The sequence below is a fragment of the Mustela erminea genome, chromosome 2, assembly GCF_009829155.1.
Source record: "Mustela erminea isolate mMusErm1 chromosome 2, mMusErm1.Pri, whole genome shotgun sequence".
Taxonomy (NCBI): Eukaryota; Metazoa; Chordata; class Mammalia; order Carnivora; family Mustelidae; genus Mustela; species Mustela erminea.
The window spans coordinates 61,978,419-62,050,507 of record NC_045615.1 but is presented as its reverse complement, the minus strand read 5'-3'; the positions used below and the strand labels follow the sequence as shown (position 1 = coordinate 62,050,507).

The following is a 72,089-nucleotide window of genomic DNA, read 5'->3' as shown; positions in this document are numbered from 1 at the left end:
CTGAGGGAAGTAAGAAGCTACTGAGATTTTCACAAGTGGTCTGAAAAAAATCTGCCTTTGGTTTTAATAGGATCACTGTAGCTACAGTGTTGATAATAGACTGTAGAAGAGAAGGAGGAAATGCGGAGACCAGTCATGAGGGTCTCTGGCTGAGAGATGCTGGCAGTAAAGAACCAGAGTGTTAGCAGCTGAGGTGGTAAGAAGTGGTGTGTGGCTTTTGTTGTGGTGGTTGTGGTTGTTGTTTAATGTATTTTTATAGAAGGGAAACATGAAAGATAAAAAGAGTCAAGAATGACATCAGAATTTCTGATCTGAGCAACTGGAGTAATGGTCACTCCACAAAACTGAGGGTCAGTTTTGGTGGCATTAGAGAGAGGTGTTCAATTTGAGAAAATAAGATGTTCTTTTCAAATAGTTAGATATAAAAGTCCATATTAGAAATTTACATATTAGAGTCTTTAAGATATAAATAAGATTTAAAATCATGAAATTGGATGGGATCAACAAGGTAGTGAGTATAGATAGATAAGAAAAAGCATTCTAAAGAGTAAACCTTGGGTTACTTCAGGGTTAAGAGGTTAGCAAGGCAGAAGGCAAACCAGAAGAGTGGTTTCCTATAAGCCATGTGAAGAAAATACCAAATTCTGTTGGTGGGTCAAAAAAGAGGAAGACTGAAATTGATCTTGGATTTAACAAGGTACAAGTTGTTGGAAATCTTCACAAAAGACTGATTGGAGTCTATTTAACAGGTAAAAGAAAGACAGAAGTTATAACATTGTATATGTATATATATAATTTATATTAATATATCATAATTAATTTATATATATTGATTTATTTATATATAATTAATTTATATTAATATATATTTAAGTTCTTAAAAGAAATATACATATTTCTTAAAAGAAATATAGATATTTCTTTTAAGAAATTTTCCATCAAAGGATGAATGAGCTCTAGGTACAGCAAGCAATGAGGTTAAAATGGGAATGTATGTGTGTATATATATATATATATATATATACACATATATAATATATGTATCTGTATATACACATTATATATATGTATACTAATGATCATAGTACAGCTGAGAGAAATATTTGATGATGAAGGAGAGGGGACGACTACAGGAACAAGGTTCTTAGGTGGGGCCAGAGCAAATGGATCTAATGAAAATGTAGAGGGTTTGACCTTAAATAGGAACACTTAGAGTTTAGTCCACTAAGAGAAAAGGAAAAATGCTGTGTACTTTTTCTTGAGGATGAGTAGATGTAGCTCTCTCGATCTGTAGCTATAGTAGATCTGTAGCTCACAGAATTTTTGTGAGCTCAATGAAAGCAGAGAACTAGAAAAAAGAATAAGGAATAGGTGTTCAGGGTTTGAGAAGAATATGAAACAGAGAGGAAAGAGGAAGAGTAAAGTAACATAATTGTTTTTCAGCATAAAATGCCCACTTGACTAACTACCATGAAGTTAACGTGAGACAGAGATTTGTACATTTTTTTCCAACCTCTACTGACACCAACTCTTCCCAATTTCGGTTCCAGTGTGGTTTTTTGCGGGGGGAGGTCCCCTGCCAACAGCACACAAAGCAATTCTTGGACATCATCAGGGTTTTTAAGAATTGAATTCCAGAGTATCTGCCTAGAGATAGCATCAGATTCCATAAGTTAAGCGTCCAGTTGTACAAATCTGCCCCCCGCCCCACACACACTAACCACTTCACATGCTTGCTGCAAGGCGCAGGCTATTATCTGAACTTCTGATTGAAGTTTCCAGTGACTTCTTCCTTAGGTTCTTTTAACTTGCTTGAGTGACTCACAGAATTCAGGGAAATACTTATATTTACCAGTTTATTAAAAAATAGAATAAAGAATACAAATCAGCAACCGAATGAAGAGATACATAGGGTAAGGTATAAAGCAAGGGTGCAGAGCCTTTGTGTCCTCTGCGGGCACACAATTCGTCCCAATCTCCACAGGTTCACCAACCCAGAAGCTTTCTGAACCCAGTTTTCGGGGTTTTATGAAGGCTTCATTGATTAGTCATGATTGACTAAGTCACTGGCCATTGGCTGATTCAACCTCCAGCCCCCCTCGCCTCCCCAGAGGTCAGAGTTGTGTTGGGAGGGTGGAGAACTAAAAATTCCAAACTTTGGTCCTCCTGGCAACCAGCTCCCACCCTTGAGTGGGGTCCAAAAGTCAACTTCATTAATATAACAAAAGACACATTTATCACTCTCTATACTTAGGAAATTCCAAGGGTTTGGGGAACTGTGAGCCAGGAACTATAGACAAAGACCAAATACATATAAGAAGTATATTCTGGTCATTCACATGAGAAATATATATTTCTTATTAATCATAATATCAAACAGCCACATTCAGCTATTCAGGTACATGAATGAAGGAGTTGCAGAGCTGAGTTTAACAAGGGTCAAGGTTTTGTTTAGCAAGTTTTGCAAAGAGAAAGCCAGTGAATTAAGATACATGAAAAAGTATTCAAAATGACCGATCATGGAAAAGTGAGAACGTTTGCAAGGGAGTGCTTATAATGATCGACTTAGCTGAGTATGGAAGGAATCAAAGGCCGTAATGGGTAAGGGAAATGGAGGTTGTAGGATCAATAGATCAGTGGTCTGATGAGAGGGAGGATTGAAGAATATTTGAGAACCGAGGATTTGAGGATCTGAAAGTCAGAAAGTGTCAAGAAGACAGTGTATCTAGGGTCTGTGTGACCACAGAGGTCAGTGGCTGAAGTAAGGTGGAAGAAACCATCATTAGAAGGGGATGGCAAAGAAGAAGGAGTCCTTGGAGAATTACATACCTGAATACTGAAGTCTCTCAGAATGAAGGAAAGACTTGTGGTGAGGCAGGAGTTGTCAAACATTGAGGTGAACCTCAAAGTCCTTTAGATGATTTTTTAAAAGAACCAGAAGTAGATGGTGTGGTGTGATGACGTTAATGTTAAAGAAGGGAAGGGGGGCATAGGAGAGTCCAGCCTAGTAGTCTGTAGGTGGCAATGAAGAGCAAGGATGAGCCTTCTACTAGTTCAGCATGTGTGATGGCTACAGAGCATTTAGTGCCTTTAAAGGAACCACATCTCAGCAGGAGCAAGAAGATGAAGGGAACTTTCAGGGAGGTTGTTGAGGACATGGGGTGATGGTTGCTAACAATCAGTCCCAGGAGACAGGTAGACAGCTACTGAGACGTGGATGTGCAGAACCATATGGAAATGAGAATGTGGAAAATGAACTCTGTCCTGGGAATCAGGGTTTCTCATTGTGACTGACAAAAGTAGTGATAAAGTGCATTGGACATAAATCCTAATGATCCGGATAAGTTCTGACAAGGAGGCGAGTATTAGGGAGAACACAAAGGTTGGAATCTATGAACCCTTCTTCATTATCTTGATGAAGGAGTGAAGACTAGAAAAAAGATGGTCTCTCTCTCTCTCTCTCTCTTTCTCTCTTTTTTTTTAATATTTTATTTATTTATTGAAAAGAGAGTGAACACAGAGGGAAAGGGAGAAGGAGAAGCAGACTCCCCTCTGAGTGCAGTGCCTGACTCTGGGCTCCATTCCAGGACTCCGAGATTATGACCTGAGTCAAAGGCAGATGTTTGACCAACTTAACCACCCAGATGCTGCTAGAAAGAAGCTGGTCTTAACTACCTGGTTATCAAGTAACCACAAAGCCTTTGAAACTTTTCTCTCAAATGCAAAAAGCCCTCCTTATTGCCAAATTTGTTGGCTTCTATATGGGGCAAGCTCAAATATATTAGCAGGTACCTCTAGTTTCTGTTTCTCCATATAAAATAAATAATAGTTTCCTCTAAAATAAATTATAAAATAACCATGATTTTGGCATATGAGTGAGCAGACGCCAATTGTGGGGTTGCTGCGCTCAGAGCAGTAATAGTAAAGAGAATCTGCCATCTCTTCCTAAACCAATTAGTGATGAAAATAAAACTGCTATGAGTACAACCCTAGGATTACCCCCTGGCTGCTTCTTTCAAGGATTTTTGGATTTTTCAGCATCATTATTTCTGTGGACCACTTAGCAATTTAGGAATACCCTTCCTTTTGGGATTTCCTGTCACTATCTTCTTTCCTGATGACTCTTTCTGAATCACCTTACTTGCCTTCTGATCTGTCCCTTAAATAAAATCTAGGCATTTCCTTCCTGTTCTATTCTGTAGCAGGAATGTAAATCTAAAATGATGTCAAAGCGCTACCTAACCTAGGTGGCTCAGTCGATTAATGGACCCACTCTTGATTTCAGCTCCGGTCATGATCTCAAAGTCCTGGGATTCCACTGTATGTTGGGCTCCATGCTCAGTGGGGAGTCTGCTTGAGGCTTCTCTGCCTTCCTCTGCCCCTCCCCCGCTCGCTTGCTCGCTCTCTCCCTCTCTTTCTCAGATAAATAAATAAATTTTAAAAATAAATAAAATAAGTAAAATGATTTCAAGGGATGTGATGTCACTCCTTGCTCCAAATCATCTTCTGCAATGGAAGTCAGGGAGACATTAAAAACAAACAAATGAAACTGCTAATAATAAATGTCCTGTACGAAAAATATTTAATGGAATCTTTTCACCATGAGACAAGTCTTTTTTCCTCAGGATAACATTAAAGATTTTATACAGTTTGACCCTTTTCTTCTTCCAGGGTTTCATTACCCATCACTTTTTCTCTTCTGGGGACACCCTTTATGCGAGCCACATTTGACAACATGCCATTTGTGGATGCTGATTATGTACTGTGTTCCCTCAGCTTTTGCTTATACTATTTCCTTTACACCGCATGTTCTGCTTCCTTGTCTCCATTTGTTAGTCATTCCAATTCAGAGAAGTCTTCTTTTGTGAGGTCTTTCTGAAGAGCCTCCCAACCCTCAAATTGTCCAATCATTCCTGTCTGCTGTCATTGCCCTTTATTTACCCTTCTAGTACAGAAGTTGTCAGAGTCTGTTTTACACTTTACCTGTTCACTTAAATTCTTCTTGCTATAAAGGAAATGGGATAATTGTCATTAGATCTCTTTGTGTGTGTGTGTGTGTGTGTGTGTGTGTGTGTGTGTTTTCTCCTTGTCTCAGTATTCTCTGTTAGATTATTAGTTTCTCCAGGCCAGTTTTTCATTCCCTCAGTACTTCACACAATTCTGGGCACATAACTGCTGGTTAAAGAATGTTTATTCAATTAAAATATGATAGGGAATAATTCAGGCTGAAAAGGAAGAGTGAATAACCACCAGCTAAATATGGAGATGACAGCAGAACTGATTTCTACAAGGATAAGGATTTTAAACTGTTTTGTCTTTTGAGGACATCGTGAAAGTTCATTGAATGAAAAAAAAAAAAAGACTAATAGAGGAGATTTCACACTTACATTTCAATACTTTACCTGGAGCAAAAATTCAAGGGTTACATAAGGGTGGAGTCTGTCACATCCCAGTTTATATACACTTTTGAGAAATGATGGCTATCTTTCTCACAATCAACCTTTTAAAATCTCTGAACAGACATAAAGGAGAAAAATGTTTTCCCAAGTATAATATTACAAAAACGAGTCAGTCTTCCTTTTAGGAAACTTTTAGGTTTAAGGGATGCTTAGACTCCTTAATTCTATTCAATTTTTTAAATCAATCACTCTTGTGCTGAATATTTTTAAATGAATATGACACTTTGCATGGATCCCATAAATAAACAAAACGTGCACAGCTTTGTTTATGTTAGGAACCTTCTGCTAAGTGTTGCTTCTATTTATTTACTTTTAAATTATGCCAGATTTTTGCAAATTTGAGTCAGTTTGGGGATCAACTTGAAATTTTAAAGACTGGCTATTTATTTTGCTTCTTATACCTTACAAATATGTTAAAGGAGTGGTTTTAAGGGCCAGCAGAAGGTAAAAGAGGACATTATTTATGATGGACTTAATTATGGAAATAGATGTGCTGTACTATAAAAAATGTTATCAGTTCTCTTAATTTATTTTAACTGCCTTATTCTCTCTGCTTTCTCCTCATATCCAGAGTTTTTCTCCCTACCCATTCTATCTGTACCTTAGATACTCTCTGATTTGTATAAGACAGCACAAAATTTCTGAGACAAAGATGAGAGTAGCAATAGGTTGATAAAACTTTGCTCAGAAAGCCATGTTGCTAAAAACAAGCTCTACTTATAGACAGTCATAACTGGAATTATAATTCACTAATTCACTCATGATAAAATGCTGGCATCCATAAACTGACTTCTTCTTATCATCTATAATCTGGCATGATTCATGAGATTTAGGGCTGGTTAGCTTTTCAAGAGAGCAGAAATGAAGTGATGAAGTTATATAAGGCAACAGCAGACACTGATACTCATCTCACCAACATCTACCCAGTCCCCACCTCCTTCTTCCTCTTTCTCAGTTGAACCATAATTATGCTCAGATATTTCTTACCCTCCATGTAGTCATGTGCTTCAGGATGATCTCATCGCTAGCTCCAGGGATGTAGGTACCTATAAGAGTAAGTCAATCTCATTCTTTTTGAGAGTGGTTGGCGTAGGTGTGGACATGTAACCTAATTGGATTAATGAGATTTTAGCAGAAGTCAGCCTTAGTTCTTCTAGATTTTATTGCTCTGAAGATACAGACCAAAAAAAGTCCTTTTCTTTCCCTGAAATCTTTTAATGCCTGGAAATGATGATTGGAACTGCTGCAGCAGTAACTGAGGGAAACCTGACTCAAGGAAGAGCCAAGGTGATGGAGATGATTGAGGGAAAAAATGGGAAGAACCTGAATCCCACCCGTGACACACTGATTGTTCCACGCCTGAAGCCTGCCCTACCTGGGACTTCAACATTTAAGCCAGTTTGAGTAATTTTCTCTTACATGTAGTGAGTAGAAATCTGACAACCTTCCTTTTCACTATGGTGGAAGAATAAAGTTATATAATGTTGTGTATAAAGGAAGGATATACATATCTGTGGTTCTTTTGCAAATATCTAGGGGTTTCATTGGACCTTGTTCAAATTTTGGACTCTTGAAATTTGGTAATGAAAAAAGTTTAAATCAATTAGTGTTACCATCGGATAACATTTTTTTTTTTTTCACTAATACAGGGTAGCAAAAATCGCAGGGATAGAATAGCTCTAAAAATAAAAGCATTCAAAAGAAAATGCCATCAAATCATCATCATTTTAAGGGAGCCAAGTTAGTAATAGGTAAAAATAATTGCTCTTTCAAGCAGTGCTACCATCACAAAATGTTAGCAGTTAACAGAGAATAGGATGTGAGCCCTGGCCCCTCTTTCAAAGAGCAGTTGTGCCCAAAGAAAGAAATATAATGTTATTACAACTATCCAATATATATTACACTTTTAAACATTTTCTTAATTTTTAATTAAATGCAATTCCTATTTCAGCCACAGTGAGTTAACACAACTAAAATTTTCATGCTATTCACATCCCATTTAAAAAGTAGTTCATGTTGGAAGTGGGGCAGGGGTTAATGATAAAATTGAATATGATTTTAAGCTTGATAGAGTCTTGTGGGGTATAATTTCAAAGATGGGATGTTAATTTTTTAATACTAATTCAGGTCACTGCGGCAGTCTGGCAGTCGCTGTTTATTTGGGGAGGGGCAGGGGCAGTGAGGGAGGGAGAGAAGATTGGAAGCGGACTCCCCATTGAGCACAGAGCCAGATGAGGGGCTCGACCCCACAACCCTGAGATCATGACCTGAGCTGAAATCAAGAGTCGGGCACTAAACTGTCTGAGCCACCCAGGCACCCCTGTCACTGCTGTATTTAATTAACTTAGAGTTAGGACACTGACAAGACCACTTCTGGTCCCTAGAATGCCTTTGTACAAATTAGGCCCAGAACTTGGCCCGGCAGGCAGAGCAACGGGCTGGATTCTAGCCCCTACATGTTCATTTGGCCAGGCGTTGCTGAGAAGTGATCAGCTAGCGCAAATGTACTTGGAGGCCCTGAGTCGCACATTCCAGTGTTTAGGTGGTTAAGTATTAGATAATACAGAGTGCTAAGAATGCAGGCAAACTGGAGACCCCATCTTGAAGCACAGCTCCAGGTACTATCTCCAGAGGGAAATGTAGACACAGGGTGTTCAGATCTCCCAATCTTTGGGAAAAAGACTGGAGGTCTAACTCAGATAATACCATGAATCCAAGCAAAGGGTGTTTGAGGCCCCAAACCAAACTGTTGACCGGCAGTGGCCGCTGCTTACCTACTTGGTGCAGTTCTCCTGATCCTGCTGGGTTCAGGGATGTCTCACCTCCTGGAGGAGATGGACAACCGAGAGAAGTGGAGCAGAGGCCATGTGCTTCCTCCAAGGCAAGTCCCAAGTAGGAAAGACCATCGATAGAAATAAGGAAGGGAGGTAGAAAAGTAAATGTGATATTAAGTCTGAAGAAAAAAGAAAAAGGAGTATAGAAAATTAAGTGCCATGTGGGGAGGAGGGAGTTGTGATTTTCAGGTAGTTTGCCTTTTATAGTACTGTTCTACTAAATAGCTCCAACACTCTGCTAACATTAATTAAACCTCACAAACCCTGTGAGATAGGTAATTACTATAATTAAACTGATATTCCAGATCAGTAAAATAAGACTTAGAATGCCCAAGGTCATAGTGAGTTTGTGTGGCCCAGTTTGGCAGAAAAACCACATGTTCTCACAATACATTACTCCCCTGAGGAGGGCTTCCCTAGCTCTCTCTTCCAATCTCTCTATCTCTCTCTCCATGTTTAGATTAAGGATATACTGATAGGATAAATAAACTTGATCTTTGAGAAGTTAAACTGCAAGCTGATGAGGAAAGCTTAAAGACAAGATGGAAAAATATCTAAATGAATGAGCCAAATCCCACAAATACATATAATATGCAAATTCCATTTCAATTAATTTCATTTATTTAAAATATTTCCATTTGAATTGCTGACTTCCCTAAATACATCGATAAATCAAGAAACCGATGCACATAAAGCATTGTCCATACTATACAATAGCATAGAAAGATTGCCATTAGTTCGGAAAGAGAACACCACAGACAGACAGAAGGAACTCTTCTTGTTGCTATAACTACGGCATAACAAAGGTCAGCACTGGAAAAAACAAAATACAAAAAAACAACAACAGCAAAAAAAAAACCCTTCCTGAACTGAACATTAACAACTCAGGGACATTATCCTGAATTCTTCCTCTGGAAAAAGGAAGATAATAACCCTTCATTTTGAAAAGGGTTAATTGGAGATAAACTAAACAATGGAAATAGACATTTTTAAAAGTCAAACATAAAAAATGGTTTTAATTTAAAGTATAATATTGACAGCAATATCAGATACCTGTGCTTTTGCAAGAAGGGATATCAAAGTTACACTGGAAGTCAAAATCTTTGAATTCAGGAGAAAAAAAAACCACAAACATGTTATGAAAAATGTCTTTATTTTATTTAAAAATGTCACATTCAAAAATGGTGATTTCAAGGAACATTGTTTAATAGAAAATGGTTTAAAATAAATTTAATTTCAAGATGCGATAGAACTTAAAACACATGACTGTCCTAAGCCTAATTGTATGTTTCTAAAAAGTTAATTTTAGACATAGATTTATTACTAAAATTCTTGGAGATTTTTTTGTTTATTTTAAATAATTGGACAAGTCCTGTCCGGTAATTTGAAGATTCACAAGCCTATTTATGACATGTCCAGTTTCTGCATATAAATTCATTTTAAACAAAAGCCCATCTCTTGGGGCATCTGAGTAGCTCAGTGGGTTAAAACCTCTGCCTTCAGCTCCAGGCATGATCTCAGGGCCCTGGGATTGAGCCCCTGCATCAGGCTCTCTGCTCTGCGGAGAGCTTGCTTCCTCCTCTCTCTGCCTGCCTCTCTGCCTGCTTGTGATCTCTGTCTGTCAAATAAATAAAATCTTAAAAAAAAAAAAAAAAAAAAAAAGCCCACCTCTTGTCAGGGAGCTAAGGAGAACATTAGTTATGGGAGTTACTGGGTTTGAGGTTTTGAGTGAGAGCTAGGAGAGGGAATGAGAGTGGGGACTCTGTTACTTGCTTTCCAATGTCCTGTAAATCCTGGCAAGTGAGCCTTGGGCACAGAAGAGAATGACTGAAAGCCAAGAGAGCCTAGGCTACCACATTGCTGAGGGCCTTCAGGATGCAGAGACTGCTGTGACACTGAGTGCTTGTTGACAGAGGTGTGGGAAGTGTTTTCTGGTCAGCTCACACTTGCCAATTTCACAAGATTTCCAAACTTCATGTGACTTTATCATTACTTACCTATCCAGAGAAATATGCTTTCAAGAATGCATAGAGCTCCATGTCTAAAGAAAATTTTCCTGGGAGAAAGGCCAATGAAAGGGGCCTTGAGAACTCCAGGCAGAGAAAAAGAGAGACCCTCCAGGGCAACTTGGGGCTCAAATTGTAAATCTACATTTAGATCTGTTAGCGTCCAGAAGCTACTTACTAGGACTTGGTGTTTTGTACCAAAATTGATTCATTATTTCCTTCATAAGTGAATAATTTTAAAGAAATGTCTGTGACATTATTGCTTGTGTTTTTTAATATTCCAATGAACAAAACACACCAAATAGTCATGGTAAAGTACAAGGAAGCCCATATCTTAGCAAAACCAAGCCAGTCAGGGAGACTACAGAAGAAGTGTTCTTCTGGAGACTTCCCTTCTTAGCCTATTATTATTTCAAATTTATAGGATTCTGTGTGTGTGGACAACTATTACACTGCAGGGGCATACCAAAGCTGTAATTTTATAGAAATGAGAATTTACATAACGAGGAGTGCCATGAAGAAATAAGAATGGGCCTAGACCAAATTAGGCCTTGTGAATAACAATTCTAAAAATGAACGTCCAGAATAGTATTTGGTGCATATCAGTCTAGTGTCCAGACTGTATGTAAAAATAGGTGTCCTTGATTAGTATAGGTGATTTGAATATGGTGCTAATGAGGCCAAGGTAATGGGTTTAACCCTGTGAACCCATTATTTTCATTACCCTCAACAGTCACAGACTTTATCCTTAACGGTGGCCAGCCATTTCATAAATTCATCCTGTTAGTCATTAGAAAGACAAGGCCAGAGAGTGTAGATAGCTTAAGACAAATTTATTATTGCTGGAAAACAGCTCAAAGCACATGACCTGCTGTTGGCAGGTTAAGAGTACCAGCTTCGAATATGAAGGTCAGCATTGTGATAATGATGTATCGATATTTAATTGAATGTGAAAGAAAATAACAGGTGTGCAGAATATTGATTTTAAGAGCTAATTTTATCAAATTCTACTTGTTGAGTCACCAAGAACATCTTTAAAAATTTTCTGGAAAATCTTTACTTATGGGATTTAAAAATGTTATTTCATTACAATATAGTAATTCACTACAAGGAAAAGTTTTTTATATATAAATAGGAGTATCTATATTTATATATATTTTTATATATAAATAGTTTTATATATAAATAGCTTACGAGTCTTTAAGTAAAGGTTTCTGCTTTGGTTTTTGATTTTTATAAGATCATGGTAAAGTGAACAACATTGTCTGGGAAAAGTGGAGGTGCTGGGAGAGAGAGTTTTTGCAAGGTATAGTAAAAGAAAGGCTCTGAATGATGTTGTATGAAACTTGCATTTTTATCCTACAAACAATGGGGAACTTACTTCCATGTTTTCTATATGCTGCTTTCCTTCAAAGTGCTTGGCATAAAATGTTAGGTACCTACCATGTGCCAAGCTTTGTATGAGCTGCGATATAAAACTGAACCAGACACAACTCCTGATACCAAGAATCTCAAATTTTGATAAGGAAGACAGATAATTAAAATTCCTGGGTAGCTCCAAAGAAGAGGTAAAAAAAAGAATTATTACCTATTTGTGTTATTGGTATATTCCTTCTATGAAGGATGTGGCTATTGTATTACTAATATTTACAGCGTGAATTACTATGGAAAGAGGCAGTTGTCAGGGACTGTTAACACAATTCGGGAAGGTGGGTTCTAGAATGTTAGGTGAGAGAGCTCCACATAGCTTTCCTAACTGGATGGTGGGTATTTTTTGTTGTTCATGAGGAGCACCTTACTGGTTGGGGGGTTAAAAATTTCCCCTAGGTTTTGGAAACACCAGCAAGTGAAGAGCTAATGCCTCAGATTTATCTCTAAGTCGGTTTATTTTACATTTATGGTATTTCTTCTGCTTGCATTACTTAAGCTTTCTTTATTCTTTAGTGAATTCTTGCTTGAATATTCTATGGCTTGGCTGTCCTACAGGTATTTAAGCAACATAATTTGTTCATAGTTGCCAAACTTTCCCCAAAGTCATTAAGACTGCTCTTAATGATAATCTCTAAGGGTGGTAATCAGCAAAAATGCTCTTAGGGGAAGAGGAATCTTAAGGTCAGTTCAGGGCTGTGTGGTCTATTTAACCTCTCCAGTGGGTTATTTTCTGTCCAATGTTACTCTGTGGGGGAAACTGCCAGCTGTCCACCAAAACTGTTTACTCACAGCAATAGAGTCCCACTTAGGAAGTGACTGCCCAGCAATTTTTGCAGCTAGCTGTGGCATGTGACAATTCTTGACAATTGCCTGTGAACCAGAGCTCTGTGGGTCACTTCAAGACCACGGGCTTTAAGAAGGGATCAGATATCTGTGCCTTCTCCAATGCCCTTCTGCTTGCTTGATGTAGGTAGCGGTCCTTTGGGGATCAAAAAGTCCCAGAATGGAAGGAAACAGGAACCATGAATCACTCATAGAGAAGGGTGGTCTTCTGATCTGAAATTCCTATCCTGGGCTGTTTCATGAGCAAAAAAATAGACTCCTATGGTTTTTGTGCTGGTACATTTTGGAGTCTATTTGTTACAACAGATAAGCTATCTTTTTAGAGATTCTGGGATCATGACAATGATACTGATCATGAGCATGATGGAAAGCAGCAATGCTTTAAAGACATTGCATAGCACATTACAAAATGCTTGTAGAGTAAAGGATACTTTTTCAGGTGATACTCCAGTTGGAATTTTGCATTTTCCCATGAAGATATCAAGGAAGCTTCTCTACTACTACTTAAGATCACAAAACTCATAAAGCAGAATAAAGACACAAATCACTTCCAGGTGAATGCAAGCTGTAACAGACATTTTGCAGGGGGAACAAACCTTAAGTTTTAGCACTTATAGAACTGTGGATTCTGAAGGAGAGTTAATAGAGAATCAAGTGTTCTCAGCAATTGTTACAAAACCCCTAACACATCATCCTGAAGCAGACAAGATAGGACAGGGAGTAGTGTGAAAATGGCAGATATACAAGTGTTAAAACTAGTATTAATAATAATAATTAATAATAATAATAGAAAAGAGGTAGACCAGAAAAGAGGTATTTCTATTTATCACATTTGGTTAAGGATGTAATCAACTTCCCTAATGGAAGGAAAATGATATAAGGGCCATGAGGTATATTTTATCATTTGTTCTATGTGTCAATTAATGTCATATTAATAAGAGGCCTATGCTCATAATTAAAGCTAAGGTATGCAGAGAGGGTTTATTGATTAATTACCGATCATAAAACTAGGATGGAGGTTAGAAGCATAAGGCTTTGGAGATAGACCGGACTGGGTACAAATTTTAGCCTTGTTGCATATTAGCTTTATGACTCAATCTAGGTTGTCTAATTTCTAGGGCCTCAATTTACTTATTTGTAAAAATGGGGGAAATACCTCATACAGTGGTTTCAAGGACAAAATAAAATATCTGTACATCAGTACAGATCTGATACAGATGGGTCATTAATAGTATCTCCTTTATAAATTAGAAAATAGATTTCTTTAGAATTTAGAGCTTATTTCCTCTCATTTGCTTAGGTTTTCATTTTGAAAGTAAGCTTGGTGTAGTCTGAAAAGCAAAGCAAATTTGGCATGAGAAAGCATAATGTTTTGATTTTTAAAATTGTTCATTTACAAACTTTAAAACTTCTATCCTTTGGACTGGTATTATAAATATCTTGAAAAGATGTTTAAGACTCGATCAGCTTTACAGTATGTTTCACCCATTAAAAATCACCTACATTTTGCTAATCAATTCCCTATGATCTCAGCTCAAAAAAGAAAAAAATGGTAAACTCGCTTCTTTGCTTTTAAAATGAATTAATGAAATTATGAAAATACCTTATCAATGAACTGAACTTTACCATCCAGCTATTTTGTCTGTGAATGCCCAAAAATCACTTTGATCAATTTTATAACCAAACTTAGTCTATGTTTAAAAAACAACAAAATATGCATGTTAATCAATGAGTCATGACACAATCTGCCCCTTATTTCAGTAGCTGCCCACTCTTGGAATAGCACCTTCATTTATGCACACCACAGTTCTTAACATCTTATCAATAGTCAATTTCCATAGTTAACAGAATCTTGATATGGTCAAGGTCAACCTTTTGGAAAATTCAAATACAAAATCATTTGAAATGTCTTTTCATCATTTTGTTATTTTAAAGAAACAACTCATTATTCTTTTCCTCCTCTAAAACTACTGCATTATTTGAAAATATAGTTTTAATTTTAATGCAAAACTTTATAGCACCAATGTAAACAGTCTAATTTCTTTTCTACTTCTGTAGCTTGTTAGCCACTCTCAGGAAATTATCAAAAAAGATTTACATTTTTATATATTATTTCATAACCATTTCCTTTAGAGCATACTTCAAGAGTAGGATAGCATGAATCCAGGAATATCTCATTCTCTTGAAGGCAGCAATGAAAAAGTTAATTCACAGCCGCATTTTAGAGTTTTATTTATACGTAACCTGTGATAAAAGATTTATCTGTCAATTATTAAACTATTTTTAAGTGTCAAGAATGCATACTAGTATAAAATCAATTAATGCAAGAGTAGTTTTTGTTTAAGTAAAGTTTGAAATTAAAAATAGGGCAGTACGTTAAAAATCTGAGTTAATACTTGAAACTCCCAGATGGAACAGAAAAGAAGGGGATTGGAAGGGGGGGGGAGAAATGAAGAGAAGACAGAGGGAGGGGAGAAGTGAGGGCGAGAAGGATTGAGATTGATTTTGAGATCGGTCAAGCATCACATCCTTTTTTTTTTTTTTTTTTTTTTAAACATTCTGGCATAAAAATATTTAAAAGATCCGGACAAGAACACTGATCCGTTTTTCCTTACTTTAAAGACATAAGTGATATGATTTTTTTTTTTTTTTGAAGTCTCACTGGGTACACCAGGAAAATTATTCAAAAGCCATGCGGTAGGGTGCGAACTAAGAGCATTCTTCAAACAAACGCGACCTTTTCTGTTTCTTGTACTCCTTTTCTCAACCCAGCCAGAAAACCCAGACAAGTTTATTTACACACACACCCGCACACGCACACACACACACACACACGCAGAGAGAGAGAGAGAGAGAGTGGCGGAAACGCCCTCTCTCCATCCCTTCCAAACAATTATCTCTGAGAGCAAAAGAAAATAATCAACGGCCCTGTGTGCTGGGCGGCTGAGCAGGAGAGCCGGGCGCCGGGAGGGAGGGCGAACCGCAGGCGAGCAGGGAAACGTGGCTCCTCCGCCGCGGAGAGGATTTGTGAAGGGGAGCGCTGGCCCGCGTGCGCCTCTTGTTCCCCGTGTAATTTGCAGCCAATCATCAGTAGGTGTCCACGTCCCTGCGTCCTCCTCACCTCGGCGCCAATCACCCCCCCGCCCCCGCCCCCGCCCCCAGCCTCCACACCTCCTCCCTCGCCTTTCTCTCGCGCTCCCCTCCCCCAGCAACCACACACACGCACACACACACAAACAGAGAGGGAAGGGGGGGAGGGTGAGAGAGAGAGAGGAGAGGGGAGAGAGAGAGAGAGAGAGAGAGACTCCCCGGCTCCCTCCCTCCCTCGCACACAGCGACTGGAGACGGACGGAGAGCAACGCGCTGGGAGAGGAGAGACCACCGAGAACAGCCCCGCGCTCTCACACATACACTCACACTCGGCTCTTTCCTCTCCCCCCACCTCCTCCTCCTTCCACCCCCACCACTAACACCATCTCCTCCTCCTTCTCTCTGCAACAAGAAAAAAAAAGCCATTTACAGGTATTTTTTTTTGATCCGCATATTTATTTATCCCCCCCCCCCAACAGTTTGTTTACAAGTATTAAAGTTGTAATTGGGAGCTGCCAAGACACATCTGGATTTGTGTTTCTTTGTGTTAGGGGGTGATGTGCAACTAATTAAAGGCAGACTAGCAGCGTCTGCAAATTCTAAGGCTCCCCAAATAAAAAGAGACTGGTAAGTGATTGTTCTTTCTCTTTCTCTGGCTTTTTTTCTCTTAAATGTTTGCTGTCCGTTGGGATTGTAAAAGTAGATTATTAATGCTGGACTCCAGCAATAAAAGGCGTCGCTGTATTAATTTATTAATTAATCTGCACCCGCCCCTCCTCCTGAATGTTAAATATGACCTTTGATCTCTATGTCTCTGGTAGACCAGACATACAATATTAGGCATGTACAGTCACATTGTTAAAAGGCAAAACAGGATCATGAAGTATGGTTGTCTAATTTAGCTTTGGAATAGGACTATAGTTATTTGTGTGTGTTTTATTTTGTTTTTTAAAGAAAATCCAAACAATAGCTGTGGCTTAGGTACCTTTTTCATGCTCCAGAGATGCATTGATTAAACAATAATGACCTGGATACTGGGCACAATCATTTTCTACAGTTTCTGGTGGCATTAAACCTTGAGGGAGGAAGGGGGAGGTGATGGCAATAAGAAAAGCAAGGAAAGCCTCTGTTTGCAAACAGCACTCTGATACTCTGGAAAGGGGACATTAAATTATTTCTTTATTTGGAACAAGGTCAGAAGACTAAAATACTGATTTTTTTTCTCTCCACTCAATGTGATAGCTAATGCATGGTTGGCATAACTAGTTTTTACTGAGTAGCAGTTATTACGGTCTTGCAGTTACAATGTGATTCACAGAAACTGAAGCTATATGCATATTCTTGCTGTGTCTTCCCCTACCCCCTTCCAAGCATCAAGAATATTTAGCCAGGAGCATTTTGGGGGCACCCTTTGTATTGCCATCAGACCTCTGAAGGGAGCAGTTTTCCCTAATGCGAAACCACAGAGGTGGTTCCTGAGTGATTAGGGACTTGCTGTGATTGAAAGATGCCTGCTAGCTTCTAATCCAGCCTGGGGTGAGGTTCCTTATCTTGATTTACTTTGCCTAATAGGGATTTGTTTACATAAACCCCTCTTTTTAGGGCACCTCATCAGCAGGTCTTGAAGTTTTTGCACTTGGAGTTTGGGCATAAATGGTTCATTAATCTAATTATAAGCATAATTACTATAATTGATATCCATTTCGAACTGAATATTTGAGACTGAGACTACTGGGCCCCCATTTGGAATTCCCTGAACTCCACATTCCAGACCAACATGTGGGCTTCAAAAGATGTCACAGAAAGATATTCTGCCCCCCCTCAAAAAAATCTGGAAACAAAGAAACTGGTTCTTTTAGGTTAATATACACTTTATGTCTTTGCGTTACTTCTTAAAAGGCTGAGATGTACCTCTTCCTCTGTGATAAACAACTAAAATACCTCTTCCTAAAGCATAATAATGGCCTGTAAGCAAAGGTATGAATGCAAATACCCAGTTAACATTAAACTTTCCTCTTAAAAAGAGCAAAAGAAAGAAAATCTTTTTTATGGTTATTTCTTCAAGTAAACAACACCTTAAAGGATCTCCCTTCTTCCCCAACCCACCACCTTTTTACTCAATGTAAAAACCAGTGACTATGAGAGATCCTAAAAAAAAAAAAAAAAAAAAAAGTCCCATGCTTTCCTCTTGTCTTGGGAAGAGACAGGAGTCTCCATTAGGAATTATTGGGAATATTCTTAAAGAGGCTGCAGGCACTTGGTTTAAAACGGGTGACATTGTTTGTATTATTTTTAAAAATTTGTATCTGGTCAATCTTTCTTTTCTTTCTTTATTTCTTTTAAACAAGTAGAACACCACCCTCTTACCCCCACCAAGCCCCACCACCAAATGGCTTGTACAATTGAGACCTGTCCTTGGTCCATTGAATTAAGACCCTAACAGAGCCAGCTGTGCTGGGATTCAAACTAATGACCGCAGACACAGAAGGACACTGTGGCAGCTGGTAGTTCTTTTTTCCCTGCCTCTTTAGTTCAGATTGTATGTGGGCAGTCTCTTAGCTCTCAGTTGTATTGTGTTTGCTTACAGTTTATACTCGGATGTATTGTAGACTTTCTCAGTACTTCATTTGCTAATTTCCTGTTCATTTTCCTCATAGGGCCATTGCTGTTTTCTACTTTACAGCATTTGCATGCCCAGGCAGCACTTGTTCACACATTTCATAATGTTTAAATGCCCTCTGCTTATAGGTAGTATCGCCCTCCCACCCCTGATTTGCATGTCTTTAGCACTCCAATTGCCCTTTTCCCTCGGCATTTGTCACCCCCGTCTTTCCTCTTTCCCTGGGTATCCTGGCTATTAATACATTTTCTCTGGAGGGTTATGAGAATAGGGAGGAGGAGCTGTGGTGTGCTGTGGGGAGGGAGGGAGTGGGTTGGGAGCGTGTGTGTGGGGGGGAAGTGGAATGGCGGGGGGGGGGGGTCACGTCTTGATGATTGTCATGCAAACGACCTGACGAAGAATGTGGGAGTTCTCAGTGTCTGCGGTGGGGTAGTGAGGGAGGCTGTTTATTTATTTTAATCTTTTTCCTCGTGCAGCTCGTTGGAATGACTTTCTTTATTTTAGTTGTAACAGTTGGAGGATAATGCTAAGGAAGACGCTGCCTGGGAATTCACCGTCTGTGGAAATGCGCCCCAGAGAGGAATAAAGCAGTCCTCACCTTGCTTTCCCCATCCGGACCTACTTTCCCCTCCCGCCTCGGCCCCCACCCCGACACCACCATCACCCCCTTCCCTCCCCCCCACCTTCCCCCCTTTCCCACCCAGGTGTCGGACCAGGCGGTCCCCACTTCCACCCTGCACCCCTTCTTCCCCCCCTGCACCATGAACACCAATGTCTGCGTGGAGCCCGGGCCGAGCCCGGAGGCCCCGGGCTTGCCCAAGGAAAGCCACCTGCCCGAGGGGGCCCTGAACAGCCTTGTGGATTACAACTCGGAGATGGAGCGCTACCGCTCCTTTGCCACCTCCTTCTACAAGACCAACGGGGGCGCCTTCCCGCAGGCGGCCAAGATCGCGCGCATCACCACCCCCATCTTCCCCAGCAGCGCCGCCGCCGCCGCGGCCGCCGCGCGCATCGGCATGTCCCCCTGGAACTGCGACAACGCGGCCACCGCCGCCGCCGCCACCGCCATGCTCTGGGGCAGCGGCGGGGGCGGGGGCGGCGGCGGGGGCGGCAGCGGCGGCGGGGGCGGCGGGGGCGGTGGCGGGGGCGGCGGGGGCGGCAGGAAATCCTCCTCCGCCGCCGCCTCCTCCTCCGCCTCCTCTTCGGCAATCCTCCCCGCCGGCGGTGGCGGCGGCGGCGGCGGCGGCGGCGGTGGCGGCGGCGGCGGCGGCGGCGGCGGCAGCAGGACCAGCATGCACCACCGAAACGACTCCCAGAGGCTGGGGAAAGCTGGCTGCCCGCCAGAGCCGTCGTTGCAAATGGCAAATACTAATTTCCTCTCCACCTTATCCCCTGAACACTGCAGACCTTTGGCGGGGGAATGCATGAACAAGCTCAAATGCGGCGCTGCTGAAGCAGAGATAATGAATCTCCCCGAGCGCGTGGGGACTTTTTCCGCTATCCCGGCTTTAGGGGGCATCTCATTACCTCCAGGGGTCATCGTCATGACAGCCCTTCACTCCCCCGCAGCAGCCTCAGCAGCCGTCACAGACAGTGCGTTTCAAATTGCCAATCTGGCAGACTGCCCGCAGAATCATTCCTCCTCCTCCTCGTCCTCCTCAGGGGGAGCTAGCGGAGCCAACCCGGCCAAGAAGAAGAGGAAAAGGTGTGGGGTCTGCGTGCCCTGCAAGAGGCTCATCAACTGTGGCGTCTGCAGCAGTTGCAGGAACCGCAAAACGGGACACCAGATCTGCAAATTTAGAAAATGTGAAGAGCTAAAGAAAAAACCTGGCACTTCGCTAGAGGTCAGAGGAGATGATTTCTTGTTTCCCAGTCTCCCCCCCTCCCTCCTCACCCCCCTCTCTTCTCCCCTTCAGGGCTTCTTGTCTGGCTTGAAGATGCAGTACCCCTTTCCTGAAGCTTCATTCAGGCTGTAAGATACAGTTGCAGGTGGTTGTGAGGGCACGGCCTCTTCACCACCCTTCCCAGCTGCACTTCGCGTGGAACTGGCCTCCAGATGAGGGGGGGGGTGCGCCCCTCCTTTTTTTTTTTTTTTTTTTTTAAATCTGCGGTGGTAAACTAATGTAATTGGTTTAAAAAAATCAAAAGTTTCACATTCAGTATGCTCAAAAATGCCCCTTGGCGGTTTAATATGCCCCCTCCCTGTTGGTATTAGTTTTAAAAGCATCTCTGCCCAAAGGATTGGACATACCACATTTTATATACTTTTTTTGGCTAAGAGAGACTTATTAGTGGCCCAGTTATAACAGTGAGGACACCATTTGTGGCACACAAGCCTATGTTTGCATTAAGACACACACACAGAAGAATCTTGGAAGCTGAAATAACATGGATTCAAAAGGGTGTTCTATCCCCTTCCAGAATCGTTTTTCTCTTCACCATGATAAAAATGTTTCTGTTTCCCATTTTCTGCATAGCTGGTATTTTTTGAGAAAGCAGAAATAACATAGAAAGCTGAACACCACCTGCAATTTTTAAGGGGGTGTGTCTTAAAATCAAGGGACAGGATGAGTTTATTTCAGACAGGTGAGGATAATTCTATTTAAGAATTGTTTTACATAGTCTCACAAACAAATGATTACTAAAATTTGGTTACCAAAGAATGTTTCCTCTGGGCTCTGCATTTGACAAAGTAACCATTTTGTGGTCACAAAACTGTTCCATAAATGAAGCACAGTTTTGATTGATATGCTAGGTAGTCAACAATAGTTTTGGGGTTTTTTTCCCCCATATGTCCTTAAATTAGACAATGTACCGACTGTCACTAAAGTAATTGTTAAATTAGGCTTTTAATTATGTTAAATACTAAGAGTGATGTGTTTGGTGGGAATTTCATATGGTAACATGATCAAAACGAAAAGGGAAAAAATGTACAATCATAGGTAAACGAAATGATTTTAGTGGCATGTTTAGCAAGATGTATGAACAAATAATCATATTTAGCCCCTTGATATCACTTACAGAGTAGGTGGCAGGATGTTCATATATACTTGAGAATTCAGGTGGTAGATTTAGCATTTGGGAATATTCCATGGTCTGGATTACAGAGTGAGATTGGCTCTCACAGGTTATCATCAGAGGGGCACTTGCACATTCTTTTTAAAGATTGTGAGCACTGCTTAAAGGAGTTTTTTCCATGAAGGACTGATCTTTAAAAGGATTTTTTAAAAAGGAAAGTTAAAGAATTTTGTTGGAGGCTAGAACACAAATAAGGTATAGTTTTTTTCAAGTTTTATTAATATGCAAGGCAAATATCATTTTGAGATTCAAAAAACCCAGTATTATATTGATATCGTTATTGATTGTGATCAGTTCCATCAAAATGTTACATGTATTCCTCATTATAAGAAAACCCATCTCTTTGTCGAAAGTTTGACTTTACTCCAGGGTGGTTTATTACATTTCCTTTGGCAACACTGCTTAAACAAAGATAATAACAATTATAAAAATGCAGGTCCCTATATTTTGCTGGTGGCAAAAATTCATTTTTAATTTTTGAATTCCGTTTTCTGGACTAGTTTGTTGTATCTTACCTCTAGGTCTCTAAGGCCCATGGAAGTTAAAATTCCGTTCATACTAAATTTCCTGTTAATGCCCAGTTGATAAGGACTAGATGTTTTTTATTTTTCCACTTGAATTGTATAGTATCTAGAATTACAGATTTCATGTTGCTAGTAGGCCACATCTTCAGCTATACCCATGGCACTGCCTTGTCCTGGTTTAGAGTATGCAGTGGGTAAGACCACTGGATAATTCTGATTTATTTAGTAAATAACTGCTTTGCAGGAGCTTAGTGTGGGCACTAATAGATTTTCTGCACAAGTTTCTATGCTGATGTATCAGTCTAGACAAACTTCATAAATTCCTTTTTTTAATTTTCCTCCTTTGGATAGTTTTCCCACAAACTGATTGTGATGCTTAAATTCTTTAGACATTTTGATCCCGTAGTATTACGTTTTCTTCCTCCTCCTCCTCTTCCTCCCTTCTCCTCTACTTCTCCTTCTTCTCTTTCTTTTTTAATCCAAGTACACAACAGTTCTGTTGATCTTCAGAAAATGGGGTGTGGGTGAGAAAGGAAACACATCCCTGTCTTTGTAGAGCTCTGTGAAGATGTTTTCCTAACTACATACCCTTTCCTACCAGAGAATGGGGTCATGGTTCAAGGCTAAGATCCTTGGCAGAGTGTTATTGGTAGAAAGAAAAAGTTTGGTGGGGGAGGGGTTGTTTTGTTTCATTTTTTTAATTGGCTAACTCTCTAGGTTATTTTAAAAAGGCAATGGCAGACATAAGCATATGTGTAACCACGCAGTTATGGCTGTAGGGAAGCAGCTGGATGCATGTCAGAGTGATGGGGTTTACATGACTGAACCAAAGCTGGAACAGTGTTTGCTGGTTGGTGAGAAGTCCCCTGCTGACCTGCTTCCCTCTCTAATTTGGTTCCTGTAAGTTATCATCATCTGTGGAGATGTTTTAGAGATTGGTTAGACTCCCTAGATGAGGACAGTGATTTGGGGATTCATTATGGATATCACCTGTGGACCTCAGGTTGAAGTTCAGTAACTTGTATTTGTTGGCTTTAAATTATGGACACCAATTAATAGTTGCATCATAATCATTAGTTAAATTCTGATTTATCATTTCAAACCTCATGCGTCCTTCTTTCCTTTGACTTATTCTCATCCCAAAGGCTGGAGGCTTAATCAGATTTTCAGGGTGAGTAAACTGAAATTAAGACAGACACATGGAAGTGTTGGGAGTCTTGCCCACGTTTTTTTGAAGTCACCCCTCTGGTATTCCTTTTAAAACAGGCTTACTTATTTTTGCATTTTCCTGCTTAGTCTCATGTTAAGAACATCTTACTGCCTTGGAAATATGTTTATAAAATCACGTCCTTGATAATATTCCATAAGATAATAATACACATATAACAAATTCAGTTTTTCTGTGATACTGTGCACTGTATATTTGCATAGAACACTGTTCATTTAGTCAATTATTACATTAAAAAACTATCAGTAATTATTCAAAGCAGTTATTACAAATACTGTATGCCCCTTCTGCAACAAAACTTATCTTAAAAACTTGCATCCTAAATGATCAATACCAAGTTGTGAGATTTTAATAAACACGTGATTATGCATTATGATAATAAGTTACATAATAGCAGTTTGTCTGTGCAAAAGTAACCAATCCTTCAGTTTTCATATTTGCAGCGGTTACATTTCTGATATGAAGATCTAACTTTTTAAAATATCTCCACTCCATATGGCTCAAGGGATAGGATTGTCCCATGGGCAACCCCAGCCTCTTAGTGCCTGAACATTGTTCAGGTGACATGATTGATCTCTGTGGGACAGCATTAGAGACCACACAGATCTGGTTTCTCTCCCATTAGTTGATTTATGGAATTACATTAGTAAGCAACACCTCAGGAGATTTCCCTGCCCCCACCCTTGGCTCTCAACTGTAAGTTACACGCTGCCACCACAAGTTAGAGGAGGGACTTGAAATCATTATAGTAAAGAGACTATGGAACTTCAAGAAAAAGGGACAATTTCAATCTCTTTTCTTTTAAAATCTTTCTCTCATTAAAACATATATCTACTGAATATTCAGGCCAACAAGTTAGGTTAAGCTACTAAGGCATTTGGTGGAAAACACCCAAATATTGTCCCAAACTTGGTAACTTGATTTTTTTAAATTTTATTTTATTAAGATTTTAATTTATTATTTGACAGAGAGACACAGCGAGAGAGGGAACACAAGCAGAGGGAGTGGGAGAGGGAGAAGCAGGCTTCCCCCTGAGCAGGAAGTTTGATGCAGGGCTCCATCCGAGTACCCTGGGATCATGACCTGAGCTAAAGACAGATGCTTAATGACTGAGCCGTCCAGGCACCCTGATAACTTGATTTTTTAAGGAGTATTTTAGGGGAAAAGGACACATTTCTTTATATATGCCATTAAGTTCCACCACACAAAAGGCAGTCATAAAATTCTGGACACAACATTGTCTACAAGGAAGATGGTACCTGCTTCCTAAAGAAATTTATTTATAGACCATATGTAAAATTTGTGTGTCTTTCAAAATCAGAATATGTATAGTTAAATAATGAAAACAGCCAATAATTGAACATGTTGTAAGTTTTTGAAGTTTGGTGACTTTAAAAAAAATGTAGAGGTAAACACACGTTTCCTATCTTAAATTGAAACATTCATCAGTTTGTCATTTTATATCACAATTTAAAAATGAGTTCTCAATTTTTAGTTTCAAAAACCAAAAACGTACTAGTATAAAAATGTGAATTTTTGTTTTATTATCAAAATGCAAGTATGTAACTATCAAAGGGAAAGAGGAAAGTTGTCAATCAATTCAAACAAAAGATGGTATATTAACACTAGAGTGTACTACAGAACTCAGGTACAAAAAAAGATCCTGAGTTTCATAAATGATAAGAAAAAGGTTCAGAAAAGTTTAGCTTTAACTAAAGACAAGTAGATTTGTAGTCAAGTCATCGAACTGTAATACAAGTTCAGTGAGATTTTCCTTTTATCACTACATTTAATACAAGGTAGTCAAAGTTTTTTTTTTTTTAAAGAACCATGCCTTTTTAATAATTCCTAAATGAAAATAATACCCCACCCATGCAAATATCATATAAATTCTAAGCAATCTTTTGCATGGCAATTAGGAATTGTAAAATAAAGGTAATTAAAATCTATATGTAAGGATGTGTGAAATTCAACTGTTATCAAACAAAATACAAATAAATAAGCAATCAGAAAGCCAATCAGAACAAGTCAACAATAACAACTTTTAGACTAATCAGATAAAAATATTATATCTATTAAATAAGAATGAAAAGGGTATCTAGTGATTAGGAACACAAGAGTTACTTGATTTTTAGACTTTTTGCTGAACTGATGACTGAAGTATTGCTACCTACTTTGGTTAATCCCTCGTTTCCCTGGGTGAACAGTTAGGAGTTTTGACTTACAGGTGGGCAGATACAAAACAAATTAATAAACTAGTCTATAAGACTAAAACTGGAAAGGAATAGTGAAAGAAGGGTGGGCATTTTTATCCACATTGGCTCTAGTTTGCCAGGTTGGAGACTGAAGATCTGTGGGGAGGGTGATCCTGACAACTTGTGGAATATTCTTTCTGGATACACGAGTAAAACGTGAAATTATTTGAGTCTGTAGAAATGTGTTTTTAAAAACTCTTTCGAAGTAGCTGGTGCTTAGAACTGTTTGAACTCAGCTAGTTACATTATCTGAATACACAGTTCATTTTTACCAGAAAGCAACTCACCTTTAATTTTGCTTTGAAAAAGTGTAACAAAATGTCCCCCACTATCCAATAAGTTGCACAAGAGTGGATATGCTTCTGTTTTTTTTACATAGATTTTTCCTCACATTATACAAAATGTTAATCTAATGTATTCATTACATAAAAATATCTAATCAAATTAATAGGTTAAATTCAACATTTGCTGAAGGGAAGGCCCATGTAAATATGTAAGTTGGATAAAGGACTACATCTTTCTTAGTTTTCTTTTATTTTAAGTTAATTTTTAAAAAAACAAAAAAGAACCCAAAATAATGGTAAAATTTTTTTTGTTTTTATGTGTGATTTCAGTCACCAATTAAAATGTAGTGTAGGATCCGTAGAACACTCTAGAAAATGCCATTTTTTACAAAAATTTGTTTTCAAGGATTTTTTATTATAGTAATCAGTGTAAAATTTGATGATTCTGCATAGGCATTAATTTTGTTCCTTGTGCTGCAGTGTTTCTGCTCATTCTTAACATAGTTTTTCATCTGGCATTATGCTATTATCCTTAAGAGTTTCAGAATACTTGGGGGAGGGGCACAGGGATGGTTTTTTCTTCAGTCATATCTTGTTCCATCACATACAAACACCTGTCCTGATAGTGAATTATTCTGCACGGTAATAGGAAAGCCTTCCTCCATTCAGCATTGTATGTTTTCTGTTGTTTATTGAGTTATGTTGCACCATACTTCAGATGCGACAGCCATTTAATAATGTTGAAGACTTAGCTCTGCAGGGGCTAAAAGGATCCCAGCAGGCTTGTTAACTTCTACTCTAAAACATTATGAGAAATATTTTTTTTTTCCCTCTGTGAAACTTCGGGGCTTTCTCTTAATTTATTTTAACAGCATAAGAATCCAAAACTAGGTATGAGAGTGAGCCTATTAAATTTGTTCTGTTTTTCTTTTTCTTAATATTTAAAGCATTGATTTCACATTACATTTCTTACTCAAAAGCAAACGGCAAAGCAAAAATTACTTTTTCAAAAAAGTATACTAAAGATGTAGTTCTTTGGCTGAAATAAACCAGATAGAAATTATATTAGGAAAGTACACTACTAGTTTCTTGGCCTTTTATTTCTTTTATAATTAAAAATTATATTTGAACCGTATAACCACATTTTGTTGATGGGTTATGAGAAGAGCTAGTAGTATCAGGTAACGTACAGTTGAAATTAGCTACATCAGCGTAACTTCTCTGAACTTTGTTTCCCCAAGTATAGAATCAGGATAATAGTATCCATTAGCTTACAACTTTCTGATACTGTATTTCAGTTAGTATACTTTGTATAATGAAAAATGCTATGCAATTTCTCATTCCTATGTTAAAGTCCTCGATGAAAAGTAGAAAATAAGACAATTATGTTTACAGATAATCCCATCCACCACAGGTTTCTTATAGTTTTCAGAAATTAAAGCTCAGGCAGACTACATTGTGGTTTGTGTTTTCTGAATTTTTGCTTTAATCATCAAGTTCACCAAATATCTGGCTTGAGTTCACTTGGAAAGAGATAAACCTGATAAACAAGTTTTCCTTGTTCTTGTACTTGCACTGTCAAATACCAGGAAAAGTGCACAAATTGCCTGGTCAAGTCAGTGTGGTGAGCTTCCTCCTTCCTCACCAAAGGCACACCATTGCCATTAATTTCTGTAACACCTGAGACAGAGACACACACAGAGAGAGAGAGAGAGAGAGAGAGAGAGAGAGATTGATTGACTTCAACACAGCACCTTTCTTTGGCTACTATTTTCTTTATTTGGATAGACAAGAGGAGTTAGTCTAAAGGGGAATTAGTTTAAGAAAATCATTGTAAGAAAGAAATGGTTAAATGCATATAAATTCTAGTTGGAAAACATTTAATAAATATTGGAAAATGTTAGAGTTACTTTTATTTTGGAAGATAAGTGTATAGGAGATAAAATAGGTAGATACACATTTTGGGATAAAAAGTAAAGTAACTATGCAGTGCTTTCTTTTTTTAATAAGGAGAGGGTATTTATGAAATGAAGAAGGTTGGTGAGCAATAATAGAAAAGGCTAATGGTTTTTTGGGAGAAAACAGTGATAAGTCCTAAAAAATGTGGAATACTAATCCAGAAAGCACTAAAAATCCAGGAGAAAGGAATATTCAAGTCAGGATGCAATGCAGTATCTAGAAAGAACTTTGTCAAGACAGGATATGGATGTCTGCTTTCCTTCAGCAGTTATTGAAGTTTTGCAGAGTGTGGAAACTATAAAAAGAGGGAAGATAATATTTTTATGACTTCACTCAGTATATTTGGTTTGGGAGTCAGAGCTAAAGCTCAAGTTCAGTGGAGTGGCAGCTGAATCAGAGACAGGGAAAACAGATTGTGTTATAGCTGATGTTATTATTTTTACTTATGTCTTTGAAACATTTGGTAGAATAATTCCAAAGTGTAACTAAAAGAGAATGCTTCCAAAATGGGTGGAAAATGGGATCCCACTTGGATCTCCTCTGTATCTAAATTCATAGTTTAGAGGACATTCTTGAAAATGTGAATAAGTGGCAAACTGGGGAAAACTCTATTGAAAGTGTTGTTTCTTGCCCAAAGACTTGGTAGGGGCGGAGGTGGGTGGGGGGGTCCTGGATGATTGATTAGAATCAAAAGGATAGAGATCTAGGAGGACCAGAGGGGAAGGGGGTATATGTTTATAGATCACCAAGACTCATGTCCATTTCTGTGTATTTCAGCAAATCTGGTAAATTCCAGAGAAGATATATTTTCTCCAAAACCTTTCAGAGTGAAAGAGATAAAATACATATTAAAGGAAAGACAGACTATTTAAATTTAATTTTGAGGAACTGATGATTACGGGTGCTGGTGAATCAGTGACAGGAATGTAACTGTGCTGGGGAAAGACTTGTCTATGGAAAGTGTTCTTGTGTGTAGCTTAAATGAGACCAGTGATGGTTTTAATGGAGTTAAGAATAAGGAAAGAGCTAAAGTTCTCAGTTGTATGTAGATAGATGATAAGTGAGAAGGTGTGGAATCCTCTAGTAAACATTAAATACTTTGTGTGCTCTAATTTTCATCCATGAAAAACAAAATTGAGAACACTGGCCTTTTCTGTCCCAAAGGAAATACAGATTGGATCTTTCAATATAAGGCTGCTCTATAGAGTTAAATTCATTGTGGAGTAGTTTTGGATTTTCCTCATGTGGTTCTCTTCACATGAGTATGTTATTTGTGTGGCGGGGAGCTGTGTTTTTCAAACTGCAGGTGACAGAACATTAGTGGTCCATGTGTTGGTTCACCACGAGGATTTTCAGAAACTAGGATAGAAGAGAGTGGAACATAAAATATATGAGTGCAGCACATATACTAAGAGTACATATTGTTAAACTTCTGTTTCAGTTTGTATGTATACATAAATGTATGTGTATGCATGTACTAGGCTGCTATGTAAAATGTATTTCTGAGTGTTGGTTGCAGTAAAAAAGTTTGAAAAACACTAGTTTAGTGACAGCAACAACACTATTGAATGAGACTATAGTGAGGAAAGAAATTGCATTTGTAAATGGAACAATGTTAACAAGATAAAGAGTAAAATTTAAATGTATTTCTATAAATAGTGTGTCTTTACTTCTCGTAGGCAGGCCTCTACCTATGCTGTATATTCATGAATACATGGTATGTTACTAAGCATATAGTCAGCCCTTGATAGATTCAATTCAATTTGACAAATCTTTAGGTAGGAACTGCTATTTTTTATGATTTGTGGTAAGTGCTGTGGTTATATACATACAATTATGTTTACACACACACACACACACACATATTTAAGGAACTTACACTTTCCTTTATTTCTGCCTTTTGCAATACCCATCTAAATGCCTAAATCTACATCTTAGTCCTTCCTCCAAGATACTTAGTTCCCTACTTACATTCTTAACTTTCAGTCCCAAGAAACGGACAAATGTAAAATGACATAATTGAATTAAAATGATATAATTTCTCAGGAAACAGTCTCATATCTACTTAAAAGCCTTAGGATTCCTTGATGCGTCCTTGGCTTAGTTCTTCCCCAGACCTAAATAAGAAATACAGGTTGCCATTGAGGATCTCTACCTGGTTACCCCATGTGATTATGTGGTATTGTATTACATTTGCTATTAGTAGAATTTTTCAAGATATAAAGGAAAAAAAAAGAATACTTGCCTTGAACATTTGAACATACTGAGAATCTACAGTAGGACTTGTTATTTCAAGTATATTTTGCAGACCAGTGGAAATCCTTGTTTGCCCTGCATAAGAAAGAAGGGCGGGAGGGAGGGGAGAAGGAAGGGCAGGCAGAATGTAGTGTCACAAACCCCAGAGAAAGGAGAAAGGTGCATACTGGTAGAAAAGTATTGTCATGCCCAAGGTCATCTTCTTGAGTTTGGTTTAAATAAGAAATTAATAGAAACAAAGTCTCAAAAATTTTGGCAAGATGCCATGAGTCTGGTTGGGCTTAGGCCCACTAGAACCCTTCAACATTGTTTCTTTTCATTTACCACAGCAGAATAAGTAGTTTCACTGAAACTAGTTTCCACCCCCAACCCCTTCTCATTTCTCTTAAAGAGTAATTCACTCAGGTCTTCTGTTAGAAACATAGAAAAGCCAAAGTGAGAAAACTCATGCTCCAAATTAGCCGTGGTGTTTAGGGAGATAGAGGTCATCTTATCAACAACGAATTCTTCCAAATATATCTGTAATTTTTAAGTGTTATGTAGAAAATTTCCTGGAAAATACAGAATGCACATGTGAAAAAAACTCCAGAAAAAATGGAAGAAAGATGAGTAATCACTACATCTTATAAATTCTATGCTTGAAAAAAGTTGGGCTTATCAATTGACTCTGCTAGTTAACTTTGGGAAGGTGGCTATGTTTGCACAAAGATGGGGTACAAGATGCTCATAAAAAAGAAGGAGTATGTGGAAATTCTCTGAGGAGAAATTTGAATCTAAAGATTTGAGAACTTGCTTTAGCACAAGATATGCTGATATCATGGTAGTGTAGAATGCTTAAGAGTGTATATCCCTTAATGAGGGAAATTAGCCAAAATGTATTTCTAAAGAGCTAGGTAACATGTAATAACTTGATAAAGTTAAATTATAATAATTGTTGATTGTGTACCTTTTAATTTCATTATTTAAAAGGGAAAAAAATGAGAAAGACCAAAAAATCAGAGTGATTGAGAATTTGAGTATTTGGTGGATGGCAGTTATAATTTAATTACAATTATTTAAAAAAAACACTTTTTTAAGGAAATACTGCAAAAGCTACATGTTATTCTCAGAAGTACAGTTTTAACCAAATGCATTATTTTGATGATAACATCTTAATGACTGAAATATTTGGAATTTACTCTAAATTCCTCTAAGTAATTCATGGACATAAAACATGCTTTGGTTTCTGGGCTAGGTCATTGAAGTGGTTGGAATTTTGTTATAGAGGATTCTAAACCAAATGAAGTCCAGTGACTACATCCAAGATGCTAAGGACTTAGCCTAAGGGGAAAAAAAATTATTAAAGTTATTTTCACTTTTTATATAATATAAAAAGTGAATAGTTCTCAAATTCTCCTATCTATAATAATTCAAAGAGAAACACTATAATTTGAATTTCTTATAGAAGTTTGGTGTAACTATTGTATTTAATTTTACTACACGTTAGAGACTGTCCAAATCATAGCTTTGATCATTTTAAAATTTCACCTCTTAATTTTTTTGTGACCTCCCATTTTCTCACATTTTACAAGAATATTTCTTCTTCTCTTCAGTTAAAAAAAAAAAAGACAGTTCACTGTCTGCTTTAAAATTAACCAGAATTTTCAAAATTGTCCAACAACTTTATCACAAAAAGAATGCTGATGGTTTTTCAATAGCTGATTAGCAGTGATCTCACCTAAAGGCATTGTTGCATTAAATAGGATTAGTGAAGTGACTTTGAGGGGAGGTAGAATTATCCTACTTTTGTCTCTGCCAGGTATATAAGTGATAGGTATGTAGGTAGATAGGTTAAGATTCATTTATCACATAACCACATATATTTGTGTATATATTCATAAATTAAATATAAACATATGGAACATATAAATAGAATTGACTATACTAATCATTCTTGACAGTATTGATGTTATTAATCTAAATTTTGCTTTTTAATCTCAATTTTACTTTTAATTTCCTTTCACACTCCCTCTAAGAACATTTAACATAGGGTTAAAAATACTGCATAAAATAATTTTTTCAAAAACACCTTTTTAATTGGTGAATCATTGACCAATTTTCCTCTTTTTGCTTACCCTGATATCACTCTATTATAGTTTACTTTTATATTTCCAAGAACATTTTAATTACTAAACAACTCATTTATCAGACAATAAATTTACTTATTTGTTAGAATGCTGTGATTTGAAGTGTTTTTACCAAAATCAGTTAAAATATAATCCTACTTTACTTAGCATTAATCACAAGACTTGCCTAAATTAAGTAGTTGCATTAGATACTGGGGCCAAAGGTGGGCACCTTTTTGGGTCACTTTTGGATGCATGTAAATCACGGTGGTAAACTATTACTTTCCTTCCTACCAACCCATTCCTACCCTTTAGACACACACATTCTCCTTTAGACAGTTGTTTTCCTACCTGGCTCTACCAGTACACTGATTAGCATCTGTACAATGTAATATATAAATTCATCTTTCCATCTGCAAAAGTTGGCTAGGTTTATCTTCTCAAGTCATGCTATCATCACCTAAAATCATGCCATCACAATGGTGATGGTGAGGGTGGTGGTGTTCATGCTGGGGGGGTAGGGGGGAAGAGGAAGAGCTGTCAGAATTTGCAAAGTGGGAAGAGTAGCGGGAGCAACGGCCTACAGAGAGTGGATACTAATGAAAAAGCCATTGCCAGTTCTCCACCCTTAATTAGAGAAATCCTGGCCCCATACATGTCAATTTGAAAACCAAAAAAGTAGAGTTCTCCTTATAATCATATTTAATGCCTGCAAAAAATTGGGTCATAAAAGTTATGTAGTTACCTATTTGGTGCTTTCTCTCTTTTAGAGAGGGATCTAATATTCCAGTTAGTGATAATTTTGGTAGATACTTTTAGTTTACATCTGCATAATGGCCAAAATAAAATGTAAGTATACTACTACTTATACAGTCATATGATAAATTAATTTGAATTATGAGAAGAATTAATCTGATACATATTTCATATGTGACATATGTGCAATATATATCACATATGTGACATCTATCATACATATGATATATATTTCATAATATAAATGACATATATTTTTAAAAGGACAGAAAAAGAAAGGTGTAATCTAAAAAGTAGAAAGTGTTTATATTAATTTATATTATATTAACTGAGGTATTATTAAAATATAAAGTTGTTTTTTATTATAATAACAGTTATTGGACTGTAAGATTATCATATATCATAAATTAATTGTTCTCTCAATTTGCTAGCTTATTCTATACTTGTGCTTGCTATTAATTCTAGTAAAGTTAGTGGATTACTGGTCTATGATTTTTTAAATATTAATTATAGATACAATATAGAAAATATTTCTGCTAAAGACATTTTGGGGTGTCTCTAACATTTCCTAAGTATCATTTTAGATCATAATTATTATTATCATAATTATAACAATATTATAATTATGATTATTAAATTTCCAAAGACTTGTATTAATGTGCATGTGTGTGTATTCACATTCACAATATTGTATACATAATACAATTTTCCACTTCTCCAAGTAGGTTTTGAAATTTTGTCAGTAAAAAAATTTGAGACTTCATATAACTTGATGTTTTAGCATTCTTTGTGAATCAAATCAGGAAAAAAAGTAATTTTTTTCATCATCAGGAATCTTTTGTTGTTGTTGTTTATGCAAAGTACTACAAAGTTTTAATGTTTCATATGAAGCTAAAACAAAATATAATCAAATATCTAAAGGCAAACAATGGTATCTACTCTTACCTTTTGTAATATGTACTCTCTATTGTGAAATTTCAGTGCTTTGTTGAGGTTTTCAAATTCTAGTGTGAAGAGGTCAATCAAATGCTGTGAGGAGCTCCAATTTCGAGGTCTTAGATGGTTGGAGCCTAAGAAACTTACAGGCGACTCCTCAGAGGAAAACACTGTTTCAGAAGAGTGGCAAACTACAGTTTGATATTGCTTTGGTTCTGATTGGAAAAAGCATACTTCCCATCATTACAGGAGAATCAGAAAATGATTGGATGGCTTCTATTTCTTTAATAACAAATGGGAAAACAGGAAATTATTTTTTATTAGCTTAAGAGTAGTGGTGGCCAAAAGTACGGACTGCAGCTTGGAAATCATTGTATTCGAAGCATCCTATTTCGCGGTAGAATTCTGAAGGCCTAGGGGAATCACCACGATTTTTGGATTAGAAAGTATATGAAGATATATTGAACTTTAGTTACAGAATTTTCTAATGTCATAATAATTACCTCCATTTACATAGCTTTATGCATTCTGAAGAAGATTTCGGCATTGAGTTGTCTTTAATTTGCCCTTTGAAAGTTCATGTTGGGTTTTATTAAAATGAGTTTTGTTTAGTGCCATGCTTTACATATTGTAGCTAAATATGAATAGCCAATCCCACCCACTTTCATATAGAAAGAAGAGTAGATATCCCTTTTACAGCTTCCAGGAGGTGAATTTTTATTCGACTCACCAAGTTCACACAAGAGTGTGTAGATGCTTGCACAGCCTGAAGATAGCCCCTGCTCTGCAGACACCAAAGAAGAAAAATTCTCAAATTCTTTGGGTAGCAGCTTTGCGGATTTTTAATTTATTTTAGGGTGTTTAAATATTTCTTCATTGCTAATTTAACAAAAATTAAACTTAAATATACCTCTGCTGGAGACATATTGATAACTTCTGTTTTCATTTTTTTAAAAAGTCTGTGTTAACTGTACTTGGGCTTAGTCATTTAGGAAGGAAACAGAAGTCCTGTCTTTAAGCTCATTAGTTTAAGGTCTTCCGTATGTGGCTCTGGCTTTCTCTCGTGGTAGGAATGCTCTGGAACACGAGGCTTTACAGCACTACGGGAAGGAGAACGGAGGGCTGCGGGTTTCTGCACAGGCCTCCTGGGAGTAGCAGGCTGTTGTGTGTCAGCGTTCACACCTGCATGAGCAGTGAAGGCTGCCTTAAACAATGCTGATCAACTCCATTCTATTCTTTACCTCCCCGCCCCCTTCTCTTCCTGGGGAATCTGGCTTTCCTGTCACTCAGGATAACGATTTCCTGCAAGCATCACCAAGATCCAGAAAGTCACTGTAATCTCATCAAGAGTGTGATTTCCCAGCTGGGACTGTTGAATTTATATAACCCGAAGATATCTGGTCAGGGTGCTTAATCCTCCTGGCTGGTGTGCTGAGCTCCATTTGAAATAAAATTCCATTTGAAATAAAATTCCTGTAACAAAGATGACCTCATTAGTTGACAGAATTAGAGAAGATAGGTCCCCAGATTAGTGCAGACTTTATAAAAAACCTATAATTTAACCAATATTTTATGTATGAAAGCAAACAATGTTGCTTTCCCCATCGTGACCAAAAAGAACTCAGTCCAGGTATAAAGTAAATTTCCAGGGAATTTTCATGAGCCCAGTGAAAACTGGGCAGGAGCTTGAGCATACATCTTCTGCTCTGTGTGGCCTATGGGACACTAAAGAGTTGTGTTACTTTTTCAACCCTGAAATAAAATTTAGAGAAACCTCACTTCAAGCTTGTGGTGAATGCCTTGATAACTTGTTCTAATTACTGCACTAGTAGATTTCCTGTTTTCTCACACATTTTAAGTGATTTCCCAGCAAATCATTTTTAGGCTTCATGACCTCAAAAATCTTTATATAAGGGAGAAATATTTTTTTAAAAGATGCTTCTCTGCTTATCTTCATCCTTCCCCCGCAGCAGTGGACTATATCTTTATATATGGAGATACATACTGGCCTCAATGTATGCATAATAATATGCAAACATCACAGTGCTTTATTTTGTGACAGGTTGTATTAGTAAAGGAAGCCAGCTCTCTGCTTTTCTCATATTTGCATTATCTAATTAATTTTTGGTGCTAATAAGCACCGAAAACTGATTATCTTTCTCCTCACAACCATGACCTTTGATCTCAGGTGGCATTTTATGAAGCTTGCTTTCTCTAAATATTGCAAATAAAATTTAGTAATGAAAAGGGGCACAGGAAGAGCAAAGAGTTGGAAAAGAATTTTCAAAATGTATCCAAGACATAAGGAGTTCACCTCATTTAAAAAATGTACTCCATACATTTTTCTGTTTATCTTCATAAACATATATGTTTATCAGGATACAAGATTATCTAAGTATATATACTTACAGTCTTGTTTCCAGTTGGCATCTGAAAGTAAATTGGCATCTCTATGTCATATTCTATACATGTAAATGTGAATATATATGAATATATATGCACATGTTTATTTTTCATATGTGAATCTGTAATTGCATGGATATGTTTGGATCTAACTTATCTTGTTAAAAATGACTACATTTATATAAGTATGCATACTTATATAAAATTTATTCTTAGTTGGCATCAGGCAGCAAGCTTAGCATCTGGTATGAACGTCTAAGTTTTCATTTACTGCTTGTGTGTGTGTGTGTGTGTGTGTAAAGCATGAATATTAGAATGAATATGTTTCTTATTGCTTAATATACTTCCTTTAATAATGACTAAATAAATGTAATGAACACATACAGTTACATTTATCATTTAAAAGTTAGTTTTCAAAAGTGGTAAAGGGGTTTTTTTCATCAACCAAATCAAATGACGGGGATTCAGATACTCATAGTGAGCTGGAGAGAAGAAAACATTATACCATGAGGAGTAAAGAGTAAAATATTAATGAGTACTACTTATATGGGAATAATGGACTTTCTTGCTTGCGTTTTTAGAAAATACTTCACAAGTTAAATACTTTTGCATATACATTATACAAACTTGCATTACAATCATTAGTTTTGGGTGCCTGGCTGCCTCAGTTGGGAGAGCAGGAGATTCTGATCTTGGGGTCATGATTTTGAGACTCACATTGGGAGGAGAGTTTACTTTCAAAAAAATCATTAGTTTGTTCTTATACTTTCTTTGGAAATCTATTATGTTGACTGTGAGGACAAATTTTTAAAAATTTTTTCTAGTGCAAATAGTGAAAAGTGGCTTTGCTTTCAAAACAGTTTTTTTTTTCATTTAAATTTCAGTGGACATCTTAACCAACTAATACACTTTTATTTTTAGATGACATTGTTACAGTAGCACTGTGTCAACCAGATAAGTCAAATGTGAGAGAGTAAATAAAAACTAGCCTCAATTATTAAAGAGTACTTAGAGTTGAATTTTTCGTGTATTTTCTGAAATATGAAATTCAAGTGCTATTAACACGGTCTTAAGATGTGTTTTTGCTATTAACACAGTCTTAAGATGTGTTTTTAAGAGGTGTGCATGTGTGTGCGTGCATGTGTTTGTGTGCGTGTTCTGTACTTACCCAATAATTTGGTAGCATTCAGCATACCAACTTATATACTTACTTACTCTCGGTAGCCATCTTGTATTCTGTGCAGGATTGTTGGACTGGTTTAAGGAATAAAATCAGCCCTCTTTCATTTGCCCCTACAGGAAAATTTAACTTATTGTTATGTACCTTCAATATGTTCTTATGTGCTTCTGTTTTTTAAAGAATACGAGTATAGTATAATGAATTACTGTAATATTAATATAGAGAGGAAAATTCAATACTTTACTGTTTTTCTGACAAAAAACAAAACAAAACAAAACAAAACACACCACCATAACTTTAAGCATTTTGTTAAAATGATTGTTCATACTTTGGTGCTAACTTAGTACTCCTTTGGAAAACTACTCTTTTTATGGTGCAAAAGGATAGTTATGCTCCACTGAGTGTCATTGGTTAGTATAAGTTTGTTTCATACATATAACATTAATTTGTTGAAAATGCAGAATTTGTTGAAAATAGTGGCATATGTTGTCAGTATAGTTTTCATTAGATTATTTGTAGGAATGTTTAGCATTAGCAGTTGTTATATGATAGAATTAATATCAATGTAATATTTGTTGATGTCTGTGGTAAACAGAATTCCCCGGAATAAAAAAAATTACTTCACTGAATTCTCTAAATATCAACCTTACGTAGGATGCGTATGTATGCAGCAGATATAGACTTTCTGGCCGGACGTCCTCCTATTGGCTAATAGTTTGAACCTCCCCCTTTATTCCGATGGTTATCCATGTTCTAGGCTGTGTTTCCTGTATTTTTTAGACTAATGTGTCTTTAATATTATATTCAGTAAATTAGCGTTAAAGTCAACAATCCAATTTTTGTAATGTTCCAAGACTGAACATTTTTTTTATTAAATGTTGAAATATACAAGTCATTATGTTGTGTATTGCTGACTAAAAATATTGCTGAAGTGTAAAGGAGAAAAATCTAATTTTATATTGGCATAGAAAGAAAGCTTAACTTGTTTTCTTGCTCTTTTTTTATAGAGAACACCTGTTCCCAGCGCTGAAGCATTCCGATGGTTCTTTTAAAGCAGTAGTATATCTTATTTTCAAGGCATTTGGAAGTGAAGGGCAAACTAATGTCTTGTTTTAAGAAACTGCTTAGTCCACCACTGAAGAAAATATCCAGATATTATTTTCATTTTATGTATAGGGGTTTCTTCCAAAAAAAAAAAAAAAAAGGAAAAGAAAAGAAAAAAGACATATAAAAATAATCTGGGAGCTTGGGGAATTGGCCAGTTTATTTACTTTCAATACACTGATTCTTTCTTTGATGTAATTTAGCTATACTAGTGAAGTTGTTGTCTATTTTGAAAGTGGCTGTAAAAAACAAGTTTGGGTAAACCCCTGCTGTAAAATCATGTATCTTTGCAAAGTACATATCTATACTTCATTTTCAAATATATGTGTTTCAGTACTGTAAACTGTACAGATAGCAGCTTGTATTTTGTGTGTTTAGACACAAGGAGACAATCATGTCTGAGCATCTATGGAGATTAACAGTTTGTACACAACAGTATGGTTCTGCAAGTTAAATCTGGAGCAATAAATTTTAGCTTTAAATATTTTTTGCCAGTTGTTTCTAGAAGCAGCAACAGCAGTGGCATGTTTTGCCATGCATCTTTCCGTAGAGACTTGATGCCAAGTTTTACAAGACTAAAAGATTATGATGCATCCAGCAATTACCTTCAGTTGTGTTGTTATAAGAGGGGAAGATGTTATGAAAGTTTCAATTAATCTTTTGAGCACTATATTAGAGTAGTGGTTATGCACTTGCATTGCTTACAAACGAGCTGTACAGAAGGGTATACCTCCCAAATACTTAGTGTAGTTGACTTGTCTTGGGTTGCACTGTAAGGCGGAGTACTCAGAGTAGTTGGAACATGCAGAATCAGTTGTATAAATTTAAAAAGAAAAAAAAAAAACAGTGTTTTCTAGGATACAGAGAAAAGTATCATATCTTAGGCAGAGAAATTCAGGATGGGCTTTTTTTTCCTCAACCCAACATGGGGTGTATGTATTTTTTTTGTTGTTGTTCATATTTTGTTCTTTTATTATTTTTTTTTGGTAGGAAAAAGAAACACTTAATAAAATGTACCCAAATGTTTTAATTCCATGTATGATATGAAATGGGTAGTTTGTTCTAAAATTTGAATACATAAAGACTGCTTGCACTGAGGCATGACTACATATATTTTTTAAGTTAAAAAAAATTGAACACATTCATAAAAGTGAGTCTTTTAAATTTCTTTTTATCTTCCTTTCCCATAGCCTCCCAGGTGGACCAGTGGCCTTCCCCGAGGCCCTCAGTGGAATGTTGCATTACTCCCATTCCCATTTTTGTCACTTGATGCTTTCATTCCTGAGCAGCCAGGTCCACATTCTGTGGAATTTCATAGTGCAAACAGCCCCAAACACAAAGGAGCTAATGCTTCATAGGATCCGTGCTGCCCTTTCACATAGGATTTGGTGTTCTTATGGCCGTCAAGGTTCCTAAGGCTGTCCCCCTAGGACAGATATTATTTGTGATGCCATGATATCTAGGAAGTTTATTTCATTTTCTTTTTCTTGCCAGATTATAAAGACAGTTTTCATCTTGAGGAATAAAGTAGAATTTAGTAAGAATACATGGAGCATCGCAGTTGCCGTGTTACTGTAACTTTTGCTCTTTATCCACCAGCCAGCTATTTTAGCCTGGACAGCCACTACTAGTCTGCCGAAAAATGTTAGCAAGATGGATCATGCAAAGAAAAATAACTTGAGAAGAGAAAGGGTGAAAAAGGGCTGTAAAGTTTTAGAAAGACTAGCAGATTAATAATTTTGAAAGGCTAGTTGTAGTTGTGAATGGGAAATAATATGACAGGAGATTTTAAGAAAACCAGAAGAAAGCACTTCATCATCAGAGTCTGGGAGGGAGGGTGGAGAAGTTCCCTGCAAACGCCAGTGTGAAAAGCAAGTGACTGAACCTGGCTAGAGGAGCATCGCAAGGCCTCCAGTTTCAGTCAAACGGGCTTTTTAAGGAAAATGTATTTCATGTTTTACACCTGTCCCTGTTTCAAGAAGATCATTAAATCATCGTAAGCTAAAATGTGCTGTATGTTAATTCTGACATAGCTTTCTGCTTGATGTATATTCCTTTGAGGGTTTCTAGTTAGAATTTCTGTTTCTGCTGTGGGACCAATGAGAACTATATGAGTTCTTTCTCATCCACTTTTATTTGATCTTACTCATATTTTTAAGCCAGCGTGCTAATTAATTACAAGTAAGTGAAAACTTACTTTTACACTTGAATGGTAAGTTTGCCTTGCTTTTTGGAAAATGGTGATTGTTACGACAGAATTGAAGCAAATGTCTGTTCAGGCTGCATTAGGCATAGAGTAACATGTAAAGATCTCATGACAATGTACTGAGAGTCTAAAATACATGCTAAGTATTGCATGTCTTGATGTGTTTTTATTTGTTTTCTTAAAAAACTAATGAATCTGTATATTGTAAAGTGTGTTGTTTTACATGTCAATTCAGTTTTTTTAATGAAAGAAAATCTGTTGATTGAAATGGAAAAGTGCAGCTTTTCTTTAATTCTCTTACATGTTTTTATTCTTGATATTGTTCTTTTATACCACCCCTTTTTTATGTTTTTGGTAAAACTCTGTTTATATAATGTAGGGTACATAAAAAGTTCTCGTTGGTGATGTTGAAAAAAGATGTTACTCTTCTGTTCTCCTTTTGGTTCTCTTCTCCTAAGTCCATATACTGAGAACTTGTAAAGCTTATCATTATAACCCCGAGGGAGTGATTTAAAGGTTTAGAATTTCCACGATTCTAAAATACCAATGAATGTAACTTTTCAAAATTGTTCACTGTACATTTCATATTCGGACCAAGAAAATTCAGAAGATAGCAATCAGAATATAGATTGTGGCGGACTGTACAATTTAAAAATTACGTATCAAAGAAGTCAAATTAAAAGCTTTGTAAGAGAGGTTCAAGCATGCATAGGACTCTTACCTTCTCTAGGTGTAGGCAAGGAGATGCCACATTCTGTCAGCAGTTGGGGAGAGCTGGAAAGTATGCAGGGTGTTGGTATGAAGAGCAATGAACCATTTTTCTTGTCAGCTGTCACTCAGCACCCAAACATTATAAGAACCTCATAATGCAAACCTCCCTCTTTCCAGGCCTTCAGACCAAAGTGGCTTTCTGATGGATTTTGCCCACCTGTATACAAGCAGAGACATTTTTGCAAGTGAGAAACATATCGATCCTTAGGAGAGAACACAGTGACACAGTGAAAGTCTTTCTCCAGTGTAAGAGTATATAAAAACATCTCTGGTTGCTTAATCCCCAACACCCAACTTCCGGCTTCTAAACATATTTATAGGGAGCAAGAGATGGCGGGCTTCCCATGAATTAGTGTGAAGCAATCACTAACAGAAAAGAATATTCCCTTCCTTTCATTTAGAACGCCTGGCACGTAAGTTGTACAATTAATGCTAAAGCATATAAAGTCTTTAAGCTGATAGTATCTGTAATCAAATAATGAAAAAAAGGCAAGCAGTTAAATGAGCACACTATTCAGGGTCAAATGTGTTCAGCAAAAAACTGTGGTGGGTCTTTGATCATGGTTAGATTCACAGTGATATCAAACAGTTGGTTCTCATGTAACAGCTAAATGTTTCAGATTTTGTTTTTATTAAATTTGGCAGTTTCACACTGAGATCTGTATTCCTAGTGAATAAAAGACAGCTACCATGTGAGGAGGGATTCCATTTTCAAAATGGCAAGGAAGTCAGATATTTCAGGAACATGGGACACAAAATGTATTCCTTTCACAGCGTTCTCCTATTCTGAACTGTGCAGTCATCTATTAAATTTTCTAATAGATATTTGTGTAAGGTGTATGTATGCTTGTGCAATTATTTAAAAAAGCAGTTTTGGAAAACAGTGTATTTATTAAAGAAAATTACTTATGGGGCATGTACAAAACTGTAAAAAAAAAAAAAAAAAACCTTAAAAAAACCACATTCAATTTGCCCAGTAAAGTTGTTTTTGTGAAATTTCTGTGTTGTTGAATAAAGGACTTTAGTATTCAAAATATCTCTATTTTTCCATGAAGAAATTTTTATTTGTGGGAATTGCAGTAATGAACATATGATCCTGAAAATCTAATTTTGTTTATGATAAAAAAGTTTATAATTCTACACTTGCCCTTATGTCAGCAGAATGAATACTGTATATAAATCTTTCATAAAATATGCCAGTTTTGTTCATTTTGTTTTTCCTCATAGATTTTGTCTTTCTCATATATTTAAAGAAAAGGAAAAAAGAAGAACATGGTTCTTTTCACATTTCTAAAGGATATATTCTTTGTTGAAAGTTTTAAAAAGTCATCTAAATAGAGGAAGAAATGAATGTATCCAAACTTTTCTCCATTCTTCTCCATCCTAAGTGTGCCAGGAGAAAGCATCCCCCTGTGCCAATGAATGAAACGTCCGGTGGTAATGCTTGAAAGACTTGAAGTGCCTGAAGAAATGCGCAACACTGGAATTCTGTCTTCAGCCCCTCCCAGCAATACTCTGAGATTAAATTTTTATTGTGTTACTCTTTTTATTATGGAATACTGGGTTCCAACCAAGCTGCTTATTATTTGGTGGTGAATGTGCTTAACACTTACTTACTTCACTGCTTCTCAGAGCAAGGCTCTTCTTTTTTTTTGATGCTTCATAACCTACAAAAAATGTAGAACACAATTTTGTATATTGGAAATCTTAAACATGATTGCAAACCTGGAACTCTTTCAAACAATTGAAAGAGTCCATGTCCACAGAAAAACATACCACATCAGAAGATTTTTATACATTTTAGAAATTTCAGGCTGTGTTCTCTTAGTAGAATATCACAAATATGTCTTGGCCATGACAACAGAATTAGATTATATAGTCTGAGAAAGAAGAATTAGGTAACTTGAATTATGGGAGTTCCTGGATCCTCAGCAATTTTTTCAGGTGAGTTGCTGTGTTTCTTTATTATATTGTGGTATAAGCAACAATAGGGTAAAAATATAGAATTGGATTTTCATAGAAAATAGCTTCCTGTCTCTACTTGAAATCTTTAAGGATACCAATACTTGGAGTTTCATCTGTAACGATAAGAGAATAATTCGAAGTAGTTTGAACCAAGGAGGGAGAGGGGAGGAATTCTATACCTTATTTAGACTTTGAGCCTGATAATTTCATATAGTTTCTGCAAAAATCATGTATTTTTTCAACTTGCTTATTGGTAAAAGCTTTTATTTGCACGTTTTATACAGAAGTTCTTCTCCGTTTTATTTCTACTCTTGTCTTTATTTTGTCTCTTTTTAGTGGTGAAAAAATGTTGTTTGAAGTAAACACAATGAACACAAATTTAAATTTATTTGCATACGCTATATAAGTAGAATAGTTACCTAAGAAATTTATTCTTATTTGGAAATTTTATTTCTAATCCTCTAATATCTTGGCTTAAGATCTGTCTTGTATCCATCGCAATTCATTTTTTGGGCCAATTTTTGAGGCAATATTACTTATTTTTAAGGTTTGTATATATTTAAATGTCAACCAAGCTATCTTTTTAGTCTAAGTCAATGCTTTCTTTATGATGCATTACTTATGACAAAAATAATTCCAGTTAACAGGTGTTATAATTTCACAAATTAGAAGCAGTGTTCAGACCTCTTTCCAAGAAGAGTACTTTTTAAAAACTACTCTTAATCCTGTATAAATCCTGTATGTAAAGCATTTTTAATTCAGGACAGAATTACATGAACTCTTCAGGAGTTAGATGGTAGGAGAATCTGATTGTTTGGTTTGAATTATGATCTTCTGCTTATGACTTTTCTAAAAAGTGATCTTCTATCTAAAATTCCATGGCTTCAGAAAAACCGCACAAGTGGAAGGGAAGGTAGAAAAGCATACAGCTAAATGATACAGTTTTACTTTTGATACCATCATAAAACACATGTAGCTGAAAATTCAAACCCATTGTATCCTTCAAGAACTTTTCTCATGTTTGTATGAATTGCCTTAAGATTTTACTTATAACCTTTATTGATAAACATTTATAATTTATAATTTTATTTATTAATATTGAATTAACATGTGTGTATGAATGGAACTAGACCAGTCTGCGTGTGCGTGTGTGTATGTGTTTAGTCAGCAGAGTTTAAGTCATGTCCCATAATAAGTAAGAATCAGTGTAGGTTATTAAACATTTTTTATGGCTAATATTTGGTCACTGTTGTGCCATTGCAATTGAATTTGTTGACTGAGCATCTTATAATACTTAACCTGTTGTCAGGGAATCAGAGAATTTGGGGAACTTACATGGACTCTTTTGGACATTTTAGGTGTTCTTCCTTCAGTTCACTACATCCTACTTTCAGCCATTTAAGGGACTGTATTGAAAATTATGTATACAATTTGCTCCCCAAATGCATTATTTATCTTTATAGAATTTTAATATTACAGTTATATTTATATACTATTCAGTTACTTATATGTATGTATATTTGAGTGTCAAGTGCACATCCAACCGCTAATAGATGACTTAACCCATAGCTTATATATTTTGACCACATGGAAATGCCTTTATCCACCCCCAAATTCATGATGTCTACAGAGCAGCAGTAAGAAGAACATTGTGAATATTTTTTTGTGTTGGCAAACCAGCAATTGATTTAATTCCTCATTTATTCAACAAGTATTATTGTGTATCATCAATGTGCCAGCTACTGGGAATATCAAGATGAATAAAACATGATTCCTGACACATTTACCATCACCATGGAACTGATCAAATGGTTGAAATAAATACACAAATAAATAAAAACAGTGGAAAATGTGAATGGAGCAACATCATGTGGAGGAATGGCAAGAAGAGATAGAGTGAGGCTCTTGAATTTCACATTCTTCCCTGTTGCAAAAAGAGGGCAAAGCTGGAGCACTCCTGGGATGTAAAACCTGAGGGTACAATGGTGAGCCAAAGAGATTGGAATTGCAGGAAAAATAGGACGAAATTCAAAAGACCTGAGAGATACTACCACCCTAGTCCAAGTTGCTGTCATTTCTCATGGGGATGGCAGGAACGCTTTGAAGATATTGTGGGTTTAGTTCCAGACCACCGTAAAGTAAATATTGCAGTAAAGCAAGCCAAATGAATTTGGTTTCTCAGTGCATTTAAAAGATGTTTAGACTATGCCGTGGTCTATTAAGTGTGGGATAGCATTATGTCAAAAACAAAACAAAGTAAAACAAAACAATGTTCATTCCTTAATTAAAAATACTCTATTGCTGAAATACGCTAACCATCATCTGAGCTTTCAATGAGTTATAATCTTTTTGCTGGTGGAGAGTCTTGCCTTGATACTGATGGCTGCTGATTGATCAGGGTGGTGGTTGCCAAAGGATGGGTAGCTGTGGCAATTTCTTAAAATAAGATGATGACATTTGCTGAATTGATTGATTCTTCCTTTCATGAACGGTTTCTCTGTAGCAAACAACAGTGTTTAAAACATTTTACCTATAGCAGACTTCTTTCAAAATTGGAGACAGTTCTCTGAAATCCTGCTGCTGCTTTATCAGCAAGCTTTGCATACTATTCTAAATCCTTTGTTGTCATTTTAATAATCTTCAGAATCTTCTATTCTCAGGAATAGAGTCCATCTCAAGAGAACATTTTTTTGTTCATACTTAAGAAGCAATTCATCCATTTTTATCATGAGATTGCAGAAATTTACCATCTTCAGGCTCTCCTTCTAACTCTAGTTCTCTCGCTGTTGCCACCACATCTGCAGTTACTTCCTCTGCTCGAGTCTTGAACCCCTCAAAGTCATCTAACTGAGGTTAGAATAAACTTCTTCCAAACTCCTGTTTATGTTACTATTTAACCTCTTCCCATAAATTACAACTGTTCTTTTTTTTTTTTTTAATTTTAATTGTATTTTTTTTTTTTATTTCCAGCATAACAGTATTCATTATTTTTGCACCACACCCCGTGCTCCATGCAATCCGTGCCCTCTATAATACCCACCACCTGGTACCCCAACCTCCCACCCCCTGTCCCTTCAAAACCCTCAGATTGTTTTTCAGAGTCCATAGTCTCTCATGGTTCTTAATGGCATCTAGAATGTTGGATCCTTTCCAGAAGGTTTTCAGGTTGCTTTGCCCCATTCCATCAGAGAAATCACTACCTATCTATGCCCTTACAAACTGTATTTCTTCAATAAAAAGACTGGAAAGTTGAAATTACTCCTTGGTCCCTGGGGTTTAGGATGCATATTGTGTTAAAAGGCATGCAAACAACATGAATTTCATCATACAACTCCATCAGAACTTTTGGGTAACAAGGTAAATTGGCACTGAGCAGCAATATTTTTAAAGGAAACTTTTTCCTCAGTAAGTGTGGGCTTAAAATAATGTTGTAAACAGATGTGCTTTCTCCAGGCTTTATTGTTCCATTTATAGAGCACAGATGGAGTAGATTTAGCATAATTTTTAAGGGCCCAAGGATTTGGGGGATGGTAAATGAACATTGACATCAACCTGTAATAACCAGTCACATTAGACCCTAATAGGGAAGTTAATCTGTCCTTTGAAGTCAGGCATTGACTTCTCCTCTCTAGCTATGAAAGTCCTAGATGACATCTTCTTCCAACAGAAGAAGATAGAAAATCTGTTGTTTAGTGTAGCCACTTCATTAATGATCTTCGCTAGATCTTCTGAGTAACTTGCTGCAGCTTCTACATTAGCCCTTGTTGCTTTACTTAGCACTTTGATGTTATAGAGATGGCTTCTTTCTTTAAATCCCATGAACCAACCTGTGCTAGCTTCCAGTGTTTGTTCTGCAGCTTCCTCATGTCTTTCAGTCTTCATAGAATTGAAGAGAGTGAGAGCCTTGCTCTGGATTAGGCTTCGACTTAACGGAACGTTGTAGTTGGTTTGATCTTCTGTCTACACCATCCAGACTTTCTCCACAACCACAATAAGGCTGTTTCACTTTCTTGGCATTCATGTGTTCAGTGGAATAGCACTTTTAATTTTCTTCAAGAATACTTCCTTTGGCTTTACTAACTGATTTAGTTGTTTGGTGCAAGAGGCCTAGCTTTCAGCCTGTCTCTGTTTTAGACAGACCGTCCTCACTAAAATTAATCATGTTTAGTTTTTGATTGAAAGTGAGAGACATGTGAATCTTCCTTTCAGTTGAACACTTAGAGGCCATTGTAGGGTTGATGACTGGCCTAATTTGGATACTGTTGTGTCTCAAGGAATAGGGGGAACCAAGGAGAGGGAGAGAGATGGGGGAATGGGTGGTAAATGGAGTGGTAAGAACACACTCAACATTCATCTATTAAGTTCACTGTCATATGTGGGTGTGGCTCATGGCGCCTAAAGCAATTGCACTAGTAACAACAAAGATCACTGACCACCAGAGCAAATATAATAATAATAGAAGAGTCTGAAATATTCTGGGAATTACCAGAATATGACACAGAAACATGGAGTGAGCAAATCACACACAGAGTTCATGTGATTCCATACTATTGTCACTGATTTCTCATTGCTCTTAGAATAAAAACCTGGATGTCATCTGTGAGGATCTTGTGATCTGGCTCTGCAATCTCTTGTTATCCTTTTTTCTCTTTACACTCCAGCTGCTTTGACTTTTTTTAAAAACTTTATACTTGCAAGATGGGTTTTTTCTTCCCACCTCAGGACATTTTGTTCACATTGTTTTTAATATTTAGATTTTTTTTTCTTCTTTATTCTTCATTATTCAGATCTTAGCTAAAGCTTCACTTTTATAAAGGAAGTTCTTTCTAATTTTTATGACTATGTCAAATTCACCTATTATAGGTGCTTAAGGTACCCTATACCTCTTCCTAGGAATTAATGAGTTAATTCAATAAATATATATTACACATTTACCATGTGCTCTTCACTTATTCAGATTAGAATATGTACATACACAAGTTAGACAAAAATCCCTGTTTTCATAGAATTTATTTACATTCTAGTGCAAAGAAAGAGGTCAAAACAAAGAAGTGAACAAATATCAATGTCACATGGCAAAATGCACTATGGGTAGAATTAAGGAGTGGGAATGAGATTAGGAATGCAGTAGTGTGAGAGGATGAAGAAGAGTTGGAATTTTAAATGGAGGATCAGAGAAAGCTGAACTGAGAAGGCAACATTCGAGGTAAAACCTGAAGGAGGCAAGTAAGTAAGTACATCATAGGGACCTCCTAGAAACAGTCTACCCATCAAAGGGAATGGGAAGTACAAAGATCCTGTGACAGGAATGGGACTAGAGCTTTCAAGGGCTACCATGAAATCCATTGTATCTTGAATGTAGTAGGTAAGAGAGAGAATAGTAGGAACTACGGTTAGAGAAGTAAGAGTGACAAGATTGTATGGAGTCAGGTTAAGGATTTTGACTATTACTCAGAAAGAGAAAGGAAATCTTTGGAGCACTGGATTGGAGGGGACATGATCCAACTTATATTATAAAAGGACTGCTTTGGCTACTGTGTTGACAGTAGACCATAGATCAAGGATGGAGGAAGGAAAACCAGTTTGGGGGGCAGGCATTGCTATAACCCAAGTGAAAGAAGATGGTAGCACTGGAGTGTTAGCAGTAGAGGTTGTCAAAAGCAGTTGAATTCAGCCTATAGTTTGAAATATAGGAAATAGGATTTATAAACATGTAGGATATGTAAGTAAGAGAAAAATTAATAATAATGCCAAGGTTTTTTATGTGAATAACTGGAAAAATGAAGTTGCAATTTACTGAGATGGAGAAGACTGAATTTTGGTTTTGGACATATTAAGCTTAAGCTGTTTCTCAGACATTCAAATAAAGATGTCAAACATATGACTGGTATGGGTTTGGAGTTCAAGGTAGAGTTATAGGATGGACTTATGGATTGGTATATAAAAATAATGATTCTAGGGGCAACTGGGTGGCTCCATTGGCTAAGCATCTGACCCTTGATTTAGACTCAGGTCATGATCTCAGTGTCCTGGGATCGAGACCTCCTTCAGACTCCACACTCAGCAAGAAGCCTGCTGATTCTCTCCCTCTTCCTCTGCCCCTTCCTATGTGTACATGCTCTCTCAAATAAATAAATTTTTATAAGAAAATAATGAAACTGAATGAGATTATCAAAGGAGTGACTACAGATAGATAAGGGACAGGAAGGATGAGGGCTGAGATCTTGGTGTCATTTATCACAGTTGTACTTCCACATTTACTATAATCATTATTGGATTGGGGTCAATATCCCACAATGACCAAGGTAGAGAAGAAATGGAATCCCGAGGAAAAATTCTGCAGGTGTGTTCTTCCATTTCTCCCTCTTCCCAGTGACCCATATTTTTTTAACCTTTAGTTAGCTCAATCTTTAGCCTTCATCCCCCTCAATTTATCCCAACAATTTTATTGGACTTGGTCTAACATAATTAATCTTTCTGTTCTTAAATTTTTGTTAACAATTCCATTAAAGGAGATGAAATTAGTGTCCCCTTCTTAACATCTCAGGGACCAAAACCTTTGAGCAGGAAGTTGATAGATGTTAAAACAACAAACCGAGAATTGAGATTGTTTGGTTGACTCATAGTCATGAGACAGAAATAAGATTTTTAAATTTGCCCAAAATTTCTTTGCAAGGGAAGAAGTTGGCTCATTAGTAAAAAAAAAAAAATATATATATATTAGAATGGATATTTCAAATACTTACTGTTTTTGTTATTTACCATTGATTCTTCACAGAGTTAGTCATGCATATTTTCTTTAATAGCCTAAATGAATTGTAGGGAGAGTGGTTAAGAGAGAAATGCATCTTTATATTTTTTTATGCAAGAGAAAGCATTTTGTACCAGAATATCCTTAGACTAGAGTTTTAGTTTCAAACCTGCCATTTGACAGAAATTTCAACATATCAGAAGTTTCCCATTGAATACTTTCCATCAGAGTTCTGAGGACTAAACAATGAGTAGCTCCAAATCTAAAAGAACTGAATGGTAATGATTTCAGTCCATTAGAGTCCTGAGGAACCTCAATATATGCAGAACCAGAAAAGAAATGAGCAATGACTACAACAAAAACTGAAGTGCTTGATTTCACAGTTTGGCTCTTATGCAATGTCATGAATTAAAAAAAAAAAATTTTTTTTTGAGTTGAAAATAATCCAGCAATACGACCACAATCTATACTTTCTTGAGGAGCTTGGATAACATCGTCACAGAGGATGTAGGATTTCTGAGATTTACCAACCGATTCCATCACTAAGAAAAACATCACATAAGGATTCACGCACTCTATCTGTTGTATCAAGTATGGGCTAATTTACAGGCTGAGTTATTAAATGTATTCCCACACCATAACAAAACTGTGGACCTGAGAAGATGTAATGCTTCCCAGTTTGTAAAGTCTGTCAGAGACTGAGTTCTTAAATGGCCAATTTGAAGGAAGCTGGCACACAATTTAAAGATGTAATTTGAGTCATGGCTGATGATATACTTTTACTTGTTTAGCCTTTTATGCAGCTTGTTTGCATTACTTGAACAGATTTGCTGTTTCTATTCTAACTGCATTGTGTATGGCATGAGGAATGCTGATTAATTCTTGTCGGTAATCATCACACATGCTGCCAATGTTGTACACTTATATCCTCTATTACATAATCTATGTATGCATTCCTTATGTTATTAGTGGAAGTGGCATGTAATAAGTAAATAAACCTGCTTCTGATTTAGATTTAAAATGACTGTTGATCCTTTTCTGTCTTTAAGAGTTAGAAACTGCATCAAATGGAGGAATCTGGTATAGGCTTCATCTACTTCAACTAACTTTAATTAGAATTCCTTAATTGTCCCTACAGCTGCCACCAATAGTAAACTCTAGAATATCAATTGTAATTGAAAGATAAATTTGCATTTTATATCATGGCATGAAGTTACTGTGTCTAACTTGGTGAACTTTAAGGCAGGGAAGCTCTTTGGTGCCATTGGAGTGTCCCTGAATAGCCTTTTTTGATCATTTTGATACTTGTATAGTAGGTGATTGTCTTATCGACTTACTTATAAAAAGAAAAGTAAGTAAAAAATGACTTCTATACTACTTATTGGTTTATTCAGAGACTAGTGAGTAGATAGGCTTTTAAATAATGGCTTATAGTTTAAGAAGACATTTCACTCCTAGTCTGGAGGCATTAAGAGGAAGTAAACTCTATTACTTTTTACCCTACACTCACAATCAACTTACAACTTAAGCAGATCTGTATAGGAAGAGAAGAGACAAATACACAGCAGATAACATAACAAAACTAATGTATGCATGTCTTCATAACCTTATGCCTAAATTTCTTAATCTCTTCTTGAGTTGCTAAGTTAGAACCACCAAATCAGTTGATTAAATTCAATGTAATTAGCCTTTCTGTTTTCTAGAAGGGTAAATGAAGTTCCATCTTCTGATAATGGTATTATTCATAATCTTTTATTTCATAATAATCTACTCCTTAAAGAAAGTAGAAAATGTAACTACTCACAATGGCTTAAATAATAAAGAAGGAATATATTATCTTACGGTCCTAAAAAGACTAGAGCAAGATCACACTAGTTTTTCTTATCCTCTCTGCCTTTTTATTACTTTTGGTCAGCTTTCTTCTGAAGCCTCATATGTTTTTGTGGTCTCTTCTACCTCTAAATGTTTATTTTTCATTGCTAGGAATTCTTTCATAGGGAAAACTTTTCTTTCCAGACAAGTCCAGGAAAAATCCCAAAATTAATTCTTGGCAGATCCAGGTGGCCTAAGTTAGATTATGTGTCCCACACTGAACAAGTCACTGTTAAACAGAGAAGTTTTGGTGAATCTTAAGCATATGCAACATGCAAGTTTTGCTTAACCATAGGCTATAACATCTGAATTGAATGAAGATAAGCCTTTCCCAAGTGTATTTACTCAGAATAGGAGAATACTAGTTCTCCAGGGAAGATCAGAGTAAGACTATCATAAAAAGGTAAATTGATGTCTGACAAGGAAATAAAAAATGAATGAAAGAAGAGTAGCAAGGAAGGACTGAAGAAGGGGAAAGATAAAGAAGAGAAGGTAAGAGAAAGAGAAGAAAGGAGAGGGAAAAGAAAAGGAAATGATGACTAGTGTCTGCTAAATGATGTTTTACCGAAGGGTTAATGGACAAGGAAGCAGCAGGAGGGAAGAGGCAGAGAAACCGAGATGTTCACTGGAATCCTAATAGGATAATTAATTTCTGTATAATTGTGTGATAACTCTATTTGGTTAACTTGAAAGATCCGTTTTTATTAATTAGTCATGTATATGCATAAACACACACATACAACACATAGGCACACACGACACCATTATGTCTGTGGGTCTACGTGAGTTACCCCATTACTTTACAGAAATGTGTACAAATATTGATTAGCTATAGGCTTATGTATGAGATTATTTGTTTCAGAGAAGCCAGACAAGATCACAAAATCTCAAAATACAGATCATTTTTAGCCACCAACTTTAACATGCGTTTCACAGTTTCCTTAATTATTTCTGCCTCATCACTGAAACTACATCTCACTAGATTTGACCCAATGAGTATGATTAAAACCAAAGGTGTACTAGTTTCAGCACACTAAATGTTTTTCATCTTGGACTCAATTACTTTATGCTCATGAGAAAAGCCATATTTGCTGTTCCTAGGAACAGCAGAGTCACATTTCCCATTTTGTGCTGTTATTTTATCAAATAATAAAACCATGTGTCATAAAACACTTAAATGATTCTAACAACCCTGGTATGAAAATGAAGATGGCACATCCAAAGAAACTGTACCATGGGTGGTAGTGACAGGTTAATGTGTTTGTCTTTGTTGAAAAGGAAAGTGTAAATCCTGCATATAGGACTACGGTTACCACTTAGGAATACAGAGAACTAGGAAATGTATCACTCTAAATGTTAGTGAGAGGAGAGGAGGATCCGTGTCAGAGGAAAAGTAGAGTCAAACCCACAAGATGGGGGAGTAAATGCAGGGCAGGTAAACAGAATAACCATCCACTACATGGAGAAATGGAAACTTCCATTGCCTGCTCTTAAATCTCCTAGCTAGAGAAGGAAAAAGTACACAGTAAGTGGGGCCTATTATCTTATGAGAGAAACAGGCAGTATTCCTAAGTGTTCGAATTCATAGTCTTTGCTGCCAACGTGTGAGAAATCCTCCTCTCTTCTCTCCCTGCAGTTCAGGTGGACCTGCTTCACACTGGTAGCTTTGGGGGTGAGGGAGGAAGTACATGAGCCTGTCTGATTAATAAACATATGGACCAGTGATTCAAGGAGAGGTACATGATACATGTCTAGTCAAGCCAGGATTCTCTCTCAGCCTCTCTTTCTCTCTTTCAGAAACCACTGCAGAAAGTGAAACTTTTTTTTTTCTGCTAAGGTTGTCAAAATGGGATATGGTATGATGGGAACTGCTGGTGACCATGTCGCTTATTCCCAAGAGTGGGAATCTTCCTGAAAGTGAAGCTAAACAGATTCAAGCCTATATTGGAGACAGAGAAAAAGACATCTAACAAGATCTCCTAAACACACAAATTCAGATATGCCTGTTAGTGGGTTTTTACTTATAATCATTATATAATAATATAATATAATATAATATAATATAATATAATATAATACAATATGTAATTATATTATATAATCATATACTCTTTATTCATTAACAGGGAAACATGAAACATTCAACATGGAAAAAAAACTTCAAGTAATTAAATATATGTTTGCTTTATATAGCCTATATTTCTTATATAAGTGTTTTTCTTCTTGCTCTTCAATTTGAAATAGAAGAAAAGAATTGTAAAATTTTAGATAATTTGGCCTCCTATGTCGATATAAACATGTAGGAATTAAAATATAGATGTGTATGGGCACCTGGGAGGCTCAGTGGGTTAAGCCTCTGCCTTCGGCTCAGGTCATGATCCCAGGGTCCTGGGATCGAGCCCCACATCGGGCTCTCTGCTCTGCAGGGAGCCTGCTTCCTCCTCTCTCTCTGCTTGCCTCTCTGCCTACTTGTGATCTCTGTCAGATAAATTAAAAAATATATATATATAGATGTGTAAATATCAAAAACCTAAAATAGGTAAAGTGAAAGAATATAATGAGAGAATAATTTATAAAATCCTGAGTATGAAAGAATATAATTAATAATTTATAAAATCCTGAATTAGGGCTTTCTTTATATTTCACTAGTAAGAGATAATTTTTTTAGACCAAAAACTTGATATTTATTTTGAAAAAAAATCTTTATTGAAAAGTTTGATCCAGGAACGCTGCTGTAAAATCTAAGAAGTGTGATATTTAAATATGCTTGTAGGAAATTTAATTATGCTTTCTTTTATTTGACAATGAATGCTTTCAATCCAATTGGAACATCTTATTTAAAAGAAATGGTTAGGCTTAATAATGAGTCTATATCCATATTTATGAATTTTCAAATTATTTATTATTCTTGAGTCATTAGTAGAATACATACTCAGATATAAACACTGATTCTTTTTTTAAGTGGTGGTATTCATCCTTAAAACAAGACATTTATATTTACAACATTGATAGCATTGGTAAGTTCACATATTTCAAAATCTAACTGATTAGTTGGCAGAAAGGATTCTTATGTCATTTGACAGGGGATAGTTCTAATATAACTACTACTATTTTTATCATTCTGTAATATTTACCGAATGTTTATGTTCAGTCACTATTTGCATGTCTCTTCCTTAAGGTGAGAAAGTCAACTTCTCTAAGTGGATCCTCTGCTCAGTTTATTCGTAAAAAGATAACGTCTTAGAGTTAATGCCATCAATAGCTCCCAAATGTATGTAATTACATAAAATATTACATTTATCAAAAGCTTCCAACTGAAAAAAAGCATACAATTAAAGTAGGCTCCAAACAGGGGCGCCTGGGTGGCTCAGTGCGTCAGGTCATGATCCCAGGGTCCTGGGATTGAGCCCCACATTGGGCTCTCTGCTCAGCGGGGAGCCTGCTTCTCCCTCTCTCTGCCTACTTGTGATCTCTCTCTCTCTCTCTCTCTCTCTGTCAAATAAATAAATAAATAAATAACCTTTAAAAAAATAAAGTAGGGTCCAAACAAACATACATTTTAATAAGCCTCACCTATATTAGATGCTGTCTCAGCATGACATTTATTTTAGTTCTCTTTGCTTTTTTTAAAGGAATGGATGATATCCTTATAAATTATTTTCTATTTTCTAAGCAATAAAGTATTTAAAAAAATGGAAAATACTGAGAACAAAATAAAACTAAGCAATTTTGAGCAACTTTTACAGAAGGCTACTCTGTTGAGGTCTCCCTCCTCTCCCACCTAAGTCCTGGAAGCAGTCTTTCATCTGGAGACAGAGTTCTTTTTAATGATAATGTATTGATTTTTTTTTTTATCAGATGTCAACATGTGTGTGATGATTCATTTCTAAATAAAATGCATTCATTTGTAAATATAGTAACCTTTTATATTTAATCAGGTAACACTTTCTTAAATGGACCTGTCCCATCTCTCTCTCTCTCTTTTTTTTTTTTGATCAATCTATTCAGATGAATTTAATGGCAGTTTAATCAAGGGTTCACCAAATCATCCCATCTCTTATTTTACCAGAGATCTGCTAAGGGTGAATGACAGAACCTTTTAACCCAGGCTTTGGGTTGCTAGCATGGCTCCAAGGCAAAATGAAAAGGGGACCTATTGATCTCCTATTATTATCTTTCTTAGCCAAGCATTTTAATATAATTACCTCACCCACCCACACAAAGCATGGAGGCATTGCAACCTCACATTAAAAAAAAAAAAAAAGATGAGGGGAGGAGTCAAGATGGCGGAGAAGTAGCAGGCTGAGACTGCTTCAGCTAGCCGGAGATCAGCTAGATAGCTTGTCTAAAGATTGCAAACACCTGAAAATCCATCGGCAGATCGAAGAGAAGAAGAACAGCAATTCTGGAAACAGAAAAACAACCACTTTCTGAAAGGTAGGACCGGCGGAGAAGTGAATCCAGAGCGACGGGAAGATAGACCCCGGGGGGAGGGGCCGGCTCCCGGCAAGCGGCGGAGCAACGGCGCAGCAACGGCGCACAAAATCAGGACTTTTAAAAGTCTGTTCCGCTGAGGGACATCGCTCCAGAGGCTAAACCGGGGCGAAGCCCACGCGGGTTCAGCGTGGCCTCAGGTCCCGCAGGGTCACAGAAGGATCAGGGGTGTCTGAGTGTCGCAGACCTTGCGGGTATTGGAGCGGGAAAGCCGGCTACAGAGACAGAGCCGACAGTAGGCTCACAGCTCGGTGTTACCTTGAACTGGTCGCAGGCTCGGAGAGCTCGGAGCGCGGCCGGAGGTCGGGCAGACGGGAGTGACTGGGCGCTGTTCTCTGAGGGCGCGCTGGGGAGTGCGGCCCTGGGCTCTCGGCTCCTCCGGGCCGGAGACCAGGAGGCCGCCATTTGTATTCCCGTCCTCCGGAACTCTACGGAAAGCACTCAGGGAACAAAAGCTCCTGAAAGCAAACCCAAGTGGATTACTCACCCCGGCCCCAGGTAAGGGCGGTGTAATTCCGCCTGGGGCAAAGACACTTGAGAATCACTACAACAGGCCCCTCCCCCAGAAGATCAACAAGAAATCCAGCCAAGACCAAGTTCACCTACCAAGGAGTGCGGTTTCAATACCAAGGAGAGCAGCAGAATTCCAGAGGAGGAGAAAGCCAAGCACGGAACTCATGGCTTTTTCCCTGTGATTTTTTTTTAGTCTTGCAGTTAATTTAATTTTTTTCTTTTTCATTTTTTTTTTTTTTTTTTTTCCTCGCCTTTGGGTAAAAAATTTTTTTTTTTAACTGTTACCTTTTTCTTTTTTAAAGATTTTTTACTAGTTTATCTAATATATATATTTTTTCTTTTTTACATTTTTCTTAGGTGTTTTCCTTTTTTTTTTTAATTCTTTTCTTTTCTTTTTTCTTTTTTTTTTTTCTTCTTTCTTTTTTTTTCTTTCTTCCTTTTTGAACCTCTTTTTATCCCCTTTCTCCCCCGTCACGATTTTGGATCTCTTCTAATTTGGTTAAAGCATTTTTTCCTGGGGTTGTTGCCACCCTTTTAGTATTTTACTTGCCCCTTCATATACTCTTATCTGGACAAAATGACAAGACGGAAAAATTCAACACAAAAAAAAGAACAAGAGGCAGTACCGAAGGCTAGGGACCTAATCAATACAGACATTGGTAATATGTCAGATCTAGAGTTCAGAATGACAATTCTCAAGGTTCTAGCCGGGCTCGAAAAAGGCATGGAAGATATTAGAGAAACCCTCTCGAGAGATATAAAAGCCCTTTCTGGAGAAATAAAAGAACTAAAATCTAACCAAGTTGAAATCAAAAAAGATATTAATGAGGTGCAATCAAAAATGGAGGCTCTCACTGCTAGGATAAATGAGGCAGAAGAAAGAATTAGTGATATAGAGGACCAAATGACAGAGAATAAAGAAGCTGAGCAAAAGAGGGACAAACAGCTACTGGACCACGAGGGGAGAATTCGAGAGATAAGTGACACCATAAGACGAAACAACATTAGAATAATTGGGATTCCAGAAGAAGAAGAAAGAGAGAGGGGAGCAGAAGGTATACTGGAGAGAATTATTGGGGAGAATTTCCCCAATATGGCAAAGGGAACGAGCATCAAAATTCAGGAGGTTCAGAGAACGCCCCTCAAAATCAATAGGAATAGGCCCACACCCCGTCACCTAATAGTAAAATTTACAAGTCTTAGTGACAAAGAGAAAATCCTGAAAACAGCCCGGGAAAAGAAGTCTGTAACATACAATGGTAAAAATATTAGATTGGCAGCTGACTTATCCACAGAGACCTGGCAGGCCAGAAAGAGCTGGCATGATATTTTCAGAGCACTAAACGAGAAAAACATGCAGCCAAGAATACTATATCCAGCTAGGCTATCGTTGAAAATAGAAGGAGAGATTAAAAGCTTCCAGGACAAACAAAAACTGAAAGAATTTGCAAATACCAAACCAGCTCTACAGGAAATATTGAAAGGGGTCCTCTAAGCAAAGAGAGAGCCTACAAGTGGTAGATCAGAAAGGAACAGAGACCATATACAGTAACAGTCAACTTACAGGCAATACAATGGCACTAAATTCATATCTCTCAATAGTTACCCTGAATGTTAATGGGCTAAATGCCCCTGTCAAAAGACACAGGGTATCAGAATGGATAAAAAAACAAAACCCATCTATATGTTGCCTCCAAGAAACTCATTTTAAGCCCGAAGACACCTCCAGATTTAAAGTGAGGGGGTGGAAAAAAATTTACCATGCTAATGGACATCAGAAGAAAGCAGGAGTGGCAATCCTTCTATCAGATCAATTAGATTTTAAGCCAAAGACTATAATAAGAGATGAGGAAGGACACTATATCATACTCAAAGGGTCTGTCCAACAAGAAGATTTAACAATTTTAAATATCTATGCCCCCAACGTGGGAGCAGCCAACTATATAAACCAATTAATAACAAAATCAAAGAAACACATCAACAATAATACAATAATAGTAGGGGACTTTAACACTCCCCTCACTGAAATGGACAGGTCATCCAAGCAAAAGATCAGCAAGGAAATAAAGGCCTTAAACGACACACTGGACCAGATGGACATCACAGATATATTCAGAATATTTCATCCCAAAGCAACAGAATACACATTCTTCTCTAGTGCACATGGAACATTCTCCAGAATAGATCACATCCTCGGTCCTAAATCAGGACTCAACCGGTATCAAAAGATTGGGATCATTCCCTGCATATTTTCAGACCACAATGCTCTAAAGCTAGAACTCAACCACAAAAGGAAGTTTGGAAAGAACCCAAATACATGGAGACTAAACAGCATCCTTCTAAAGAATGAATGGGTCAACCGGGAAATTAAAGAAGAATTGAAAAAAATCATGGAAACAAATGATAATGAAAATACAACGGTTCAAAATCTGTGGGACACAACAAAGGCAGTCCTGAGAGGAAAATATATAGCGGTACAAGCCTTTCTCAAGAAAGAAGAAAGGTCTCAGGTACACAACCTAACCCTACACCTAAAGGAGCTGGAGAAAGAACAAGAAAGAAACCCTAAGCCCAGCAGGAGAAGAGAAATCATAAAGATCAGAGCAGAAATCAATGAAATAGAAACCAAAAAAACAATAGAACAAATCAACGAAACTAGGAGCTGGTTCTTTGAAAGAATTAATAAAATTGATAAACCCCTGGCCCGACTTATCAAAAAGAAAAGAGAAAGGACCCAAATAAATAAAATCATGAATGAAAGAGGAGAGATCACAACTAACACCAAAGAAATACAAACTATTATAAGAACATACTATGAGCAACTCTACGCCAATAAATTTGACAATCTGGAAGAAATGGATGCATTCCTAGAAACATATAAACTACCACAACTGAACCAGGAAGAAATAGAAAGCCTGAACAGACCCATAACCAGTAAGGAGATTGAAACAGTCATTAAAAATCTCCAAACAAACAAAAGCCCAGGGCCAGAAGGCTTCCCGGGGGAATTCTACCAAACATTTAAAGAAGAACTAATTCCTATTCTCCTGAAACTGTTCCAAAAAATAGAAATGGAAGGAAAACTTCCAAACTCATTTTATGAGGCCAGCATCACCTTGATCCTAAAACCAGACAAGGATCCCACCAAAAAAGAGAGCTATAGACCGATATCCTTGATGAACACAGATGCGAAAATACTCAACAAAATACTAGCCAATAGGATTCAACAGTACATTAAAAAGATTATTCACCACGACCAAGTGGGATTTATTCCAGGGCTGCAAGGTTGGTTCAACATCCGCAAATCAGTCAATGTGATACAACACATCAATAAAAGAAAGAACAAGAACCATATGATACTCTCAATAGATGCTGAAAAAGCATTTGACAAAGTACAGCATCCCTTCCTGATCAAAACTCTTCAAAGTGTAGGGATAGAGGGCACATACCTCAATATCATCAAAGCCATCTATGAAAAACCCACCGCAAATATCATTCTCAATGGAGAAAAACTGAAAGCTTTTCCGCTAAGGTCAGGAACACGGCAGGGATGTCCATTATCACCACTGCTATTCAACATAGTACTAGAGGTCCTAGCCTCAGCAATCAGACAACAAAAGGAAATTAAAGGCATCCAAATCGGCAAAGAAGAAGTCAAATTATCACTCTTCGCAGATGATATGATACTATATGTGGAAAACCCAAAAGACTCCACTCCAAAACTGCTAGAACTTATACAGGAATTCAGTAAAGTGTCAGGATATAAAATCAATGCACAGAAATCAGTTGCATTTCTCTACACCAACAGCAAGACAGAAGAAAGAGAAATTAAGGAGTCAATCCCATTTACAATTGCACCCAAAACCATAAGATACCTAGGAATAAACCTAACCAAAGAGACACAGAATCTATACTCAGAAAACTATAAAGTACTCATGAAAGAAATTGAGGAAGACACAAAGAAATGGAAAAATGTTCCATGCTCCTGGATTGGAAGAACAAATATTGTGAAAATGTCTATGCTACCTAAAGCAATCTACACATTTAATGCAATTCCTATCAAAGTACCATCCATCTTTTTCAAAGAAATGGAACAAATAATGCTAAAATTTATATGGAACCAGAAAAGACCTCGAATAGCCAAAGGGATATTGAAAAAGAAAGCCAACGTTGGTGGCATCACAATTCCGGACTTCAAGCTCTATTACAAAGCTGTCGTCATCAAGACAGCATGGTACTGGCACAAAAACAGACACATAGATCAATGGAACAGAATAGAGAGCCCAGAAATAGACCCTCAACTCTATGGTCAACTAATCTTCGACAAAGCAGGAAAGAATGTCCAATGGCAAAAAGACAGCCTCTTCAATAAATGGTGCTGGGAAAATTGGACAGCCACATGCAGAAAAATGAAATTGGACCATTTCCTTACACCACACACAAAAATAGACTCAAAATGGATGAAGGACCTCAATGTGCGAAAGGAATCCATCTAAATCCTTGAGGAGAACACAGGCAGCAACCTCTTTGACCTCAACCGCAGCAACATCTTCCTAGGAACAACGCCAAAGGCAAGGGAAGCAAGGGCAAAAATGAACTATTGGGATTTCATCAAGATCAAAAGCTTTTGCACAGCAAAGGAAACAGTTAACAAAATCAAAAGACAACTGACAGAATGGGAGAAGATATTTGCAAATGACATATCAGATAAAGGGTTAGTGTCCAGAATCTATAAAGAACTTAGCAAACTCAACACCCAAAGAACAAATAATCCAATCAAGAAATGGGCAGAGGACATGAACAGACATTTCTGCAAAGAAGACATCCAGATGGCCAACAGACACATGAAAAAGTGCTCCATATCACTCGGCATCAGGGAAATACAAATCAAAACCACAATGAGATATCACCTCACACCAGTCAGAATGGCTAAAATCAACAAGTCAGGAAATGACAGATGCTGGCGAGGATGCGGAGAAAGGGGAACCCTCCTACACTGTTGGTGGGAATGCAAGCTGGTGCAGCCACTCTGGAAAACAGCATGGAGGTTCCTCAAAATGTTGAAAATAGAACTGCCCTATGACCCAGCAATTGCACTATTGGGTATTTACCCTAAGGATACAAACGTAGTGATCCAAAGGGGCACATGCACCCGAATGTTTATAGCAGCAATGTCCACAATAGCCAAACTATGGAAAGAACCTAGATGTCCATCAACAGATGAATGGATCAAGAAGATGTGGTATATATACACAATGGAATACTATGCAGCCATCAAAAGAAATGAAATCTTGCCATTTGCGACAACATGGATGGAACTAGAGCGTATCATGCTTAGCGAAATAAGTCAAGCAGAGAAAGACAACTATCATATGATCTCCTTGATATGAGGAAGTGGTGATGCAACATGGGGGCTTAAGTGGGTAGGAGAAGAATCAATGAAACAAGATGGGATTGGGAGGGAGACAAACCATAAGTGACTTTTAATCTCACAAAACAAACTGAGGGTTGCTGGGGGGAGGGGGTTTGGGAGAAGGGGGTGGGAATATGGACATTGGGGAGGGTATGTGCTTTGGTGAGTGCTGTGAAGTGTGTAAACCTGGTGATTCACAGACCTGTACCCCTGGGGATAGAGTATTATGCCTCCATCAGAAAGGATGAATACCCAACTTTTATAGCAACATGGACGGGACTGGAAGAGATTATGCTGAGTGAAATAAGTCAAGCAGAGAGAGTCAATTATCATATGGTTTCACTTATTTGTGGAGCATAACAAATAGCATGGAGGACATGGGGACTTAGAGTGGAGAAGGGAGTTGGGGGAAATTGGAAGGGGAGGTGAACCATGAGAGACTATGGACTCTGAAAAACAATCTGAGGGTTTTGAAGGGACGGGGGGTGGGAGGTTGGGGTACCAGGTGGTGGGTATTATAGAGGGCACGGATTGCATGGAGCACGGGGTGTGGTGCAAAAATAATGAATACTGTTATGCTGGAAATAAATTAAAAAAAAAAATAAAAAAAAAAAAGAAAGATTTTCAAATGTTTGATTCTTAATCTTTTTTTTTTTTTCTTTTCTCACCTTAACTCCCGAATTATTATACTCATACTGACCTTGGTTTATGTTAAATGCTCACTATAAATCTTCATCAGTTTTCTCACTATGACACTTCACCCGGGAATTAAGACATGATTTCTCAGCCAGGCTTTTTAGGTGCATGATCTGATCCAGACCTTAGTTTTCAATCTTATTTTTTATTTTTGTTCATATGAAACCTATAGCTGTGTTTCCTTGTTGTGTTAGTCTGTAGGTTTATCCAGAAGCAGACAATACAACAGGATTAGAGGTGCAAGAAATTTATTATGGGAAGGAGCAGGGGAAGGCGGGAGGACCTTCAGGACACAAAGGGTATGTGACACTTGTGTGAGACAGTGCAGCACTGAAGACTGGGTGGAATGAGTGTTGGATGGCTGCACAGTTCCAAGAACTACTTAGGCTGATCCACTCAAAACAGTGAATTTGCCCGTTCCCTGAGGGCTTTTGTCAGATGCCAAATCTGGAGACAGGTAAGTCTGGAGAAAGCATCCCTTTCCCTAAGTCAATGAATTCTTCTTTATCCAGTCTTACATTCCGGCCCTCTTGATTAAACACTTTCTAAACACAACCCCAGGGCTACTTTCCAGGCTCTTGAGGGTACGTGCTAGCTAATTCTTACAAATACATTCGAATACAGTCTTTTTCCTCCCTTATCGGGCAACATTCAGATGGGTAATTCTGGGATTTAACTTCAGTCATGGTCCTAGAAGCCAGGAGAGGTGTTGACGGTAGGTTCTAGGAGACACCTGCTATCTTGCCGAATAGTGGCCTCTGCATCATCTTCTAACCATGGTGGGGGAAGGGGGAGCTGTAGGCCATCTCTGCAAGCTTTAAGGATTGATACAAAGCCAATCCTCAAGAACATCCAACTGCTTGTTCTCATCCCATAATTCAAGATCCCTGTTTTTCTCAGCCAGGACCCTGAATTTGGTATTACAGACCTGCATTTTCTGCACATCCTAAGGTCTCTGGAACTCTGTAACACTATCAAGTCTTTGATCTGCTCTTTATCTGTTCTGCTCTTCCATTCCAGGAGTCAAGAACTTTTTGTTGAGAGACCAAGAGTCTCTCTGGATTCATGCGTATTAACTACTTGTTAATTGTCCTTGGTGCCTCACCATTTGCAGGGTGTCAATGTCAATACAATTTTGCAGTAACCAGCCAACTCTACCATCTTTGAACCATTATACCTGAAAGACAAATCATCACCCAGTGAAATCTTTAGCAGTTGGGCCTTGTACCGGGGACTTTCTCTTACCTGCCTCCCATTCAGACTGAGTGGTTAAGATGAGCCATATCTAAATCCCCATCTTATCACTTGTTTTATCAGACCCTCTCAGTATGGTAGATCTGTACTTGCAATAGTTGGCATCTGCAGAGAAGCAGATGTCAACAGAGGGTAAGAAGTACAAGAGATTTACTGGAGGAAGGAGCAGCAATCAGTAAGGGTAAGCGTCAGATCAGGATATAGGTTTAACAGTGTGGTAGAAGAAAGTAAGAATCTCAGACTGCAGCACAGTTCTAATAAAGATTTGGTTAGGCCAGTGGTAGTCCTTGAACCAAAGTCCACATTGGAGGAGTCTTACATGTTACCTTGCCATGGTCAATCATTGGAAAAGAGCGACCAGCAGGTGTAACATTAGAGTGAATACAAAGGTAGACCTAGAGGGATGAAGTTGGGGCCATCAGTCAATCACATATCCTATAGCAGGAAATGTAAACAGTGCATTTTTCATGGGCATCACAGTTGCCATTTACTGAGTAAATGGATGGCATGATTGGGAACATGGATTTGGGAATCAGATTGTATGAGTTCAGATACTGCTGGGCCACCTACTAACTATGGTAACTTGGCCAAGTTAATATATATAATTGCCCACTTGTTTATCTTTAAATTGGTAATAATGGTTTCACTCATAGAGCCACTGGAGGAATTAAAAGAGATCATTCACATGAAAGCTGCCATTACTATGATGATTATGTTCACAGTTCAGTCATCCCCAAAAATGCAACTTTCTTTCTTTTTCTGTAACTGAACTTGTTTTCACATCCATCCCTAATCCTAGCTGGTGTTAGAAACTAAATCTTAGGTAATTCTGTGTCTTTACATAGCATGATGATTATAAGCACCATTTAGAATCAGACTACTGGGATTCAAATACCAGACTACTGGGATTCAAATACCAACTCTGCCATTTCTAATTGAATGAATTTGGATAAATTACTTCAACTCTCTATGACCTAGCTGTGCCATCTGTAAAATGGTGATACTCTAATGGTAAATCCCTCTTAAGATGGTTATGACTCAAAATTTGGTAAGAATAATGCTTGGCCATATTAAGTGCTTGATTAAGGCTGGCTCTTATTGTTCCTATCCTTGGGTTTGATCATATCCAATCCTGTTTTTGGTATCTCAATTCTACATGTTTAATTATACCTTCCAAAGTTGGGGGGGGGCGGTGGGCACAGAGTACAGAACCTTTTCCAGGAACCTAATAGAATCTAGTGCCTAGCTTTCTTTTGGGTTATCTTCCATTTTTGCACTCTGTGGAATCTTTTGTGTTTTCTGAGTGGGAAGGCCTGGTTCTTTATTCCTTATTTATGGCATAAACTTTATGCCTTAAAAGGTTCAGAGTTTAGTTTCTTTCACTGCAAAAAACCTTGTCTTTTGAGATTAAAATGTTTTTTTGTTGTTGCTGTTTTGTTTTGGTTTTGGTTTTAGATATTTTTTAAATGAAAATGTTTTTCTTTGTATATTATGATATCCTCTCTCTCCCCTAATATGAGAAAAGGAATAGAGAAGGGGTCAAAGAATCAAAGGAAATACAATTCCAAGAGGCAAATCTTAGTTAACATCTCAAAATATTATTTTTCTACAATGTTTCTGTTCAGGCTTTTCTTGATATTAATTGGAATTCTGTATATTCAAGTTGTAATTTAGATGCCTTCTCTTCTTGGAAGCCCTCCTTATCACTTTAGTCCAAAGTGCTTTCTTCTAACTTTATTGAAGCCATTATTACAACATTCATTCTAAATGGTCTGATCCATACTCTATCTTTTCCCACTAGACCACGTGCTTCTTGTGAGCTGGCTATAAACCTTATTCTTTTTTGATACATATATTTTCTTCAGACTCTAACACAGAGTTTGACCCATAGAAGCACTTAAAAATGTTGAAATCACTGGAAGCTGATTATAACAAATGTTTATAATTCTGTCTAAATCTCTACTTACATTTTTTTAGTCTTCAACAAGCCTTATCTGTTGTTATGATCATTGATATTGATGTAGCTAAATACAGCATAGTAATCTTTATTTTGGTTAAAAAAATATTAAGTGCTCCATGTGCCATCCATTTCTTCTGACTCAGGAGAAGCAAAATGGAATAAGGCTTGCCATCAAAGATAGAGATTCTTAAAACAAGCAATTTTAGATGATATGTATAACCAGCGCTGAGCCTGACACAAGGTAGCTGTGAGAAATGTTAGAGAAGCAATGAATAAAGAATTTTGATTAAGTTATGTATAGTTTACTTGGGAGCATGGAGCAGATGCCTTTTGTTTGTCCCAAGGACGTCTTAAAGGAGGCTGTGACCAAGCTGAGTCCTGGAGGATAAGCAGCAGTCAAACAAGGAAAGGAAACAGAGGGACGGGCTTGGCAGCATAAGTAAGTACATGGTGGTGTAAAGCAACAGAATTATGTACTTTAGGTTTAAAAAAAATCAGAGTTGGGGCGCCTGGGTGGCTCAGTGGGTTAAGCCGCTGCCTTCGGCTCAGGTCATGATCTCAGGGTCCTGGGATCGAGTCCCGCATCGGGCTCTCTGCTCAGCAGGGAGCCTGCTTCCCTCTCTCTCTCTCTCTCTCTCTCTGCCTGCCTCTCCGTCTACTTGTGATTTCTCTCTGTCAAATAAATAAATAAAATCTTAAAAAAAAAAATCAGAGTTGTTTATATTTTAGCCATGATAGATTTTCTGTGGAACACAGGATTGTGGTTTAGAGAATGGACTCGAGATAGACAGTCTGGTATAAATCTTGTTCTATCACTTAGTAACTGGCTATGTGATCTTAGTCAAGGATTTCATCCTTTCTGTGCCTAGACACTCCACCTGTAAGCTTGGAAATCTCTTACTGTTGTTATGAACTTCAGAAGAAGCCATTTAGGGGCATCTGAATGGCTCAGTCAGTTAAGCTTCTGACTCTTGGTTTAAGCTCAGGTCATGATCTCACAGGTCATGGGATCCAGCCCTACACTGGGCTCTGAGCTCAAAGTCAGGTCTGCTTGAAAGATTCTCTCCCTCTATACCTCCTCCTACTTGTTTGCTCTTTCTCTCTCAAATAAATAAATAAATAATAAATCCTTAAAAAAAAAAAGAAAGAAGGCATACAGGTAAAGCATTCAAAAGTATCTAATAGAGGGAGGAAAAAAGTATTAACGGAGTAAGTACTCAAAAATTTTAGGTTCTCTCTGCTTGACTTATTTCACTCAGCATAATCTCTTCCAGTCCCGTCCATGTTGCTACAAAAGTTGGGTATTCATCCTTTCTGATGGAGGCATAATACTCTATCCCCAGGGGTACAGGTCTGTGAATCACCAGGTTTACACACTTCACAGCACTCACCAAAGCACATACCCTCCCCAATGTCCATAATCCCACCCCCTTCTCCCAAACCCCCTCCCCCCAGCAACCCTCAGTTTGTTTTGTGAGATTAAAAGTCACTTATGGTTTGTCTCCCTCCCAATCCCATCTTGTTTCCTTTATTCTTCTCCTACCCACTTAAGCCCCCATGTTGCATCACCACTTCCTCATATCAAGGAGATCATATGATAGTTGTCTTTCTCTGCTTGACTTATTTCGCTAAGCATGATACGCTCTAGTTCCATCCATGTTGTCGCAAATGGCAAGATTTCATTTCTTTTGATGGCTGCATAGTATTCCATTGTGTATTATAGAGGGCACGGATTGCATGGAGCACGGGGTGTGGTGCAAAAATAATGAATACTGTTATGCTGGAAATAAAAAAAAATAAAAAATAAATTAAATATTTAAAAAAAAAAATTTAGGTTAATGAAAACTAAATATCATTTTCTTTTTTTACAACTTTTCATAGGAACTAGTTCGCACTGGACATCATTGAGATCTCTGTTTCCATCCAGAGACTCATAGCAGGAGACAAGAAGAAGAAGAGTTCACTCTCCTAGGAAACTCAGCAGAGTCACTTGGGGATCTTTAAAAACCACCTATCCATTTGGCTCTCCTTCCATCCCCCAGTTTCAGAAGTACTGCCACTACTTTAGTGAATCACTGTTAGTGGGGGTAAACGTAGTGTGACATTTTATTCAGAGATGTTGGGAACAGAAAAACAACCTCGAATTTAACTTGACGAACGTTCTAGATACCGAAAGGGTACAGTTTAGTTCTAGACTGAGATAGTGGACATATCTGACCTCACGTCTCTCATGTTTTACCAATTTTTATTGCAAAGGCTCGGAGAATACCAACATGGCACCTTTGTTCTGGGTAATCTATAGTGTCCATGACTTCTAGTAGGGACTCCATCATCAATCCATTCTTTTGTGTTTTTCCCAGTGAAAAAAAGGTGTTCTTTTTTAATTGTTCTACAATGAATCAAGAGAGAATAGAAATGAACAGGGAAAAAAATCCAATGTTTCAACTCAAAAATCACAATTTCTAAGTTATGGCAAGTAATTTTCACAGTGATAAAACTCTCAAGAATGGACTTTGGCTTCCCTGCAATTTTCATTCACTTGATGAAATGGTTGAGAAGTATGGTATGCAAATAGGGAGTGTGTTACAATGTTTTTTCTTGGCTCAAACTCATTAATTCACTATTTAAAACCTGTTCATGTTTTAGCTAGAGAGAGTGGTTATATTTATTAAGACTTTCGTTTTACTGAAAGTGATTAACCATTAGGATTTTATGTATTTGACTCTTGACTTACACCATAATTTTGATCAAAATGAGTCTCACCTGTTTATTCAGATAATTTCAACATATAACACTCACTATGTGTTAATAACACTCACTATATGTTAAATACAAATAGTTGTTTTGTTTGTAAAGTGGAATAACTCTTGAGACTAAGATTTAGGTGATACCAGTATGGTATGTTTCTCTCTATTATTTGTTAAAACCATATAAATCAAGAAGAATATGCTTTAAAAATTTGGGACACTTTATGGCATTATAGTGATTAATATACAGTTAATCCATAAAATAATATTTTACATGAATCTATCACTATAACGATAAAGCTATGTTATGATCCAACAATCCAGTATAGGTGTGGCATTTTGATGTGCTACAAATTGCTACTTTCAAAATCTATTTTAGAGCAATTCCCCTAAGCCATAAATAATTATATGTAATAATGATGGCATCTGAAACTTTTGTGATATTTTACAGTCTTCAAAATGTAATAATTTTTATAAGTTTCCTTTCAGCCTCATGCAAATGGAGTAAAAAGTCAGCTCCATTAGAAGTAATAATGGTTTAGGATTTGAACATACAATATGTTCCAGGCTCTGTGTTAACGTCCATTAACTATGTATAACATAAAATGCCTTAACTCTTCTAATCTCCATAGGAAACCTGTAAAGGAGGATCTAGCAATATCCTCATTGTACAGAAGAGGAAACTAAGACTGAAATCAAACTAACATAACTTCCTTGGTAGAGCAAGAATTGACCTAAAGATCTGCCTGAGGTGGACTTTCTCCTTGCTAACATCTATGAAGTCATGCATTTCTTTCATACACAATACCTGGATAGGATATCTAATCATATGATTAGAACCTTGATTAGGGTTCTAATATAACCTAATCTAAATCTTACTGTTAGATTTATTTGAAACTAGTTCCATATAGGCAGAATGTAAAGATGACAGCTTAGCAAAGAATTAATCTGTACATGTACAGTCAATGAAAAATATCTCTAATTGTTGAAAATGCACCACCAGTTTATATTTGGACTGCCTGGGTCCAGAGCTTCTCCTCTGATCTTATTCGCTTGTCTTCCTCGAAAGCCTACATTGTCCTTGCAGATCCTGCTGGCTGAGCAGGCTGTCATTTCTTGGACAATCTTTCCAAGCTGGCAGACATGCTATTCCAAGGCTCTCACAGTTGTTATGAGTTTTGTGGGAGATTTACAGATTCCTTCCACAGATACCTCATTTTCCTGCTGATACTACTGCCTGCTTTCCCTGCAGTAAATCCTTATTATCTCACTTTATTTCCCCATTTTCTCCTTTTTTTTCTAGTCACATGGCTACTGCTTCTCTCCACCTATCACCCAAGCTCACTTCTCTTTATCCCTGTGCTGTTGGCATTCTCATTTAGACATCACTCTTCTTATGTCGGCTTGTTTATTTGTGGTTTTATGAAAGCCTTCCTAATTTCTTGCACCCATCCTCCATAAACATCCCCATTTTGTCAGAAAGGACCACCTTCTGGGTAACACCACCAGGAATACATTTCTCCTCCAGGAAATATGACAAAACCTTTCTCTCCAATGCTTCCTGCTCTTTCCCTTTAAAGCATTTCTCTGCTGAAGCAGCTAAGTGGCCGCACAACCTAATCCTGTATAAAGCTGGCAGAAATGCTATTTCAGAGCATTCGCGTTTAACTCTTCATTGTCCATTGTGTGAGAGTCGTACAGAGGCACATGAGTTTTCAGTTAGGTTACATTTTTTTAAGAAATTAGGACTTGTCGACCTCTTTAAACCCTGCACTATATTTTTCTTTGTTGTTCTAGTGTGTTCTGAGCCCCCGCAAAAGTTAACTATATAGACAGCATCAACGGGCTGCATTGTCCTCTCACTTCTGGGTTGGGTTCAGAATATGGGAGACACTAGCAGGAAGGAAGGACGCTGAAGAGGAAGGATTTATTACCTTACCTCTCCCTATGCGGTTTGCTTCTGAATGACGGTATCCCTCCTTGCAGCCAAGGCCACAGCTCTTGGGGCAGGAGACCCTCTCCACACAACTACCAACTGTGAGTTCTGTGATTGCTACCCTGCCCCCATCCTCCAGTCTGGCTTTCTTCTATGTTAGCGTCCCAGTCCTGACTTATCCATTACTGGTCCCCTAAGTTCCTGGCATACCCCTTGAAATAAGTCTCAGTACCAGGCACTCCTCAAGTTACAAAATTGGAGTGTAGCATCTGTGCTCCGAGCTGACTGACTTTGACTTTGAGTACACCGTAAGGAATTAGATACAGTTGTTGCCTTTAAGGAACTTGAACTGTAGAGATGGAGCCAACCCTGTAGACACATGAATTGGGAATTATAAGACCAGTGAAGGAAGCTGATGTAAGATACAGAAGAGAAAGTAGTTGGTACCATCTGGAAAGAGGGTATCAGAAGGGGGTTTTTGGAGCAATGCTTGAGTGGTAGCTGGAAAGATGAGGTAGTTATCAATGGGTTGATGAAAGGACTGGACTGTGGCCAGGGCAGAAAGGTCATTCGCAGATGAAGGAACAGAGCTAGTGAATCAGGAAAGCCTAGGACATTATCCTGTGTGCCCAACTATAAACTCCTGATTACCAGAGCTTACAGGGGAGAAGGAGCATGAAAGTCTAGAAGAGTCTGGTGATCTTAAAAGGACTTATACACCACACTAAGATATTTGGAGCTCATTCTGTACGTCATGGGGACCCACAGAAGTTTGTATCCTACAAAGTGGAAAAATGAATTTTGACTTTGGACAGAGTGCTTTGGTGACAGTGAAACTCATTTGAAAGAGAATGCATCTGGAGACTTGGAGAGAAATATAAGCAAGAGACTAATTCAAGCACTAACAACATAGAAATGTTAAAGAGGTAGAATGGATAAAACTGGCGCATGTATTAGAAATGGAGGTGAGAGAAAAAGAGAGCCTGTATGCCTAGGTGGTGCAGTCAGTTAGGAGACCGACTCTTGGTTTCAGCTTAGGTCATGATCTCAGAGTTGTGGCCTCAATGTCCTTAGATAGAGCCACCACAGGACTCAGTGCCAAATCTGCTTAAGATTCTTTCTCTCTTTGCCCCTCCGCCACCCTCTCTAAAATAAATAAA

The 72,089-nt window shown here is 37.4% G+C and overlaps 1 protein-coding gene across 3 annotated transcripts; it reads left to right on the top strand.

Annotated features, from left to right (window-relative positions):
* The first annotated feature begins 15,865 nt into the window (after nt 1-15,865).
* CXXC4 (CXXC finger protein 4) lies at nt 15,866-42,364 on the top strand. Of its 3 annotated transcripts, XM_032333052.1 has the most exons (4): nt 15,866-16,095; nt 16,215-16,290; nt 18,788-20,127; nt 38,255-42,364. In XM_032333052.1, exons 3-4 carry the CDS (start codon nt 19,045-19,047, stop codon nt 38,297-38,299), a joined length of 1,128 nt encoding a protein of 375 aa, XP_032188943.1. In that variant the 5' UTR covers nt 15,866-16,095; nt 16,215-16,290; nt 18,788-19,044; the 3' UTR covers nt 38,300-42,364. The 3 variants fall into 3 exon arrangements, with proteins under 3 accessions (XP_032188943.1, XP_032188941.1, XP_032188942.1); XM_032333050.1 differs by lacking the exon at nt 38,255-42,364 and having other exon boundaries at nt 18,788-20,353; XM_032333051.1 differs by lacking the exons at nt 16,215-16,290; nt 38,255-42,364 and having other exon boundaries at nt 18,788-20,353.
* Nucleotides 42,365-72,089: the final 29,725 nt, after the last annotated feature.

What these genes read in the sequence shown, in the direction of transcription:
- CXXC4 (XM_032333051.1), top strand. Translation starts at nt 19,045, where the DNA reads ATGAACACCAATGTCTGCGTGGAGCCCGGGCCGAGCCCGGAGGCCCCG.